The sequence below is a fragment of the Amphiprion ocellaris genome, chromosome 1 (assembly GCF_022539595.1).
Source record: "Amphiprion ocellaris isolate individual 3 ecotype Okinawa chromosome 1, ASM2253959v1, whole genome shotgun sequence".
NCBI classification, from domain to species: domain Eukaryota; kingdom Metazoa; phylum Chordata; class Actinopteri; family Pomacentridae; genus Amphiprion; species Amphiprion ocellaris.
In genome coordinates, this window is record NC_072766.1 from 42,580,823 (window position 1) to 42,652,911 (window position 72,089).

Below are 72,089 nucleotides of genomic sequence, written 5' to 3' on the forward strand. Positions count from 1 at the left end.
TGATCAACTGTAAAAATAACGTGTAGTTCATAATTAAAATAATAGTTGCAGCTTTAATTTGCTCAAATTGAAAGTGTCTCTTGTCTGTGTTGTGTCTTGACTTTGTGTTATGTGTCTGTTGTGTTACTATGTTGTTGCTATATTGTGTTACTGTATTGTTACTATATTGTGCCATTGTGTTGCTGCGTTGTATTTGTTGTGTTCCTGTATTGTGTTACCGTGTTGTATCTGTTGTGTTGCAGCTTCCAGACGGGGTGAATGTTTCCAAGGAGGCCAGGAGAGCGATTTCTCAGGCAGCCAGTGTGTTCGTTCTTTACGCCACTTCCTGGTGAGAACAGAAACCGTTTCAATTCTCAGCTCCAGTGTTTGGATTCAGCTCAGAACCGAACCAGAGAAACTGTCCGTCATGAATTAAAGATTAAAAGACGTGTTTTGGTGGGTTTCAGTGCCAATAACTTCGCCATGAAGGCCAAAAGGAAAACTCTGAACGCCGGAGACGTGATGGCAGCGATGGAGGAGATGGAGTTCGAACGATTCCTGGAGCCTCTGAGAGAAGCTTTGGAAGGTCAGGAGATGATTGTGGATTATTTCATCCTGATCAGGATAACTTCATGCTCTCCACTTCTGTGTAGAGATTCAGAAAAACAAGCTAACATCAACGTGAATTATCTGGAAAATTCTAATGGCTAAAAATGTGATTGACAATTGGAAATATTAGCTAAAAGTGTAGCTAACAGATGAAAATGTTAGCTTAAAGTGTGGTTAATAGTTATTATTGTGGTTAGTAGTTGGAGATGTTAGCCAGAAGTGTGGCTAACAGTTGAAAATGTTAGCTTACATTGTGGTTGTTATTATTGTGGTTTACAGTGGGAGATGTTAGCTAAAAAGATGGCTAATGGTTATCTTTTTTCTAACAGTTGTAAATTCAGTTTGGGGCAGATGCTAAATTTTAAATGACACAGAAAAACTGGATCCAGACGTCACCACCATGAAGTGTTTCCTCAAAGCTGCCAGATTTATCTGGAACTCTAGCTGATTGTTATTTAACCTCACAGTAAACATTTCTAGAATATTAAAGTGTTGTTTTGTTTGTGTTTACATCCTGCTTTGTTTCTGTACTTAAAGATAAATGTGTTTGGTTTCAGTTTATAAAAAGGGCCAGAAGGGGAAGAAGGAAGTTTCAGAGCAGAAACGCAAAGATAGAGAGAAGAAAGTCGACTCTGAGAGCCGAGAGGAGGAGGAGGAGGAGGAGGAAGAGGAGGAGCGCATGGAGGAGGAGGCCGAAGGTGAAGCCGAGGAGGAGGAGGTGGAGAACTGAGGAAGATTCAGGGCCGTGGTGCGTTCAGGCGCCACTCGGTCAACACAGCGCTGATTATCAGAACCAGTGAGGAGGAGGAGGTCGTCTTCCAGCTCAAAGCACAGCGACGCTGACATCCAGACGCATCACCAACATCCAGATGCATCACCAACATCCAGATGCATCACCAACATCCAGACGCATCACCACCATCTAAACGCATCACCAACATCCAGACGCATCACCAACATCCAGACGCATCACCACCATCTAAATGCATCACTGTCATCTAAATGCATCACTGCCATCTAAATGCATCAGCGCCATCTAAACGCATCACCGCCATCTAAACGCATCACCAACATCCAGACGCATCACCAACATCCAGACACATCACCACCATCTAAACGCATCACCACCATCTAAAAGCATCACCAACATCCAGACGCATCACCAACATCCAGACACATCACCACCATCTAAACGCATCACCACCATCTAAATGCATCACTGCCATCTAAATGCATCAGCGCCATCTAAACGCATCACCAACATCCAGACGCATCACCGCCATCTAAACGCATCACCAACATCCAGACGCATCACCGCCATCTAAACGCATCACCGCCATCTAAACGCATCACCAACATCTAAACGCATCATCACCATCTAAACGCATCATCATCATCTAAATGCATCACCGCCATCTAAACGCATCACCGTCATCTAAACGCATCATCATCATCTAAACGCATCACCGCCATCTAAACGCATCACCAACATCTAAACGCATCACCAACATCTAAACGCATCACCAACATCTAAACGCATCATCACCATCCAGACGTCCATCTTTCATTTACATAAAAACTCTGTTCGGTTCCGTGTTGACAGAAAACAATTTTCACCATCGAGTCAGAAAAAACAGTAAAAGTTTCAGTTTGACGTAAACTGAAGGTTTGTTTGGATTCTGAACCTAAATGTTATTCTGAAAGAAATTTAAGTTTTATCGACCAAACAACAAACTGTCAAACAGTGAAAATCATCTTTTCATCAGTAAACATCAGCAGAGTTAAAACAGTCAAAGTGAAATAAAATCCTTTTTCTACATTTCTGAACAATAAAAGTGAACATTTATTGATTTAAAACTGAATTTAAATCTGGAGCTTTTTCAGTAAACGATCAGAAAACCGACATTTTACAGTTTTGGTAGAAAATGTCCACATCTGGAGCTTCTTTCTCCAGACAGACGTAGATCTGAGCTGTTAGTTAATAATGAACACGACTTCATCCCCAGTGAAAATAGCTGCACTAGTCGATCAGTTTGTTCCTTTTTCTGATGAGTTTTTCAACCATTTGTACTTTTGTAGACTTGTATATGGCTGGCCGAGATTTTCAATAAATATTTTGTATAAAACCAAAACATTCTGCTGTTGTTCTGTCTGAAGAAACATCAAGAACATCCTCCATTATGTGATCCAGATAAACCCAAAATGATTGACAGATGAGTCAAATACTGATTTCAAGGGAGTTTTTGTGAGATCAAAATGGTTTAAATGTCTGGGAATGAAGTAAACCAACAGAAAACATTGTGTTTGGGAAGTTAATGTCATATTTTAACTCTCAAATTATTTCTAAGCCCTTAAATTCTTGTTCTGTTTTAAGAAAATGTATACTATACAATACTGTCTTAAATGTTCCTTCTGATTTCTAGTTGGAGATGTTGGCTAAAAATGTGGTGGTTCCAATTTTGGCTAATAAATGAAAATGTTCTCAAAGTGAGGTTCATTGTTACTCTGGCTAACAGATGTTAGCTGTGGCTAATAGGTACAATTTTGGGTAGAAGTGGCTAACAATTGAAAATGTTAGCCAAAGGTGTGGCTAACAGATGAAAACGTTAGCTTAAAGTGTGGTTAATAATTACCATTGTGGCTAAATGTGTAGCTAACAGTTGCAGATGTTAACTAAAAATGTGGCAGTGGTTACAATTTTGACTAACAGTTGAAACTGTTAGCTTAAAGTGAATAATAGTTGGAGATGTTGGCTAAAAGTGTGTCTAACGGTTACAATTTTGGCAAAAAGTGTGGTTGACAATTGAAAATATTAGCCAAAAGTGTGGTTATTGTAATTAATGTGGCTAACAGTTGGAGATGTTAGCTAAAAATGTAGCTAACAGTTGTAATTTTGGCTAACATTTTAAAACGTTAGCTCAAAGTGTGCCAAATGGTTATAATTTAGGCTAAAAATATGGTTGACAACTGAAAATATCAAAGATGTGGCTAACATTAAAAAGTTAGCGTAAAGTGTGGTTAATAATTATTATTGTGGCTAACAGTTTGAGATGCACACATTTAATCAGATAATGCTCACTTGTACATTTAAAAAGAAAATTTCAGAAAATTTGAAAGTTTACATTTGTAATAAATTACTAAAATTAATGAATTAAAATTTATAGAACAAAATAATTTTCATGCTAGTGGTTTCCTGGAACAATGTTTTTGTATTTTAATTTTTACATTTTATTTGATTTTTTCCAAGTGATTTTAAGACTGATCATCTTCAGCAAGTTCATATTCATGTGGTTTTCTGCTGTTTTTTGGTTTTCCTGTATTTTACATCTGTACGCATCTGTTTTCATTTTTTCCTCCAACTCTGATCCATTTATCTCCAGCAGCTCCTACAAACTTTAGTTGTATTGGTCTATATTTGCTCATCATTCACACCACAGGGTTCCTACAGCTTAAGGCAAGTTAAATTCAATACTTTTTAAGACTTTTTTATTGCCATTTGAAATTAAATTTAAGACCAACTTCACAATAAACACAAATGAAAAAAAAAAACACCACATCAATTACACAGGGTTAGGGATAATTTTACCCAAATGTTTATTTTAACATAAAACATGACTTTTTGGTCCAGTGAAAAGGTTTTTTTTTTCTTTGACCACACCTCCAGGCAAAATTCCTTCAGTTGCAATATGTTCTTGCTGCAGTAGCTCCAGGAACTTCCAATTAACGTTTGGTCCATCCATGGAGACGGACAGCAGCTTACGCCTATCTAGGTCCTTGGCACCTTCCTGAGAATAAACAATGTTGAAGCACATGAAGCATATAAAAATCATACTGGATTAATCCAGTATAGATTTAGCAAACTGTTATACAGCATACTGTCTTTGTAACAGATGGAAGTCTGACACAGAAAAGATATCAATAATAACACCTTAAAGCGATATTCCACTTTTCAAGAATAATCCACTCAATATGTACTCACCTCTATGCCCAGGTGAGGATGGATGAAGATCTTCAGTTCACAAAACAATCCTGGAGTTTCAGCAGAAAACAGCCTTGCAGCTAATTAGAGTGAATGATGACCATGGATTACTCAACTACAAGTGAAAGTTGCTCAGTCCAAATTTTTACTTGAGTTAAAGTACTAGTTCTTGCTTTTAAAAATACTTAAGCATTTAAAAGTACATGTTTTTAAAAATACTTAAGTATTCAAAAGTACGTTTTTAAAAATACTTAAGTATTCAAAATTACATGTTTTTAAAAATACTTAATTATTAAAAAGCACATGTTTTTAAAAATACTTAAGTATTCAAAAGTACAAATTACAAAATACATTTCAATATCAATACATGCTGTATTGTTTTCACGATGCATTTACAGAACCTTGTAACTCTCTGAAAGCACCTGATGATGCACTGACCTGCTTGTAGAGCCACTCTGCTACATAAAGCCTACAGAAACATCTAGAAAAACTTCAGCATAGAAATACAGTCAAGAACAAAACGGACAGCTGTTGTCAATTTCTGATGTAAATGTATTAAAATCACATCCTAAAATTAGATTGAAGCCAACTCTAAGGAGTTCTCCAAGTCTGTTAAATAACTGAGATTTCTTTCTGTCTTCAGGAGCAGTATATACATGAATGATGTGGTATTTTTCACCCCAATAAAAACAATCCAACTTTAAAAGCTACCTGGAATAATGAATAATTATAATAACATCTTGAGAACTCATTTTGTCTTTCTCCTGCTGTCACTATTACTGCTTTTTGTGTGAATAACAGAGGGAGAGCTTGCTTGCTCTTGTTCCAGAGTGCACCTGAATGATGTATTTCCACTTTTACATCAGTCCCATCTGAGAGGAGCTACTGTGATCAGTTTCCTTTGTGAGGAACACAGCATGTGACCAACTGCATTTTAGAAAAGAAAAAACAGCAACAGCTGACTTCAAAGCTTAGTCGAAAAGTAACAACAACCTTCCTAGAAATGTAGTGGAATCAAAAGTACAATATTTGTCTTTGAAATGTAGTGGAGTGAAAGTCAGAAGTTTCCAAAAAAAAAAAAAAACAAATACTCAAGTAAAGTACAGATACAAAATGTACTTAAGTACAGTATTCAAGTAAATGTACTTCACTGCTGTCCACCACTGAAGACCAACAACATAAACAACACTTGTACAATATAATGTGATCCAATACAACAGCCATGACTTCTACCTTTACAAATATAATAATGTTCACTTTTGATTGACACTTTCAGAGAAGATATGAACTTAATTACTGATGTTATAATTTGCAGTGGTGTTGAAGTGGACTGCATTATATTGAAAGTTTTGGTCGCCACATTTACATGCATGAGAGGCAGAATGATGTTTCTAATCTTCTGCTTCCATAATAATTTATGTTTGCCGCCTACTTACTTTGAAATGGCGCAGTAAATCCTCAGCTGTTCCATGTCCCATCAACTGCGACCCTGAATATCTTGACTGGACGTGATCTTCGCACCAATAGCGGATATGCAGATCCAGTTGTTTTGTTTTCATGGTCTGGTTGAGGCTCATCAAACATTAAAACAAACGTGTCCTTGTTAGCATCCGCAACCAGCTGCTCTGAAATGTACGGGACTAATCCAAACCTGCTGATGTAGGCCGTCTGGACGGAACCGCATGCAAACGAGTGGACATAGTCTGGGAACACAGCACGGAATAAGTGTCCAACTCCCTCATTGACTGGTATGACTGGTGTTTTATCACGGAGTTCAGAGACCCAGTACCTGTGCTTTCAGTGTAGACGTCCACCCGAACATAGTCCGGAGATCCCGGTTGTTGCTATCGGGGCTGGGGATGGAGACACGGTGGAGACCAGAGTAGAACAGAACTGGGAAACACCCAGCGTTTGTTGGCAGCTCCATTTTGAGGCTTTATGTTTTGCGCTGTTCATGTGTGACTCCACGGCCTTGACTCCCATCGAGCCCAGTTTGAAACATTTCTAGAACAAAACACACCGCGCCTCGTACACACTGCCTGCTACCGCTTTCAGCCGTCAACATAAACCTTGGTTGGACAGCCAACTTCCGTCGAATTTACACTTTCCCACGTGGTCCAAAGCTGCTACATGAACGACGTGCGTCTGCTTTTAGAGTCCCGGCTGCAACTACATCACTGTTTTGTTGGTTCCGCTATTGTGATTGTAAGTTGTTACCACGAGAGTCATTCTGTAAATTATTTAAATGAATAAATGTTACCATTTATTTTGAGATTTGAGACTAATTACAATCATAAAATCATACTTATCACGTGTCAATATTTTTAAGACGTCTGAAAGATTGATTTAAGACATTTTAATGCCAATTAAAGCCTTGTTTTTAGATTCATGAATTCAATGCCTTTTAAGACTTTTTAAGGATCCGCAGGAACCCTGCACCATTTATGGAACATTTCATTCCTAAAAATACAGAGGAAATAACTTCTTTGTTCATGATACCCAAGAGTCTCTTAATAAAAACGCTTGAATTTGTCTTTAGAATAATCATGAATCAGAGTTGATCCGAGGTTCAGATTTCTGTTCTTGTTCGAATCAGTCGACTCCTGAGATTTTAAACAAATCCTGGAAACTTCTGACAAAAGAAATCCTGTTCATGTGTAGCGTCTCGTTTTAGACTACAGATAAATTCATGACCAAACCTGCTGAGATTTTTCTGCAGATTAAGTCCAAGAACAAAATTCAGTCTCCATCTGAATCTTAATTTTCCTTTTAAAGCTCTATATAATTATTATTTATTATTAATCACTGCATCGACTTCATGATATAAACTCAGCTGACGGTTCGACAGTTCAGTTAATAAAACACAGAAGTTGGGTTTTTCTCCACATTTTATTCGTGTCCTGTTCAGTCAGACGGGCATTCCACTTTGCCGCTGTTGATGTCATCGATGACATCATGGGGATGGCGTCCGTCGATGGTGCAGCCGACAGACTGAGCGGTGCCGAGGATCTCCTTGATGGTTCCTGATGGAGAAATAAAGATCTGACTTAAAAACCACAAGATCTCAGGTAGAGATCACAGCATCGACCCAAATATAAGAACTGATTATAAAACCCACACGACTTCAGAAAGTCCTGCAGGTTAAACTGAGCTACAAGCAGAAAGATTCACTGGAAACACCCGTTAGCTTAGCAACAGTAATGCTACAAACTACTTTCTGTAGAACACTCGCATCTAGACATTACATCTAAGTAGTCATTTCAGATTTAACCAACATCTTCAACCGTAATAACACAATAATAACGATTAACCATAATTTAAGCTAACATTTCTATCTGTTAGCCACACTTTTGGCTAATATTTTCAATTGCCAAATCGCTAGCCCCATTTTTAGCCAATATTTCCAACTGCTAGCCACTCTTCTGGCTAAAATTTTCAATTGTCAACCACACTTTTAGCAAACATTGTAACCATTAATCATACAAAGCTAACATTCTCAACTGTTAGCCACATTTTTAGCCACAATGATAACCATTAACCACGATTTTAGCTAAATTTTTTATCCATTAGCCACATTTTTGGCTAATATTCCCAATTGTCAACCACACTTTTAGTCAAAATTGTAACTATTAGACACTTTAAGCTAATATTTTCATCTGTTAGCAACACTTTTGTCTATATTTTCACTAAAACACTGTCTTATATTTGTGTCTGTGCTACAGTTTAAAGGATTTAAATCTTGTTCCAGACTTTTCGGCACAGAAGTGTCCATTAGTGTGAACAGCTCTGTTTCCTGAAGCCGGGTCGCTCTGAGCCTCCACTGGATTACACTCAGTCACCAGCAGACGGGTGTAGTGGCGGGAGGCTGTAATAAACCAGTAGACGGGTGTAGTGGAGGGAGGCTGTAAGACACCAGCAGACGGGTGTAGTGGCGGGAGGCTGTAATAAACTGGGAGACGGGTGTAGTGGAGGGAGGCTGTAATAAACCAGTAGACGGGTGTAGTGGAGGGAGGCTGTAATAAACCAGTAGACGGGTGTAGTGGAGGGAGGCTGTAATAAACTGGGAGACGGGTGTAGTGGAGGGAGGCTGTAATAAACCAGTAGACGGGTGTAGTGGAGGGAGGCTGTAATAAACTGGGAGACGGGTGTAGTGGAGGGAGGCTGTAATAAACCGGTAGACGGGTGTAGTGGAGGGAGGCTGTAATAAACCAGTAGACGGGTGTAGTGGAGGGAGGCTGTAATAAACCAGTAGACGGGTGTAGTGGCGGGAGGCTGTAATAAACCAGTAGACGGGTGTAGTGGAGGGAGGCTGTAATAAACCAGTAGAAGGGTGTAGTGGAGGGAGGCTGTAATAAACCAGTAGAAGGGTGTAGTGGAGGGAGGCTGTAATAAACCAGTAGACGGGTGTAGTGGCGGGAGGCTGTAATAAACTGGGAGACGGGTGTAGTGGAGGGACGCTGTAATAAACCAGTAGACGGGTGTAGTGGCGGGAGGCTGTAATAAACCAGCAGACGGGTGTAGTGGAGGGAGGCTGTAATAAACCAGCAGACGGGTGTAGTGGAGGGAGGCTGTAATAAACCAGAAGACGGGTGTAGTGGCGGGAGGCTGTAATAAACCAGTAGACGGGTGTAGTGGAGGGAGGCTGTAATAAACCAGTAGACGGGTGTAGTGGAGGGAGGCTGTAATAAACCAGAAGACGGGTGTAGTGGCGGGAGGCTGTAATAAACCAGTAGACGGGTGTAGTGGAGGGAGGCTGTAAGACACCAGCAGACGGGTGTAGTGGAGGGAGGCTGTAATACACCCGCAGATGGGTGTAGCGGAGGGAGGCTGTAATAAGCCGGTAGACGGGTGTAGTGGAGGGAGGCTGTAATAAACTGGGAGACGGGTGTAGTGGAGGGAGGCTGTAATAAACCAGTAGACGGGTGTAGTGGAGGGAGGCTGTAATAAACCAGTAGACGGGTGTAGTGGCGGGAGGCTGTAATAAACTGGGAGACGGGTGTAGTGGAGGGAGGCTGTAATAAACCAGAAGACGGGTGTAGTGGCGGGAGGCTGTAATAAACCAGTAGACGGGTGTAGTGGAGGGAGGCTGTAAGACACCAGCAGACGGGTGTAGTGGAGGGAGGCTGTAATAAGCCGGTAGACGGGTGTAGTGGAGGGAGGCTGTAATAAACCAGTAGACGGGTGTAGTGGAGGGACGCTGTAATACACCCGCAGATGGGTGTAGTGGAGGGAGGCTGTAATAAGCCGGTAGACGGGTGTAGTGGAAGGAGGCTGTAATAAACCAGTAGACGGGTGTAGTGGAGGGAGGCTGTAATAAGCCGGTGGACGGGTGTAGTGGACGGAGGCTGGAACCTGAATCCACCGTGAATCTTACCAGCGAGCTCCCTGGCGATGGAACGAGGCCTCATGACGCGAGCGATGTTCACGATCTCATCGAAGCTCACGCTGCCGCTGTGTTTAACTGGAAGAAACAGAAACAAGGATGAAGTCTGGTTTAAGATCTAAACATCCAGTCTGGCTTAAGGTCTATAAACATCCAGTCTGGCTTAAGGTCTATAAACATCCAGTCTGGTTTAAGGTCTAAACATCCAGTCTGGATTAAGGTCTAAACATCCAGTCTGGTTGAAGATCTATAAACATTCAGAGTAACTTACTGTTCTTGACCTTCTTCCTGTCACGAGGAGGTTCCTTCAGAGCTTTGATGATCAGAGCTGATGCAGATGGAACGACCTCAATCTGAAAGACAGTTTAATGAAGTTCTAGGTTCAGATCAGCAGAAACAACGAGGCAGAATCCAACTATTTATTAGGAGTCGATCAACACGGTGCATCTTAGAGCCGATCCTGATTATCAGTAATCAGTGAGACGATGTTTGCAGCAAAAATTATAATTCAGGTCAAAGTTGAGAAAATAAATTTCTGTTAAACATGTTTAACTCCAGGAACTTTTCATTGTTTATCCTTCATTGCTGAATGGCTGCTACTGGCGCCATCTAACCAATCAGACAGTACTACTAGTAATAATGTTTTCTGCAGTTCTATTCCAGCCTGAACTAAACTGTTTATTCTGCTCCTGAATCCACCGTGGTGCGTTCAGGAGCCCGTGTTTTCCTACGTACCGCTGCCTGTCTGTTCTGGATGGTCAGCTTCACAGTGATCCTCAGACCTTTCCAGTCTCCGGTTGCCTTGGCGATGTCGTCACCGACCTTCTTAGGAGACTGATGAAGAAAAAGAACAAACAGTTTAAAAATCAGTCAACTGAGACGCGTTCAGGTCACGTTGACGCTTCGGTTTGTTCTACACATTTTTTTTAACAAAACTGTCACCATTCGCCTCATTTTACAGCTAACATTTCCAATTGTTTGCCACAACAATGACTATTAACCACACTTTAAGCTAATACTGTCATCTGTTAGCCACACTTTTGGCCAATATTTTCAATTGTCAACCACATTTTTGCCAAAACCGTAAACGTTTGACACTCTAAGCTAACATTTTCATCAGTTAGCCACACTTTTGGCTAACATTTTCAACTATTAGCCGAAACTATAACCGTTAGCAACACTTTCATCCGCGATAATAACCATTAGTCATACTTAAACTAATACTTTCATCTGTCACCGACACTTTTGGCTGATATTTTCAATTGTCAACCACATTTTTAGGCAAAATTGTAACTATTAGCCACAATAATAACTATTAATTACACTTTAAGCTAACATTTTCATGTGTTCGCTACACTTTTGGCCATTATTTTAGGATTTAAATCTTGTTCCAGACTTTTCGGCACAGAGGTGTCCATTAGTGTGAACAGCTCTGTTTCCTGAAGCCGGGTCGCTCTGAGCCTCCACTGGATTACACTCAGTCACCAGCAGACGGGTGTAGTGGCGGGAGGCTGTAATAAACTGGGAGACGGGTGTAGTGGCGGGAGGCTGTAGTAAACCAGTAGACGGGTGTAGTGGAGGGACGCTGTAATAAACTGGGAGACGGGTGTAGTGGAGGGAGGCTGTAATAAACCGGTAGACGGGTGTAGTGGAGGGAGGCTGTAATAAACCTGCAGACGGGTGTAGTGGAGGGAGGCTGTAATAAACCGGTAGACGGGTGTAGTGGAGGGAGGCTGTAATAAACCGGTAGACGGGTGTAGTGGAGGGACGCTGTAATAAACCGGTAGACGGGTGTAGTGGAGGGACGCTGTAATAAACCGGTAGACGGGTGTAGTGGAGGGACGCTGTAATAAACCGGTAGACGGGTGTAGTGGACGGAGGCTGTAATAAACCGGTAGACGGGTGTAGTGGAGGGACGCTGTAATAAACCGGTAGACGGGTGTAGTGGACGGAGGCTGTAATAAACAACAGAACCAGAACTCACCAGACCCAGAGGTCCGATTTTGGGAGCCAGAGCTGAGGTGGCGCCGACTTCTCCTCCTGTGCATCTCATGAACACTGAAACAAACAAACAGAGGCTTCAATCATAAACACCTGGACAGGTAAACACCAGATACTTTATTCAGCAACACTTCATTACCCAGAACACATAATTAATCAAAACAGCATAATTAAAAAGTGCCAAAAATTAAGAAGTAGATGAACGTTCAGTCGCTTTAATCTATTTATTTTCATGCTGCAGCCAAACTGTGATGTCTAAACCTATTTACATTCATTTCCCAACAGTAATTCCAAACATTAATTAATAATTAACCACAAGCCAACGAAGTAGCAGGAAAATGACGGAACCAATTAAATTAATCATTCAAATTAAAGACTGGAGCTGTAAACATTTAAGAAAGTCAGAACGGAACCTGCAAAAGTTTATCAAACATTCAACACTTCTGTAATTATTGAACGTGCCTTTAGACATGGGTGCTAATTAAAGCTGCAACTACTGATTTTTATTGTTTATTATCTCAGTTTAATCAGTTTGGATCTCTAAAATGACAAATGCTTAATTTTGTTCAGAGATATTTAGTTTACTGTCAAAGAAACCAGAAAATATTCACATTTAAGAAGCAGCAGAGAATTTAAGATTTTTCTCTTTACAACCAAAACACTCAAACCAAATAATCAATTGGTGTATTAGCTGGTATTTTTAATATCTGACTAGACCATCTGGGTGCTTTAAATCTACATCTTCACTCTGTTTAACCTCACAGTAAACTGTTCATGTCTTTATAATGTTTCCAGTCAGAGTTCTTTATATGCAAATATAATTTTTAATTCATTTATTTACCTTCTGGGGGTTTCTGACAATTTAATCCTGTAAGATTTATTAAATTAACAAGTTTTCTCCATAGTTCACTTTCTGCAGAAACCTTTCATTCTTTTTTTACTCTAAAAACTACTTCAGTGTTTTAATTGGTTTCACTGAAAAGCTCAGAGTTGTCGTCCGTCGTGAGACAACTTAACGACCGAATTAACACAGAATAGGTTCTTTTAAACAATAAATTACTTCAAAGTTTGTGCAACGAAGTGATATTCTGTTTTTAAAAAAAGGACACTAAATACACACCAGCTGGTTGTGCATCAAATCGTTCCATCAACTATTATAACTCCAACAGCAGAAGTATTTGACTTTAAGCTAACACCTGATTCTCCTGCTGCAGATCTGGTGTTTAAATAAAAATCCAACTGTGCAGAGTCAAAACTAAATCCCAAACTCCTGATGTTATATGTAAAGTCATGAGAGCTAAAATGTTTATCCCAGACAATAAGAAAAAGCTTGAAATATGAAATATCTGCACCAATTCATCACTTGTCAAATATTAATCTCCAACTATTCAGACTGCAGCTTCTTTAATGTGAACATTTTCTGGTTTCTATCCTCTCCTATGACAGTAAATTGAATATGTTTGGACTATAAAGGTATTTTGAGGAAACACCGCACAACTAATTGACGAATTAATAAAATAAGTGACAACTGAAGTAAGACCCTAGATTATATAAAATGTACCTGATGAACTTAAATAACTATTTTCTGTGAACGACTACAGACCAAAACATGTTCAGTAAACTTGCAGTCTGATGAATGAACCGTGTTATTTATTAGAGTAGAAACATTTAAAGTACAACTGGTTAAATTCTAGATGCTTTCAGAATTTCAACATAAATGAGTTTCTACATAAAACCACAAAGTATTAGAAATCTGAGCTGAAGGAATATTTAAAGGACGCTAAAGGCAGAAACTTTTACTACACATTGGATAATTTTGAGGCCTTTTATTATGATTTGTCGATTAAATATTTACGTAAAAGCACTGTGCTTCCTATTTTTGAAAATGTGGAAACCCTTATTATGAATAAGAACTGTCCAAGTAATGAGTTGGAAAAGTTTCATGGTGAGGCGTTCGTTAAAACTGAAGCTTCCTATAACGAAAATGACAAAATTCAACAAAATGTCCCATTATCAACAAGAAAAAATTTCACTTTTGCACTTTCTAGTGTTATTGTGATCAATATTTTATCGTTATTAAAGAGGGGTTTGTTTGTTAATCAGTTGCAGCCTGATTTTAACAGCATTTTGCTCCTAAACACATGAAGAAATTGATTTTTCACTAGGTGCTGATGGTATTTTAAGATATATTAAATATTAACAGATGTATAAAAAGGGGCTGCACAGTGACATAGTGGTTAGCACTTTCACCTTGCAGCTAGAAGATCCCTGGTTCGCGTCCCGGCTTTCCCGGGATCTTTCTGCATGGAGTTTGCATGTTCTCCCTGTGCATGCGTGGGTTTTCTCCGGGTACTCCGGCTTCCTCCCACAGTCCAAAAATATGCTGAGGTTAATTGATCATTCTAAATTGCCCGTAGGTGTGAATGTGAGAGTGATTGTTTGTCTCTATATGTAGCCCTGTGACAGACTGGTGACCTGTCTAGGGTGTCCCCTGCCTTCACCTGAGTCAGCTGGGATAGACTCCAGCCCCCCCATGACCCTAGTGAGGATTAAGTGGTGTATAGATAATGGATGAATGGATGGATGGATGTATAAAAAATCTGTAACAATCAGTGACGCCAACATATCTGTTCTGGAGATCGGTGCAAAGTCATGCTTACTTAAAAATCTATCCAATTTTCACACGATAATTCAGACCAACTAAAATAAACCTACTTTCCTGCCTGTATTGTCTCTAGGCTTTAAGAAGGTAAAATAAAGACTTTAAACCTGCCGAGGCCTTAAATTGAAGAGTTTAAACATAATTAATCACATTACCACAAAAGCAAAATAATTTCTAAAAATATTTAAGAACGTATTGAAGATAAAACACTTTAACATTTACACTGTAAACCTGCCTCTGAACATTAAAATTAATTTCTTCGGATGCTAGCTGACAGCAGCTAACGTTAGCCACATTAGCAGCTAACTAACGTCTCCCACGTGGAACAGATCGGTTTATCCCATTTATCCCCACACCTGATAATAACCAGCCACAGTTCAGATTTTACACATTAAATCCGACAAAACTCAAACACAAAAGCTTCACTTCTTTTTTCGTCGAGCTTCGTGCCCCGTTTTTACCGTGTCTCTGCGGCCCGCCGGCAGGCCGCTACCGCTGGCACAGAGCGGCTCCATCCCGGCCGTGAAAAGGCTTTTATTACCCGCTGACAGTGAAAACGTACCAACTTTAACCTCGTTGGGGTCGAATTTAGGAGGCATGATGCTGCTGCGAAGGTTGAACTCAGTTCAGCTGGTTGGTGAGGGTGTCGGATGAACCCGGGATTCGGGACGACCGATTACTGTTGCACCTTCACCGTTAACGGGGAAAGAAAGACCGAGCGCAGGCCACGGAGGCTTTTATAGCTCCGCCAAATCCCGCGAGAAGTCCACTCAGTTCTCGTAGTGACGTGGCGTCGAATAAACTCGGTGGATCTGTATAATATTCAGTTTTATTTTTTTTTTATTAAATTAAGAAACGGAATATATTAAAACAAACATTCTTTTTTAAAAAAAAATAAATTTCTGATGTATTTATTTTACCCAGGAAATAATTTTTAAAATAAGTAAATGCCAATAAAAATTAATAATATTAAATTTAAATTTACTGCATTAGTTTAATACAGCAACAGTTTATATTATATTCTATTTTAGCTCATAAATAAATATAAACATGTTGTAAATAAATAAATAAATAAATAATAATACATATAAATGTTTTACAGTAACAACAGAGAGCTGTGAGTCACAGAAATGAACTCCGTCCATCAGCCGAGTCTTCAATGGACTCGGAGGTGACCTGGTCCAGAGTGCTGACGTGGGCGCCGAGTGGACGTGGAAGCTGCTGCCAGCGTCACCGTGACGACCGTCAGGTGTTCTCTGAGCTTCCAGGTTGCTGGCAGCTGTGTGATGTGGAAGCAGCGCTCAGATTCCTGCAGGACTTTTTGACTCAGAGCTGCTGACAGGAATAGCAGCAGAACACAAGAGGGAGTAAGTGGGTGAGAAGCAAAGATGATCTGAGCTGCTGCTGAATATTCATCATGAAACTCACAGCAAACATCAGCATGTGGGTCAGGCCAGAGCTGGAGGACGTTTACATCCAGTAATCCACGTAAAAAACCCTAAAACATCAGTAGCTGTGTAAATGCTCTTGTTCTGAAAACAAATCTATAAAAACTAGGAGACAAGAATGTTTAAACTATTTTTATATACCAAATAAGTTCCCCTATATGTCATTTTTCTCTTGTCCACCCCCCTGATGACCAAACTGGATCTCTAATAAAACAGCATTTAAATCTCCTTTTTTTTGGTTTTATTTTTTTCATTGATGTCTCTGTAATTGTGGGAACATTTTTTAATAATAATATATTCTAAATAATAATTATTATTCATGGAACGTGTCCCACAACATGTTAGCATCACCTGTTGATGACGTTTTCTATTTTAATTTTGTCATTTTCTGACTTGCTTTTCTCATTTTGTATTGTTTTCTGTCTTGTCGTTTTGTGTCCTGTTTTTGTCGTTTTGTGTCTTGTTTTTGTCGTTTCCATCATCCGTCAGTTTTCCTATAGAATGTGTAGAGCAAGCTATGTCCTCTCTTCTATTTTCCATCTTTTCATCCCTTCGTCAGCCTTGATTGAATGTCTTCCTCCAGCTCGTATTATCAGGATCAGACTAATTCTTTGGACTGTTTTCCATCAGTCAGTTTGTCCTCTTGGTCAGCAGTAACAGCAGCTAAATATCTAGCTTCTACATTAGCATGGATCAGAGTAGGGTTAGCAAATAACACAGAAAACATGGAAGAAGAAGCTGAGCCAATCAATACCTATTATTGATCAATATGGAGCAGAAAGCTGGAGAAGAGAAGGTTGATTGTTCAGACAGGAGGTGTCACAGTGAAATAATCCATGTTTTCAGCTGGTTCTGTGTGAGAATGTTTGATATTTTAAGGTTTTTATGATCCTGAAAAGCCAAACGTGAAGTTTTGCTCCTGGTTTAGTGTTTTATCTCCATCATAGGAGTGATGGTGAGCAGATAAATCAGCTCTCTGTGGGAGGACCAGGCTGAGCTACGTGCTATTAAAGTTGGAGATGGGATTAAAAATAGATTTGAGAGTTTTCAGTCTTTGTCCAGCAGGAAGATGAAAGACGAGGCTGAGCTGAATATTTCTGACTGACGGTCCTCAGCAACAAGAAAACCGCTTCAGAAGAGTCCAGTTACACCCTGTGTGTGTGTGAGTGTGTGTGTGTGTGTCACTTGGCTGATTTATTGTGTTGAAAGCGTCACACACCGACTCACAAACATGACGTTCAGTTTAACGTGTCCAGAAAATGACTGAAGGTGAACGAGACGTCATGGAAACACAACTGTGTATGTTTGCGTGTCTCTTTGTTGTTGTTTTGTGTGTCTTTGTTTTCATTTTGTGTCTCTTTGTTGTTGTTTTGTGTGTCTTTGTTGTCATTTTGTGTCTGTTGTCATTTTGTGTCTTTGTTGTTGTTTTGTGTCTCTTTGTGGTTGTTTTGTGTCTCTTTGTGTCTTTTTGTGTTTCTTTGGGACTCTTTGTGGTTGTTTTGTGTCTCTGCTGTCATTTAGTGTCTCTTTGTTGTTGTTTTGTGTCTCTTTGTGTCTCTTTGCTGTTTTTTGTGTGTCTTTGTTGTCATTTTGTATCTCTTTGTGTCTCTTTACTGTTGTTTTGCATCTCTTTGTGGTCATTTTGCGTCTCTTTGTTGTGGTTTTGTGTCTCTTTGTGGTCATTTTGTGTCTCCTTGTAGTTTTGTGTGTCTTTGTGGTTCTTTCCACTCTCATCACAGAATTAGTTGCTTTCTGACCTTGGACAAACTTCCTTTAGCTGTTCTGGACTCAGTGAACTCGAGGAAACAGACGATTTAACGTCAGTGAAGCTGTTTGTTGTCCAGACGGAGGTTGAATAAAGGTTAAATCCAGGTTAATGGGGTTTACACGGTTAGCTATCAGCGGTTCATGAATGATGTCCACAGCAGCAGATGTTAAATGACTTTCATCAGCTGTATCGTGAGGAGGAGATTAAAGTTCTCCCGGTGTCTAGACGTTCGAAACTATTGACGAACGTGTTGAGGCCGAAACGATCGAGCAGCTCAGATCCAAAGAGAATTTCTTCCTGAGTTAGAGCCGACAGGCTGTTAGCTCGGCTCCGATTCCCCCGAACGAGGCCGACTCCCACAGATCAATAGAGGAAATGGTGGCGCAGAGAAATTACAGCGAGGAGACGAATCAGCTGCTGATTGGAAAACAGGACGAAAAGGTCGAGAAGGAGAAGAAATCAGATCATTTAGAGTTTAACAAACGAACTGCTGGAGGCTGTTCATCACTGAGGGGCTGAAACAACAACACTGGTCACCATGAAACATCCATCAGTCCTGTACCAGGATCTCCACAGAACAACTGGTTCTTTATCTCCAGTAACCTCATCAATGATCAAACCTTTATACTGTGGATATTTCCAGAGTTCCAGGTCCTTGAAGTCCATAGAGGAGAGCGTTCCCTGAAGAAAGTTCTAGAGTAGACCTACCTCTAGAACTTTCTCCAGCTGTCGGTAGGTGTACTTTAGAAGTTTCTCCAGTTGTCGGCAGGTCTACTCTAGAACTTTCTCCAGTTGTCGATAGGTCTACTCTAGAACTTTCTCCAGTTGTCGGTAGGTCTACTCTAGAACTTTCTCCAGCTGTCTGTAGGTCTACTCTAGAACTTTCTCCAGTTGTTGGTAGGTCTACTCTAGAACTTTCTCCAGTTGTGGGTAGGTCTACTCTAGAACTTTCTACAGCTGTCGGTAGGTCTACTCTAGAACTTTCTCCAGTTGTCGGTAGGTCTACTCTAGAACTTTCTCCAGTTGTGGGTAGGTCTACTCTAGAACTTTCTCCAGTTGTGGGTAGGTCTACTCTAGAACTTTCTCCAGTTGTGGGTAGGTCTACTCTAGAACTTTCTACAGCTGTCGGTAGGTCTACTCTAGAACTTTCTCCAGTTGTTGGTAGGTCTACTCTAGAACTTTCTCCAGTTGGCAGTAGGTCTACTCTAGAACTTTCTCCAGTTGTCGGTAGGTCTACTCTAGAACTTTCTACAGTTGGCGGTAGGTCTACTCTAGAACTTTCTCCAGTTGTCGGTAGGTCTACTCTAGAACTTTCTCCAGTTGTCGGTAGGTCTACTCTAGAACTTTCTCCAGTTGTCGGTAGGTCTACTCTAGAACTTTCTACAGCTGTCGGTAGGTCTACTCTAGAACTTTCTCCAGTTGTCGGTAGGTCTACTCTAGAACTTTCTCCAGTTGTGGGTAGGTCTACTCTAGAACTTTCTCCAATTGTGGGTAGGTCTACTCTAGAACTTTCTCCAGTTGTGGGTAGGTCTACTCTAGAACTTTCTACAGCTGTCGGTAGGTCTACTCTAGAACTTTCTCCAGTTGTTGGTAGGTCTACTCTAGAACTTTCTCCAGTTGGCAGTAGGTCTACTCTAGAACTTTCTCCAGTTGTCGGTAGGTCTACTCTAGAACTTTCTACAGTTGGCGGTAGGTCTACTCTAGAACTTTCTCCAGTTGTCGGTAGGTCTACTCTAGGACTTTCTCCAGGGGACGTTCTCCTTTCCTGCTTCCACTCTTTAGGTTTAGTCTCACTTAGAACATTCCAGGTCCTTCAAGTCCATAGAGGTGGGTCCAGATTTATCACTTTTTAATGGACTTTTTCCATTATATCTGAGCCTCAGAACTTCATCAGTCCAGCAGATAGAACCATGACATTTAGGAGGAGAAACACATCTGAGTTCTGGTAGAAACTGACACCAGATCAGTTTTACATCCATCCAGGTGTCACAGTCTAAACACTGAATCTGGTTTCTATTCAGTTTCTCTAGAACTACCTTTAAGCATCAATGTTATAGGAAGTATCATAGTTTCAGGTCACAAAGAGTCAAAATTTTCCCCCAAAACTTGTAAAATGATCAAACATCACACAGAACGATAAAAACAAGAAAACAAGCGACACAAAACAGAAAAACAAGCCTCAAAATGACTAAAACAAATAAAGATGACCACACTAAGAAAAATCTGACCCACACGCAAACAAAATAACACATAAAGACACACAAAATGACAGAAGAACAAAGAACCGACTCAAAACTAGAAAAACGAAACGCAGACAAAATGACCAAACATCAGTTTTACATCCATCCAGTGCTTTTGTGTCTCTTTGTTGTTGTTTTGTGTCTCTTTGTTGTCGTTAAACAGCAAATGTTCAACAAACCTGAGTTTATAGAAGAGATAAACAGAACAATGTACATAAATCTAAAAAGTAGCACATCAGAACACCTCATAGGACAGAAAACGTGAGCATCCTGAGTGTTTCCTGACTGATGGAGGAACATTTGACGGCTGGACGGTAATGAAAGCTTCGTTTGGAGGAAGAGTGGGACTGAAAACGGCTGAAGGCCACTCAGAGCAGCTCATCATGCTGCCGGCTGCTCGCTGCTGTTTAACGTCCCTGTTGACTCGACTCGCTCAGGTAGAAAAAACAACAAACAAACTCTGTGAAAGCCAACAAACTGAGACTTCATCCCTCAGCATCATCATCATCCTCTGCAGAGACTCACCATCGTCTCCTCGTTTATCCGACCTCAGCTGGACGATCACTGAGGGAAATAACTCAATAAAGAGCTCAAAACACTGATCTGAAGTCAGGAAAAGAAACAAGAGAAATGAAGCAGCTTTTTGTTGTTGAAACTCAATAATTCCAGGTGTCCATGAACTCAGCAGTGAAGCCGATAAATCAGATAATAGTTGGAAATAAACTGGAAACCTCTGAGATAATAATGAAACTATTTATTCTTCCTTCCTTCATTAAATCCACTTTCCACCTTTTGCTCTCAAACATTTATCAGCAGTTTCTGTGTTTCTTATTCAAACTTTACTACAGAGAAAGGGTTGCAGTGACATCTGACGTTTCCTGCGGCACTTGAACACGTCACAAAGATCTTAAAGCATGAAAATACACATTTAACAGCCTGTAAATACCAGAAAAATAAAGAGATTTCATCAAATGTGATCATTTTCTGTCTTCTTGTTGTCGTTTTGTGTCTCTTTGTGGTCATTTTGTGTGTCTTTGTTGTGTTTTGAATCTTTTTGTGGTTGTTTTGTGTCTCTTTGTTTTCGTTCTGTATATTTTTGTGGTTGTTTTGTGTCTTTTTGTGGTCATTTTGTGTGTCTTTGTTGTGTTTTACACATTTTTGTGGTTATTTTGTGTCTTTCTGTGAACCTGCGATGTGTATTGTCACACAGCTGTGTTTCTTCTCTGGTCAGCTGTTGTTTTTTGAAACTTGGTATTTTGTGTGCAGCTGAAAGGCTGAAGGGATGTAAACAGACTTTAAATGAGCTGCATTATTCTCTCCAACATTCTGGCCTCGTTCTGGTGTTTCTCTGAGCGTGACTCAGCTCCATTTATCTCTGACAGCTCGGTCCCACCAGATCACCTCTATCCCATCATGCATCTCTTCCCTGAAGATAAGGTCCACTGCAGTGAAGCTCCGCTGGACAACGTCACAGATTCTGATCCTCCTAGACCCAATCAATGCCTCCTGAAGATCTGCGTTCTCTGAGTTTTACACAAAATGTTAGAGACGACCAACAAAGAACAACAGCAGAGAAGGAACAGAGATAGAACAGAGATAGAACATGGAACAGAGATAGAACAGAGATAGAACAGAGATAGAACATGGAACAGAGATAGAACAGAGATGGAACAGAGATAGAACATAGAACAGAGATAGAACAGAGATGGAACATAGAACAGAGATAGAACAGACATAGAACAGAGATAGAACAGAGATAGAACAGATATAGAACATAGAACAGAGATAGAACAGAGAGAGAACAGATGTAGAACATAGAACAGAGATAGAACATAGAACATAGATAGAACAGAGATAGAACAGAGATGGAACAGAGATGGAACATAGAACAGAGATAGAACAGAGATAGAACATAGAACATAGATAGAACAGAGATAGAACAGAGATGGAACAGAGATGGAACATAGAACAGACATAGAACATAGAACAGAGATGGAACAGAGATAGAACATAGAACAGAGATAGAACAGAGATAGAACATAGAACAGAGGTAGAACAGAGATTGAACAGAGATAGAACAGAGATGGAACAGAGATAGAACAGAGATAGAACAGAGATACAACATAGAACAGAGATAGAACATAGAACAGAGATAGAACAGACATGGAACGGAGATAGAACAGAGATAGAACATAGAACAAAGATGGAACAGAAATGGAACAGAGGTAGAACAGAGATTGAACAGAGATAGAACAGAGAAGGAACAGAGATAGAACAGAGATGGAACAGAGATAGAACAGAGATAGAACAGAGATGGAACAGAGATAGAACAGAGATAGAACAGAGATTGAACAGAGATAGAACAGAGAAGGAACAGAGAGAACAGAGATAGAACAGAGAAGAAACAGAGATAGAACAGAGATAGAACAGAGATGGAACAGAGATAGAACAGAGATAGAACAGAGATGGAACAGAGATAGAACAGAGACACAACTGAACCCATCTGCATTAGAAAACAACACTGAGCTAACATCAGTCTAAAGCTGAGGTAACACTCAGCTACACTCAGCTAAAATTGATCTAGCACTGATTTAACACTGAGCTAATATTGAAATAATGCTGAGGTAGCATTCAACTAACACTTAGCTAACATTCAGCTAACTCTTAACTAATACCGAGCTAACAACAATCTACATGAAGCTGACAATGAACTAACACAGTTCTAAAAATGATCTAACCCTTAGCTAACGCTGAGCTTACATTGATTTAGCACTGAGCTAACGCTGGTCCAACACTCAGCTAACAGTGATCTAAAGCAAATCTAACACCATGCTAACAGTGATCCAAAGCTAACAGTGATCTAACACTAAACTAACAGTGATCTAACACTAAGCTAACGGTGATCTAAAGCTAAGCTAACACCATGCTAACAGTGATCTAAAGCTGAGCTAACACTCAGCTAACAGTGATCTAAAGCTAGGTTAACAGTGATCTAAAGCTAAGCTAACAGTGATCTAAAGCTGAGCTAACACTCAGCTAACAGTGATCTAAAGCTAGGTTAACAGTGATCTAAAGCTAAGCTAACACTCAGCTAACAATGATCTAAAACTAAGCTAACATTCAGCTAACAGTGATCTAAAGCTAAGCTAACACTACAGTAACAGGATGTGTTGTTGGTGGACTTTAGAATCCTCTGCAGCCTCAGACTGTTGGTTTCATCCATTCTCTGATCATCAGCAGCTGAAAGCCGAGAGCTCGAGTAAAAGGACACCTGGCCTAAATAATCTGATTCCTGACCAGGGTTTCCTCCGTGAAGAGAAACAGGAGACCGAACAAACAAAGCTGGAATGCTAAATGAAGCGAAGCTCACACCAACACGCCATCGTAATGAAACTCAGAGAGGACGGCCTGAAGACTCGTGGAGCCGATAAGGAGGCGGTTAATTAATGAGGCTGTTGTTATCGTTACCCTGCTGCATCCCCTGGTGCTTCACACAAACGCAGAGAGCAGAGCAATTCCCAAGGAGTTCGGTTTAATTTCTTCCACTGAACCATGTTAACCTCCAGCACCGAAGGAAATTAGGCTGAAAGAAGCTTAAGGTTCCAAACAAGATGAAACCAACGGCGGCATCACAGAATAGAAATGAGCTGCTGAAGGAGAGCAGAGATCCAGACCTGAAGGACCTGAAACCTCCGACAGCAGCTAAACATCTGGACAGAAACCATTTAAAGAGCGTTTGCTGTTGATCAGCTGCAGGTTTGTGTCTGACAGCAGAGAAACGTCGTCAGGAGGTTAAAACAGCTCCTCCTGGATTATCATGTAATCCCTGATATTCATCAGACGACAGGTCAGAGGTCGTCTTACTGCAGCTGCATCGCTGGGATCCTCGTGGAGACAACAGCTGGACGACACCATCCATCACCTTCAGCTGCTGTCAGCCTCAGAACAGCTGCACACCTGAGGACAAACAGCTGAGGACCAACAGCTGAGGACCAACAGCTGAGGACAAACAGCTGAGGACCAACAGCTGAGGACCAACAGCTGAGGACCAACAGCTGAGGACCAACACCTGAGGACAAACAGCTGAGGACAAACAGCTGAGGACCAACAGCTGAGGACCAACACCTGAGGACCAACACCTGAGGACAAACAGCTGAGGACCAACAGCTGAGGACAAACAGCTGAGGACCAACAGCTGAGGACCAACAGCTGAGGACCAACAGCTGAGGACCAACAGCTGAGGACAAACAGCTGAGGACAAACAGCTGAGGACCAACACCTGAGGACCAACACCTGAGGACAAACAGCTGAGGACCAACAGCTGAGGACAAACACCTGAGGACCAACAGCTGAGGACCAACAGCTGAGGACCAACAGCTGAGGACAAACAGCTGAGGACCAACAGCTGAGGACCAACACCTGAGGACCAACACCTGAGGACCAACACCTGAGGACAAACAGCTGAGGACCAACAGCTGAGGACAAACACCTGAGGACCAGCAGCTGAGGACCAACAGCTGAGGACCAACAGCTGAGGACAAACAGCTGAGGACAAACAGCTGAGGACCAACACCTGAGGACCAACACCTGAGGACCAACAGCTGAGGACCAACAGCTGAGGACCAACAGCTGAGGACAAACAGCTGAGGACCAACACCTGAGGACCAACACCTGAGGACCAACACCTGAGGACCAACAGCTGAGGACCAACAGCTGAGGACCAACACCTGAAGACAAACACCTGAGGACCAACACCTGAGGACCAACACCTGAGGACCAACACCTGAGGATAAACAGCTGAGGACAAACACCTGAGGACCAACACCTGAGGACCAACACCTGAAGACAAACACCTGAGGACAAACACCTGAGGACCAACACCTGAGGACAAACAGCTGAGGACCAACACCTGAAGACAAACACCTGAGGACCAACAGCTGAGGACCAACACCTGAGGATAAACAGCTGAGGACAAACACCTGAGGACCAACACCTGAGGACCAACACCTGAAGACAAACACCTGAGGACAAACACCTGAGGACCAACACCTGAGGACCAACAGCTCCTTATTAACCCTCTCAACACCAAAACCCTCCAGCAGGTTGTTCTAGAGAAGAATCTCCAGATGTTCAGCTTTCCAACGGTCCTTAAACGTATCATGTGTGGTGAAGAATAACTGTTTTATTGGTCACATCTCAACTTAACATTTACCAAAAATGAAACAGTTATAAACAACAATAAAAACTCCTTATTTACACGTCTGGTCCTCCAGTAATGACTCAACATTCATAAAATAAAGTGAAATAAACTAAAGTAAACATCAACTAAAGTGAAACAAAATTCAAATAAAATAAAATAAGATGAAATAAAATAAGCATAAGATAAAAGAAAAATAGAAGAAAATAAAGTGCAATAAAAAATTAAAACAACAAAAAGTTAAATAAAATAAAAATGAATTAAATGAAATTAAAAATAAAATTAAATTAAATAAGGTGAAATAAAATACAAATAAAATAAAATAGAGAGAAATAAATTAAAATAAAATGAAAATCACAATAAAATAAGATCAAGTGAAAAAATGACTAAAATAGCTATAAAATATAACTGAAAAAAAAATCAACAGAATATGCAAGAATGACAGTATTTTTATGTTTTTTTTTAAAGTGTATGCAGAAATGTGCTAATGAACAGAAATATAATACTAAAAAGTAAACAAAATCAGCAGGGATTGACATTAACGTGGAACAAATGAGTCCGTTATTAGAACATCTGTGGCACTGAAGCATAAATATTAAATCCTGAGATAATTCTATTATATTGGATTTATTTTGTGGAGTAAAAATCTGATTCCAGAGCAGCATAAATACAGAAGAACTGCTGATGTCTGAAAACAGTCTGAAATGTTGAACATTTTGCTTTTTACCGTGAGAACAACCAGCCTTTCTGGGGTCTTTGGGGTTAATTTGAAGCATCGTTCCAGCAGCAGTTTAAACAGACGAAACAACGAACTCTGAATCTCCTTTGTTGGGATTAACTTCAGCGATGTCAGAGAAGCACATTTACAAGTGCTGCAGTTAATCCCTCTAAGCTCCTGACTTCTTTTTAAATGAATCTACAGCTGCCAGGCCCAAATAATCGACCTGCGCTGCATGGATCAGAGCTCACAGATAAACACATAAATAAATAAATAAATAAATAAATAAACAGATAAATAAATAAATCAGCAGCAGGAACTCACATTTTACTCCAAACTAAAGCTCAGGACGGTATATTAGAGACTCTGGTGTTAATTAATGTTAAATCTCAGCAGGATGAAACTGTTTCTGTTACAGAATTCAGGGTGGCTCAGGAAATGAACAGTCTTTGAATGCAACACTGATTTATTTACAAAGGTTTTTAGGACTACAAGCGGAAACTAGGACTTCTACAGGAAACGGAAATAGAGAGCAAAAGGCTCTGGATCTTACAGCGGCACCTAGGGGCCAGGAGGTGCTGTAACAAGACTAAAGAGTAACTCTAACTCACAGTAGGCAACACCTAGGCGAGAAAGGCCAATCTCAGGAATACTAAAACAAGACACGAGGCGATCTTTACGAGGATAGCGAGAGGTAACTACAAAAGAAGTCTTCTCAAAATACGGTGCTCTTAACGAGAGCTATAACTATGACTGGACTACAAACTCGAAGTAAACTAGGAATGCTCAGAAGTGGTTCCCAGCGGTGGCAGCCAGGGTTTGGAGCAGCGGTGCTTTGGGCCTGATGGTGGATGACATGAAGCAGCAACAGGTGAGTGGGGAAGGACGCCAGGAGGAGGGAGTCGGCTCAGGTGATTGTTTCCTTTTCTCTGAGGTGATAACCAGGGTCTGGTGTTGACGGCAGAACAGCAGGAACAGGTGGGTCCAGAACTGGAACAAAGGAGGACAACGGTGGTTAACAAGCCTGTAGAGCAACAAGCAGAAAGGCTGTGAACCTTTACGAGCTGCAGCACAATCCGCCACTGAGAGATGGGAGGCGTCTGGTTATATAGCAGAATGGGTGAAGCCTGATTGGCTGCATTCCACCTGTTCCTGAGCTGACTGATTGTGGCAGATGGGAAACACCTGTCACTCCTTCTACTGCTGGACTGCCCTACAAGGAAAGAAGATGGAGATGGAGGGGAGAGCACTAACTAGGCCTGGCAGCAGCCAGCCTGGCAGTTTCTGGTGTAAATGAGCTGAAAATATCAACTCCCAATGATTTTTAATTACTTTTTATTATTATATTTCTGTTCCTTTGCACATTTCTGTAGACTCTTTTAAACAAAATAAAAATACTGTCACTTTTGTATAGTCTGTTGGTTTTTCTATGTAATATTTTATATTTGTTGAATCTGATTTTATTCAATTTTCTTTTAATTTATTTTTATTTCACTTTATTTTGTTTTTATTTTATATTGATCTTATTTCACTTTGATTTAATTTTTATTTTATTTTATTTTATGTATTTTTATTGAATTGTATTTTATTTTTATTTCATTTTATATTATTTTATTTTATTTTTAATTTGCTTTATTTTTAATTATATTAAACTTTTTTCCACTTTTTTATTTCATTATTATTTTATTTTTAAAATCTTATTTCACTCTATTTTAATTTCATTTAATTAATTTAATTTAATTTAATTTTCTTTATTTTTTTAATCTTATTTCACTTCATTTTAATTCAATTCAATTAAATTCATTAGATTTTATTTTATAACATAATACAATACAATAACTTTAGTTATCTCCAAAGGGAAATTCAATATTTATTTTTTATGTATGTATGTATGTATGTATGTATTTATTATTATTATTATTATTATTATTATTATTATTATTATTATTATTATTATTATTATTATTAATATTATTATTATTATTATTTATTTCATTTATTATTTTTATTATACTTTATTTTGTTATTATTTTATATTTCACCTTATGTTATTTTATCTTATTTTTAATTTAATTTAATTTAATTTAAATTAATTTAATTTAGTTTGCATTTTCTGGTGTTAAATGAGCTGAAAATGAAGCATTCTCGCTTCATTTTCAGCTCATTTAACACCAGAAACAGCTTCAAACACTCCGCCTGCAAAGGGTTAAGTCCTGCTTCGAGGTACTTGTACTTTCCTGGAGTACTTGTACTTCATTTACCAGATGGAGTGGTTGTTTTTGCAGCAGTCACATTATCACAGCTTTTATTTTCACCTTCAGAGCGACCGGCAGCGTCGTTATTAGATCTGAAACCAGCATCTGGTACTTGTAGAGCAACAAAACAAATCATCAGTGACATAAGAGAGGGTGTGTGTGTGTGTGTGCGTGTGCATATGCGTGCGTGTGCGCGTGCGCGTGCGTGTGCGTGTGTGTGTGTGCGTGTGTGTGCGTGCGTGCTTTATTAATCCTCTGCTCTGCGTTTGGACGTCAGCCTGCACAAACTTTGTCAATCAGGATCAAACAAAAGCTTTTCAGTAAAACACAGTTTGTACTCCAGAGTCCAGATGGCTGTAAAAACACGGCGGTTAAATCTGCTGCACAAACCTGAAAATGTCCTTCTGGGTCTGCAGATAATAGTTTAAAGATTGAATGTTTTGAAAGTTCTCTTCATGAATTTTCAGTCCAGAAACATAAAGGACAGATTAACCCTCCTGTGGTCTGAACATCCTGAACACTCCCCTCATCCTAAGGGTCAAAAATGACCCACCTGTCCTGGTTCTAGACTGGTGTTGTCTTGGTTCTAGACTGGTTGTCTGGAACCAAGACAAAATCAGTCAAAACCAGGACACAACTAATCTAGAACCAGGACACAACCAGCCTAAAACCAGGACAGAGCCAGTCTAGAACCAGGACAGAACCAGTCTAGAACCGGGACACAATCAGTCTAGAACTAGGACAGAACTAGTCTAGAACCAGGACACAACCAATCTAGAACCAAGCTAGAACCTGGACACTACCAGTATAGAACCAGGACAGAACAAGTCTAGAACCGGAAAAAAAACAGTCAACCAGTTGGTGTCCATAGAGGTCTAGATGTTCATAGAGGTCTAGGTGTTCATAGAGGTCTAGATGTTCATAGAGGTCTAGGTGTTCATAGAGGTCTAGATGTTCATAGAGGTCTAGGTGTTCATAGAGGTCTAGGTGTTCATAGAGGTCTAGGTGTTCATAGGGGTCTCGGTGTTCATAGAGGTCTAGGTGTTCATAGAGGTCTAGGTGTTCATCGGGGTCTAGGTGTTCATAGAGGTCTAGATGTTCATAGAGGTCTAAATGTTCATAGAAGTCTAGGTGTTCATAGAGGTCTAGATGTTCATAGAGGTCTAGATGTTCATAGGGGTCTAGATGTTCATAGAGGTCTAGGTGTTCATAGAGGTCTAGGTGTTCATAGGGGTCTAGATGTTCATAGAGGTCTAGGTTATCATAGAGGTCTAGATGTTGGTGTTAGATGTGCAGAGTCACAGGATGCTTCGTGTTTAATATACCAACATCTGAGGCTGATTCTGCAGAATGTTCTAATCCAGGTCCTGGAAATAAACAGTGAACAGAGAAACTGGTGATCATCACAATAAATCTCATGTTTATAGAAACACATCACGATAAGGGAAACAGGAAATCGATGTTGCACTTAAAGCAACTAAAAAAACTTTTCAGAATTGTCATTGTTCCTCAGTGGATTTACATAATTCTTAGAAACCATTCCAGTATCTTTTCTCCTCATCGGTGCAGCCAGACGGAGACAGAAAAACAATGATATGATCAGATGAGACGCTTCCAGCTCGATGTAATGACGGTAAAGTGGCTCTGATTCACCACTGACCAGCATGAGGAGGATGAATTTTATCCTCTGAAGTGGGTTATTTTTGTCCAACAACACAATTATCGCTCTCCACTGGCCTCATTTGTTCTTCTCCAAACTGAAATTCAAGTTTTATTCAGGACATTTCGATGGAGTTTCACTCTGGTGGTGCTGCAGGAGCACTGGGAGCAGAGCATCACTGAAGGTTATATTGCTTATAATAGGGAAGGATTTAAGCTAAATTATCACTTTAGTCGGGTAATTTATAGATTTAAGTCCTAAAAAAGTCAAAAACCAGAACAAAATCAGGACCAAAGCCAAACCTAAACTACTCCAAAAAAAAAAACACAGTCTGAAACCAGTCCAGAGGCACTTCTAGAAAGCCCTAGAGCATGATACTGCCACCTCCATGCCTGATGATAGGTTTGGTGTTCATGAGGTTAAAAAAAGACCCGCCCAAGACAGTCTGAAACCAGTCTTAAAAAGGTCTAAAACCAGGACCAAAATCAAGCCTGAATCAATCAGAACCAGCGAGAATACAGTCTAGAACCAGTTCTAAAAAGTCAAGAACCAGTACAATATCGGCACCAAAACCAAACCTAACCTGCTCCTAAAAAAAGTCCAAGACCCACCCAAGACCGTCTGAAACCAGTCCTCAGGCAGGACTGGAACCAAATGTAAACCAGTCCCAAGAAAGTCCAGAACCAGACCAACATCCAGTCCAGAAGCACTTCTAGAAAGCCCCAGAGCATGATACTGCCACCCCCATGCTTAATGGTAGGTTTTTGTTGTTGGGGTCCAAGACCGTCTGAAACCAGTCCTAAAAAATCAAAAACCAGTACAATATTGGGACCAAAACCAAACCTAAACTACTCCTAAAAAAAGTCCAAGACCCGCCCAAGACAGTCTGGAACAAGTCCTAAACCAGTCCAAAACTGAAACCAGTTTTAGAAATGGTCTGAAACCAGTCCTAAAAAAACCAAAAATCAGTACAAAATTGGGACCAAAACCAAACCTAAACTACTCCTAAAACCTAATCCAAGATCTGCCCCCAGACAGTCTGAAACCAGTTCTGAAGCACTTCTAGAAAGCCCCAGAGCATGATACTGCCACCTCCATGCCTGATGGTAGGTTTGGTGTTCTTGGGGTTAAAGGCCTCACCTTCAGTTTTTGTTCCATCTGACCACAGAACTTTCCTCCAGAACCTTTTCTTTGTTCATGTGATGAGTGGAGCTTTAAGGTTCTGCTTCTAGAGGAAGAACTTCCTTCTTCATGGATCCTCTAGAACCCTGTGGACACTGACAGCTGTGTTCCAGCAGCTTCTCCTTCATCCAGACCTGCTTTCTGATGGTTCCTGGTTGACTCTTGACCATCCTGACCAATCGTCTCTCAGCAGCAGGTGGTGGTTTGTGTTTTCTTCCTGATGGTGGCAGTAACACAACTGGACCATGAACTCTATCCTGACAGACAGATGATTCTGGATCTGAAGCTGCTTTCAAATGGCTCCAAATCACTTTCTGACTGGAATAATTTCAGACATATTGCCACCGTGGACGATTCTGGAGTCAATCTGGAATCGAGTCATTCTAGATGTTTTCAGTCACTTTGGAATAGTTTTGCATAAATTTTGACACATTTTGAGGCAACTTTAACTGTTTTTGTGTCAATTTGGGCAAGTTCTTAAAAATTTTATACATATTTCAGTCAAGTTGGACAATAGCTGAGTGAATTTATGAGTCAATGTAGACATCTCCATCAGTCAGTTTGGACCATTTTTCAGTCAATTTTGACAGTTTTGGTCAATTTGGACCATTTTTACATCATCTCGGGCAACTTTTGAATATTTTTAGATGTACTTCCAGCCACCTTGGTGTGTTTTTGATCCAATTTGTGCACTTTGTTTTACGTAATTTGGCCAATTTCCACAGTTTTTGAATCATTATTGAAATTTTTCAGTCACCTTGGAGTAGTGTTGAGTAAATTTGGACTAATTTTGAGACTGCTTTAACAGTTTTTGCGCCAATTTGGGCAGGTTTTTATTAATTTTAGACATGTTTTTAGTCACTTTGGATAAGGGAATTTATGTCCATGTAGACATCTCTTCAATCAGTTTAGGACATTTTTGAGTCAATTTTGACAAATTTGGGCAATTTATTGCATCAGCTTAGGCAACTTTTGCGTTCAAGTCAATGATTTTCTTCTTCAGATCTTTGCTGAGCTCCTCAGACTTTCCCCCGTAGTGTTTGAGTCTAATGAGTGGATTTAATGGTTCTATTTAAACTGGATCAAAGGAGTCAGCAGCTGTAGTCGACTGGAATCACTCAGGAGAAGAAAATGCTATTAACACAACTTTCGACATCATCAAAACTGATCATTTAAGTGGCTGTATGTATATTTTTTACCCATATTTCCAGAACCTTTAATAAATCTATAGACAAACCAAAATTCATGTTTGTTTTATGCAACAAAGATTCAGGTTTCAGTGATTCCATCTTAAATTCAGAGTTCTAGGAGTCGCTGGTCTTTATCGGTGGATGGAAACTTCAGTTCATGTCTGTATTACTAAAAATCAAATGTCAATATAAGGTGGTTTGAAATGATTCTGTAAATGATCACAGAGGACTCCAACATTTCACTAAAAGTCGTCCGTTTTTAATAAGTGCGAGTTTTTACAGTGCAGCTGAGATCTGGGAGGAGCGGAGAGGAGGAGGAGGATGAAGAGGAGGATGAAGAGGAGGATGAAGAGGAGGATGAAGAGGAGGATGAAGAGGAGGATGTTCTGCTGTCAGATGAATCCAGCCTCAGCTCTCCGCGGCTCCGTCACACCGTCTCTCCTCCTCGGTTCTTCCTCCGACCGGAGCTCCGGAGCCGCCGGTGGCTCCGAGCGCTGCCAGCCCGGGATGCTGCACCGACTCCCGGCCAGGACGCAAAGTTCACCCCGGCGGAGAGGAGCGGAGATCCGCGGAGAGTTCACGGACTGAAGAGGACAAACTGCGACCTGAGAGGTGAGAATTTACACCACACTTTACTGCAAATGTGGACTTTTTATTCTAAGTGCATCAACTTTTATTAAACCTTTAGTTCTCTGAAGACTTTATGCTGCAAAACATTTAATTTTCTCAATTTCTACAGCTTCAGTTTAACAGCAGGATGGAATAAAAGCTGATCTCAGGTCAGAAAACTGCCCAAAAATACACTTTATGTTTAATATACTGTGTAATACTTTAGTAGAGGATTTAATTCTTAAACAGAAACAGTAAAAATACTTGATTCCAGAGAGTAGAAGTACTGCAGAACTGTCTCTGAGTATTAGTGGATTATTTCATGAAGCAGCAGTTTGGATTTTATTCATCTGGAACTGCATCATATTTATCAGATAAAGCATCTAGAAGCTTTAAAAGAATCCAGTAAATGTTGAGTTTAAAGATCCACCTGCTGGAGGAAACAGGAAGAAGCAGCTTTTAGTCCACCTCTTGGATTTGAAATAGAAAAACAGAATAAATCAGATTAAAATGAAAAACTCTAAACCATAACATCTGTGATCAGACTTTAGTGGTGAAATATCTGTAAATACTAAACAGAAACTGTCCACATGTCATTCATAGGTGAATTTCTGTTTATTTACATTTAGGAATTGTTATTAATGAATGATCAGCTGATGTTGGTTTTATTCTGAATGTAGTGAATCAGAAAAGAAATGCTAAAAATACATTTTCCCTTTAGTTTAGTTCAGTATTTTTATGTAAAAAGACACAAACGCTCATAAAAATAATTTTGCCATCACAGGAAAACTTTCATTTATTAATTTTAAACAAGAACAGTTCAGTTTTTACAGCTATAATTATAATAATGACACAAATGCTCCGTTATTTTATTATCTACAGGTGAAATTTTACTCATATTACAGGTCAAAGATGCACATTTTCAGTTATTTTATAGCTTTATTTAACATTTACATTTTTTACGTTGTAGATTTATCATTAACATACAGAAATGTCCTGTTTTCACCATAAAATAATAGGAAATGTTTATTTTTTTTAAAATTATATTAGCGTCTGATAAACAGAACAATCATAACAATATAATTTGCAAAATCAGTTTCTCAAAAGATCAGTTGTGAGTAATATTTGAATATAAAGTGCAATATTGTTCCACTACTGATTTATTATTTATTTTTTTTAAATTTAATTTACTTATTTTTTCTATATTTTGTGTTGTTGCTGTTTTTATTAGTCGCTGCATTTATTCTTATATTATTTTAATTTAGTTTTCTGGGTTTTACTATTAAATGTCATGAAAATTTTCCCGTTTTTAAACTATTTTTGCTCTATTAAATTATAGAAAATGTAAATAAAAGCATTCTAGAGAAAAAGACAGCATTTAAAAACAGGATATGTTCAGTTTTCAGCCCAGATGTTCTGTTAGAAATGGAAAATATTTAGATTGTTGTTATAGAGTTGCTGTTAAAACACAGAATGAGGATTTATTTCTGTTTTTTTTCTGGGTTTTCTGGCTTCAAACCAGAAAAACTGAATATTTTTTAATCTAAAAAGTTCTAATAAGGTTTGTCTTTAGTTCCCAGAGGGTTCTCCTCAAAGGTCAAACATCTGAAGATGTTCTGTTTGCTGATAAGTCCTCGTTCTGTTCTGCCTTAACGTTCTTAACGCTGATCTGAGAACATCCTTCTTTTATCTGTGGAACGTTGTGGGAACGTTATTGAACCGTTTCCTCAGTTACTGCAGGAGAAACGTCTCTCACGTTATTAATGTTGTCCTATTATGTTCTTAAAAACATTTTGTGAAAGTTGTTTGTTTGTTGCCGTGTAATGCCGTCTGTTTCCATGACGACCGTCTCCAGGCATCCAATTTCTGTCTCGGCTCACCTTTAGCCTTGCAGGATGATTTATTTAAAACGACGAATACGCCTGAAATCTTCTTTTTAATGTTAGATTTTAACTTTCAAATGTCATCAAAGTCAGGCAGAGTTTCTGTTTAAACATTCCCACAATGTTGGGACAACATTGTGGGAACGTTTAAACAGAAACTCTGCCTGACTTTGATGCAGAACGTATAAAAACCTCAAAATGTGTTTTTAATTATGTGAAAAATGTCGTTTAAACTGACATTTGCTCCCTTTAATCACCCTTTGATGGTGATTTTAATCCTGTAGAACCTGATTTAAGGTCACCTGAGCTGACAGAGTTTATAAAGACAAACACCTGAGATTATTAAAGATCCGACGGTTTAAACTGCAGACATCACACTGATGAGGCTGTTAAACCTTTTTTTTTTTTTTTTTTTAATCTCTTGAGTGTGAAATCTGGCAGCAGCAGGATTCTTCAGAGTCCAACCGAGGAGTCAACAGTTCTGGAAGCTGCAAAAACGTCTAAAACATGTTCTCAGTTTGTCTTTACGGGGTGTTGATGAGGAAAAAAACTGTTTTAGTCATTTATAACTAAACTGCAACACAAAGTGAAAGTCTGAACGATAAAATCCACAGAAGAGAAAGTCATTTTTACAGCATCAAAAATCAATTCAAACAAAGAAAAAGTTCCCAAATAACCTGTTCTGACTAATCACCTACCAACATGCTGATATGAGCCTTAAAGTTTACCCACAATGACCATTTTAAAGTTTTCTCCAGCCCCATATTATAATACTTCCACCTCCGTGCTTCACTGTCAGGACTTTGCATCCACTGTGGTAGTCCTGGTCAGAACCAACACAAATTAACCACAAATTAACACTAAACCACCTCAAAGAGACACAAAACCAGCCTTGAAAATTTTCCCAGAATGCATTTTTTCAAGTTTTTACCGTCTTTAGATAGAAAGTCATCCAAAAATCACATAAAAACTTGTCCAAAATTATCCAGTATTGTTCAAAATAACATGTAAATAGTCAAAAATTACTTTAAAATTGTGAAAAATAACTTAAAAACTGTCCAAAAGTCCTTACAAACTTCTTGAAATGATAGAAAATGATCCAAAATTACCCAAATGTGTAGAAAAATAGTCAAACTTTGTTCGTGGACTCAACATTTGTTCAAAATCACATGAAAATCCGTCCAAAATGAAAGAAAATTTGTCCAAAATTAGTGTTTATTTTGCTCTAGCTTGCTCTGACATTTTCTAAACATTTTTTTCAAGTTATTGTGATTTTTTTTTAACCAATTTAGGACACATTTTGAATTGTTCTTTGTTGTTTTAGTCAAATTTTAAGTCATTTTGAACCAAAATTTGTTCATTTTGGAGACATGTTGTATGGAAGTATTTTTATATTATTTTAGGACCTTTCATTAATGGTTTCCAGTAATTTATCAATATTATTGGTCAGTGTTTTCATATTTTCAATACATAATGTATACTATACAAAAATATATTCCACATTATGTATTATTTTCCAACATTATATTAATATTTCAGGACATTTTATTCATATTTATGAGCATGATATTCATATTTGCAGATGCTTTAATTATGTTTTTGACCAGTAGATTTATATTTTCACACATTTTATTCTTATTTTCAATAATTTTAATATAATTTTAGCCCTTTTTATCTTTCAATAAGAACATTTCCAACATGTTTTGATGCAGAAACATAGATTGTCCAGAATCGTGAACTCGTCTTGTTTTCAGTTTGTGAACATTAATTTGGCTGCTGCTGAAACAAAAGGTGGTTTCACGTATCTAAGTGAAATTATTTTAGTCTTTGGTTACTTTTAAATACTGAACAAGAGTAAGATTTGATCCATGAGTTCAGTCAAGCGTCCTCCAGTTCCGTCACTAAAACAAACATCAGAGGATCCAGAATAGAACCCTGTGGAACTCCACATCGGTGTTTTTATGTTCTCTGATCTGACTCTACACTGATTCTGTTCCTCCTCTCAGTTCTTCTTCATCTCTGGGGATCCTCATCACTTCCTGTCAGCTGGACCTAGTGAAACCTCCTCTGATTGGTTGCTCCCCCCGCCGCCAGGATGCCCATCATCAGCAACGCCAACAACGACTTCAGCACCTACTCTGTCAGCAGCGATGACAGCAGCCTCGACCGCTTCTTCACCGAGATCCCAGAAACCGAGACCCTCAAAGGCGTCTACTTCCAGCGGGCCCAGCGGCTCCGCAATCCGAAGGCCTCCTACGTGGTCGACCACACCCTGCAGGTGCTGGTCAACGTGGGGGGGAACCGCTACACCTTCCCCTGGAGCACCCTGGAGCAGTTCCCCCAGAGCCGGTTGGGACGCCTGCGGTTCTGCACCACGCCGGAGGAGATCGCTCGGCTCTGTGACGACTACGACGAGACGGCCCGGGAGTACTTCTTCGACCGGAACCCGACGGCCTTCCGGGTCATCCTCAACTTCCTTGCCGCCGGGAAGCTCCGCCTCCTTCGGGAACTCTGCGCTGTGTCGCTGCATGACGAGCTGGACTACTGGGGCGTGGACCCAGGTCACATGGAGCGGTGCTGCCGGCGCCGCATGATGACCCGGGTGGAGGAGGTGGCCGACAGGGAGCGGAAGGAGGAGGAGTGGCGGCAGAAGAGGCTGGTGCTGAAGAAGACGGCGCTGCAGGCGGACCAGGGCCGGCGCCGGCTGGTCGCCACCCTCAGGGAGGTGATGGAAAACCCTCATTCTGGGCTGGCGGGGAAGGTGTTCGCCTGCCTGTCCATCGTCATGGTGATGGTCACCGTCATCAGCCTCTGCATCAGCACCATGCCGGATCTGAGGGACGAAGAAACCAGGGTCAGTATGAAGCCAGCAGGTAGAGCTGGTAAACACATGAAACTCTCTGTTAGCGGTTGTAGTGCAGCAGCAACAGAAGGTTTATCTGAAAGGAAAAGGCCTCATTAAAGCTTCATTTCTGCTGCATCAGATTTAGTAAAGACGCAGTTTAGAGTCTGAAGGCTCAGTTCTATTGGTTCAATAACTTATTTGTATTTTGAAGAATCACATCAGAAAAACTTTAACAGAAAACAAATCCCAATTTCACAAAAAGATTTAATTGAACTAAAATTTTTATAATCACAACTATGATTGTCCATCCAGAACAGCCCTAAAATATCATGGAATGTAAATATAATGGAAATATATTTTAAGAAATTAATTTATTTGAAGGTTTATTATTTTGAGCTTAAGTATTTCAGTACAATTAAAAACGATATTTAAATCCTGAACGCAAAAACATCAAATTTAAAATTTCAAAACAAAATTATTAGCGTTAGCATTAGCATGAGCAATATCCTGTGCATTAGAAATACGAGCATGAGCAAAAGCATGAGCATTAGCATTAGAATTAGCAATAGCATGGGAATTAGCATGAGTGTTAGCATGAGCGTTAGAATAGCATTAGCAAGAGCATTAGCATGAACATGAGCGTTAGCATTAGCATGAGTGTTAGAGTTAGCATTCTAATTAGCATTAGAATGAGCATGAGCATTAGCATGAAGGTGAGCCTGAGCATTAGCAAAAGCATGAATATTAGCAGTTTCATGAGCATAAGCATTAGCATGAACAGGATCATGAGCATAAGCATTAGTATTAGCATGAGCATGAGCACAAGCGTGAGCAGTAGCATTAGAATTAGCAATAGCATGGGCATTAGAATGAGTGTTAGCATGAGCATTAGAAATAGCATTAGCATGAGCATTAGCATGAACATGAGTATTAGCATGAATGTGTGAGCATGAGCATTGGCAAGAACATTAGTATTAGCATGAATGTGAGCATTTGCATTAGAATTAGCATTAGAAATAGCATGAGCATGAACATGAGCTTTAGCAATAGCATGAGCAATAGCATGAACGTTAGCATGAGCATTAGAATTAGCATTAGAAATAGCATGACCATGAGCATTAGCAATAGTATGAGCTTTAGGGTGAACTTTAGCATTAGCACAACATATTGCATTGACTGTATCAGCAGCTGTAGAATAAACTCCACTGTTGGTCAAATACTCACTAAATGCTTCTGAAACTGTCCAGGTAAGTTCAGGTAGGAGACGGGATTTTATGTTCTGAACTCAAGATGAAGAAAAATGAAATTATCAAACCAGTTCATTAAGTTACATCAACTAGGATTTAGTTTTAAATCAACTAACGCAGAAACGTCAGTTCAGATTTCACACAATATTAATTTGATGCAATATTATTGAGTCAAGACGACCCATTAAATGAATGTTTGCATCTAAAACGTTTATTTAAATCAGGAGCTCAGAATTTGTGTCTTAAAGTTAAGCATTTAATTCAGTCGTAAGGAAAGGTCCTTTGACATATCCATACCAAAATACCAGCTAATGAATGGAGGTTTATAATGCTAAGCTAACGGTGAATCTGTTTCTAGAAGGTGATTAGAATGAAGCAGTTTCATTTTGTTGCAGCCGACAGATTCCAGATCAGATTCTGACTCACCATGTTCAGGCCGTTTCTACTGCAGGTTTCCAGATTCCACTCTGACCTGCTGGCTGACTGTATTTCTAAATTCTCCAAAGTGTCTCTGATCCACTGAGGGAGCTTATTATGGGATATTATCAGGTAGAAATGTAGCTTCAGATGAAATATTCAGGGTTGATTAAATGTCACTAATTGATATTTTCCGTGTTAGTAATGACTCCAATAAGCAGCTCCACAGACGCCTCCTGGTTTTGTTCGCTGTGTTTTTGTTCTTGCAGGACGTTTAAAGCGATAAACGCTCTGCTTGATACCTGCTGCACCCAGAAACACACAGGAGAGCTGATATGCAAATCAGACTGTGTAGGCTGGAAGTGAAAAAAGACACTCAGGCCAACGAGATGCCAAACTATCTGAATATTATCTACAGGAAGCTGCTTCTCCCTCGGCTGGACAAACTAGAATAAACTCATATTAATGCATATTTAAACCTCTAAAAGCCTCTTTAATAACAGTTTTGGTTCTGAATCAGGATCTTATGATGCTGAAAGCAACATGGAAACAAAAACATGACTGAAAAATTGAATAAAAACATTTCCATGGACGCACATTGTGTCTCCGTATGGGATAAAAATCATTTTAAAAATTGCTTGAAGCTGAATTTTTAAAATCACAGTTATGATTCTTCATCCAGAACAGCTCAGACATGATGGAACTGCTGCCTAAAATATCACATAACGTAAATATAACCTAAATATAACGTAAATGTAATCTAAATATACCATAAACATAATGTAAATATAACATCAATATGGAGTTAATATAACATGGGCATAATGTAAATATGAGCTAATGCGAAAATAGCATGAGCATTAGCATGAGAATTGGCATTAGCACTAGCATTAGCATGCGCATGAGCATTAGTAATAGTGTGAGTGTGAGCATGAGCACAAGCGTCAGCATTAGCATTAGCAATAGCTTGAGCCTGAGCATTAGCATTAGTATGAGCTTGAGCATTAGCATTAGCTTCAGCATGAGCATTAGCTTCAGCATGAACACTAGCATTAGCATGGGCATGAGCATTAGTATGACCATTAGCATTAGTAAACAGCATTAGCATTAATATGAGCATTAGCATGAGCACAAGAACTAACATTAGCATGAGCAATAGCATGAGAAAGAGCATGAGCATTACTATTAGTAAACAGCATTAGCGTGAGCATTAGTAAGCAGCATTGGCATTAGTATGAGCATTAGCATGAGAACTATTAGCATTAGCAATAGCGTGAGCAAGAGCATTAGCATGAACATTAGTATGAGCATTACCATTAGTGAACAGCATTAGCATTAGTGTGAGCATTAGCATGAGCACTAACATTAGCCCCATGCAGCAGAAAAACATAGTCCATTGACTCTTGCCGCTAGAATACCTTAGAGTTAACCTTAATCATAATCTGTGGTTTTACCAGATTTTAAAACAACAAAATCTAAAATCACATAAATCAGAGTCATGCAGCAGACATCAGTAAATAATCTGCAAGTAATATTTAAATTAGTCGTAAATTTAAAACCCTAAAACTAGTTTTTATTCAGTTTAAGTGGTATAAATCAAAATCTGATGCTTTAAATGTGAAACAAAGAAAAGTGGCCCGAAGGTGACATTTATGAAATATATATGAATTTTACCAAGAACCAATAAACAAATCTGAAATGATTATTAAAAGCAAAATCATTAATTAGGTTCTTAATGAGTGAAGGAGCGGTTTTCTTCTGCTCTGAACAGAGAGTTCCTGCAGGACGGTTGAAGTTATTATCAGGATGAAGAAAACATTTGGAGACGTCAATCGATTCGTCCCCAAAGCGTCTGCAGACGTTTAATCACCATGATAGGAAATCAAAGTTCAGACGGGAACTCAAACACAAAATACAAAGTTGTTTTCCAGGATCCGGCTGATGTTTAGATGTTACGGCAGGTTCAAAGAGGCTCAGGAGCAGGAAATGACACGGCAGTCAGATTGACGTTTTAGCAATGCTTTATTTACAACATGATGATTAATACAGGAACCGGAAACAGAACTCAAACTCAGGAACTAAGCTAAACCAAGAAAACCAGAAACCATATAGTGGTACGGAGGAAAACTACACGAGGATGAGAACTTAAACTACGGTTAACCCACGTATGGTATAACCAATAGGAGAACAACTGAAAATACAAGGAGAAAAAAAAAAAAAAAAAAAAAAAACTTAACCCAGCCTAAACTCTAACCCTGAACAAAGATCCCCAGACTAAAAATTATTTTATGCAAAGCATAAAGCAAATAATATTAATTACAGAACACAGACGGTAATAATTCAACGTATAAAATACTAAACTAATAGTCTGGTGATACCAAGGCTTGGAAACTTAGCTGACGAGTAGGAATCAGTCCTTGGCCTGGCTTCTCTCTGCTCTCTCCCTTTTCAGGAACTCAACACATGGAAGGTAAGTAGTCGTCCAACAGTTCATAGAAGGTAAGTATTTCTCCCAGAGTGTTGTGTCCAGATGAAGCCTGTGGTTCCCAGGATGAAGCTGGTGAGAGGTGGAATCCTCCCAGAACAGAATCCAAGGCAGAGCAGAGAACCAGCAGACTAGAAGATCCCAGAACCAGCAGGCAGGAATCAGCTGCACTAAACACAGAAAACAGGATTAATAAAAGTCCAAAAGGCTGGTGGCAAAGACAGTTCTACTCCCTGTACTGACTGGAGATTAAACCATGGTCCAGCTTTGAATGAAGGCTGCAGTCTGCTTTTATGGAGACGCCCAGAGACCAACCACTCAGTTCCACCTGCAGCTCATCAGCTGATTAACATGCAACACACCTGCTGCCTGCTTCACCATGAACACACCTGGGAGAGAGAGAGAGAGAGAGAGAGAGAGAGAGAGGGAGGGAGGGAGGGAGGGAGGGAGAGGGAGGGAGGGAGGGAGGGAGGGAGGGAGGGAGGGAGGAGAGAGAGAGAGAGAGAGAGAGAGAGGGAGGGAGGGAGGGAGGGAGGGAGGGAGGGAGAGAGAGAGAGAGGGAGGGAGGGAGGGAGGGAGGGAGAGGGAGGGAGGGAGGGAGGGAGGGAGGGAGGGAGAGAGAGGGAGGGAGGGAGGGAGGGAGGGAGGGAGAGGGAGGGAGGGAGGGAGGGAGGGAGAGAGAGAGAGAGAGAGAGAGAGAGAGAGAGAGAGAGAGAGAGAGAGAGAGAGAGAGAGAGAGAGAGAGAGAAAGAGAGAGAGAGAGAGAGAGAGCAGGGCCGAGCGAGGAGGAAGCACTACCACAGCCTTAAACTGTCATAGTGACATTAGACTTTATTTAAAGATCCTGTGAGGAGATCTTCATGTTTTTATGTTTCTGGATGTCAGCAAAAACTGAGTGGATTTAGAACTAGAAAGCAAAAATCAGATGAACTAAGAACAAAGGAAGCAAAACTAGAGCTAAGAAAAGTGGAACTGAGTGAAACGTAAACCTGATCATAAGATAATATATATATAATAATAATAATGTAATAGCGCAGAAATATTCAAAACAGTGACAACGAGGAACAACCTATAGAGCAAACATGCTGGACATCAGGATGACTGAGGTTGAAACTCCTGCATGAGGGTGTTTGGAGTTCAGTTTTGCGTTTTCCTGGTGAAGATGGAGGAGGTGTTCAGGGCTCATGTTGGCTCCACGCTGCAGATTAAAGTATTGATTGTTGCTGCTGAAAGCTGCCCTTCAGCCTTTTCCTCATTAAGTGCCGTCAGAAAAGCTCCAACGCTGTAATTTCACTCGTTTCTGTCGCCCTGCTGTTCCTCGTTAGAAGAACTCTGAGTCACACTGAAATGGAAATAGATTTTTTTCTCTCTTTAATAATCGGCTCCTCTTTTAACATTCAGCGCCACAGAATCCATTTAAAGCTTCTGCAGCTTTTTGCTTCATACAAACTCTGACCTGAAACCTGAAAACCATCGATGCAGTGAATTCAGACGTTCATTTCACCGCTGACAGGAACAAACATTGATTTACTGCAGCTCTGAGGTTTACTGAATTAGTTCTACTCCATTTATTTACTTTCAAATTTCCATGAAATAAGGTTAAAAATCTCCATTTTTATCAAACTAATACATCAAATCAATCAGGCATGGAAAAAAAAATCTGTATTTCCATGAATAAAGTGGCCGTAATTGAATTTATTTAGCTTTATAAATCACCAAAAACCCGTTTTTTTTTTGTTTAAATGAAGTATTCAGAGAGACTCAGTATAAACATTTAATTTTTTAAATCAATATATAAAACCACAGACACATTTTACATCCTGTCACTTGTGGAAAACACAATGAAGTCCAGTTCTGGTGTTATTTATTGGAACATTTCCAGTTCATGCATCTTTATAATTCATATTTCAGAGGAAAATGTTTTATTTGACAATTAATTTGTAGAAATAAGAATTAATAATCAGCAGTAATTCTATTAAATGTTTTGCAGTTTTCACTGTGATAGAGGCTGTAGACAGCGTTAATTAAACATAAACTTTGCATAATAAAATACACATGAACTTTGGACTTTATTTTATTCATTTTATTGTTTTTATGTTGTTAAACTCTATTCTGTATGTTTTCTTAATTTATTTTTTGTCTTTTTTGTCTTTTTTTGAGGATTTTATTGTATTTTTTATTCATATTTATAATTTTATTCATTTCATGTTTTGTTTATTTAAAAATATTTTTAAATATATTCTTTTTGAATCTATATTTTGTTTGTCATTTCATCAGTCTCTTATAAAGAACTTTGAAGTGCTGCTGGTGTTTCTCACTGGGGCTGAATTTTTGTGTTTTAATGAAATATCTCATCAGGTTTTTAGGATAAATTGTTGTAACTTTGATGATATTTTAATATTAATTTAGTGATTACAGCAGGTCAAAAAAATCATTTATTTTACAACCAAATTTCTAGACAACCAGTGACCTAACCCCGACAGTAATCTGGATCTGTGCTCATTAGTGAATGCTAGCATGCTAACATGCTAATCCAAGATGGTGGACACAGTAAATGCAGTGATGTCGACTCTTTTTGTTCTTTATCATTTTTCAGATCGACTTAATTTCCTTTTTTGACTCATTAAGCTCAACATCTTTTATTAGACCCTGTTTCCTTATTAACGCAGGATTTTTTGCTAAGTTTCAATCCGATGCAGCGCTAAAGATAATTTCCTGCTTCCTCCAGTTTCCACAGACCAAGTAGAACTACTTAACTAACTAACCGTAGGAGCTTCAGTAGAAATCAACTGGTCTTCTCTTGAAGGTTGTTGAAGTATCCCACAGGTTAATGTTAAAGCAAGGAAGCTAAGAGGGAAAATGATCTATGGGGAAAGTAGCTAGCAGCTGCTAGCTGTGTTAGCAACACAGCTAGCAGCTGCTAATCATTGTTATCTAAAAAACATTAACATACAGTCAGACAGTCAAGATGGCAGTACCTGAGCTATGTGAAGTAATGTAATTAGCATGTTAATGCTAATGAAATAGCTGGCAAGCTGAGATCTGCTGCCGCTGCAGGAAAAAATCCTAGAGTAAACACTGCAAGGTAAAGTAGTTTATAGGGAGTGCCTGGATAGCGCCCCCTATAAACTATATATAAACCCCCACATATAGGGGCTGGTCCCCGATGCAGCGACCCGGGTTTGATTCCCGCTTGCAGCCCTTTGCTGCATGTCTTCCCCCGACTCCTCTCCTTCCTTCCTGTCTGTCTCCACTGCACCTATAAATAAAGCCATAAAAAGGAAGAAATCCAGTTGGTTTCGACTGAATCTCCGACGATCCCCATGACCTGGATGACTGAGACAGACTGAGCTAACTAGCCCAAATAACTGGTTAAACTGGTTTGTTTGTGTCTGCAGGGCGAGTGCTCCCAGAAGTGCCACAACATGTTTGTGGTTGAGTCCATCTGCGTTGCCTGGTTCACGTTGGAGTTCATGCTTCGCTTCATCAATGCTCAGAGCAAGCTGGCGTTTGCTCGCGGCCCGCTGAACATCATCGACGCCATCGCCATCCTGCCGTACTACGTGTCTCTGGTGGTGGACGTCCGGGACCCGTCGCAGGAGGATGTGATCATGGGCGCCGGCCGAGGCTACCTGGACAAGCTGAGCCTGATCCTGCGGTTGCTGCGGGCGCTGAGGATCCTGTACGTGATGCGACTGGCCCGCCACTCGCTGGGCCTGCAGACGCTGGGGCTGACCATGCAGCGCAGCATGCGGGAGTTCGGCCTGCTGCTGCTCTTTGTCTGCGTCGCCGTCACGCTCTTCTCGCCGCTGGTCCACCTGGCCGAGAGCGAGCTGGCCCCGTTCGCCTCCTCGCACCCCCACCACAGTTTCAGCAGCATCCCGGCCTCCTACTGGTGGGCCATCATCTCCATGACGACGGTAGGCTATGGCGACATGGTGCCGCGCAGCATCCCCGGCCAGATAGTGGCGCTGACCAGCATCTTGAGCGGCATCCTCATCATGGCATTCCCGGCCACCTCCATCTTCCACACCTTCTCCAGGTCCTACCAGGAGCTGAAGCAGGAGTACGAGCGGCTGTGGAAGGAGGAGCGGGATGAGGAGGTCGCGGCCGAGTCCGAGGAGAGCTGGACCAAGGCGGAGCTGTCAGCTGACGGGATCACGGCCAATCAGGACAATGATGGTGTGACGTCAGGAAACACTCATCAGTTACCATCCACAGCGTTCTAACAGAGTCCTGATGTGTGGAGATTCTTTAAAAGTAGATTTAGACTCCAAACACCTGGACTCTCAGTAGACTTCAGATCTGTTCCATGTTCTGGGTTTACCATCTTCCAACAAACTATCTGCTGAGATCAGGTCACATTTGAATATTTTTCTGTGGGTAGAAATCAACTTCAGTAGTGATCAGTTTCTACTGAAGCTCCTAGAAAACCAGTGAGCTCTGCCTCACAGTAATCTAGATGCTCATTAGTGAATGCTAGCATGCTAACATGCTAATCCAAGATGGTGGACACAGTAAATGCATTGATGCCGATTCTTTTTGTTCTTCATCATTTTTGAGCTCAACGTCTTTTAATAATCCGTTTCCTTCTTAACGCAGAATGTTTGGCAAAGTTTCAAGTCCGACACAGCCCTAAAGATATTTCCCTGTTTCGTCCAGTTTCCACAGGCCCCGTAGGACTAACTAACTAACTAACTAACCATAACTAACCATAGATGCTTCAGTAGTAATCAGCTGGACTTCTCTGGTAGATTCTTTTTAAGTATCTACCAGAGAATTCCAGTTGATTTCCACTGAAGCTCCTAGAAAACCAAGGACCTCCCCCTCACCGTAACCTGGATCTGTGCTCATTAGTGAATGCTAACATGCTAACATGCAGTTCATGCAGAACTGAATCTTTACTAGGCATTAGATTCTCACTTATGGCTGGTAGGAGACACTGTGTTTGTGGTGCACTGCTGCGATTGGCCGATGGACTACAATTAAAGATGGCTGCCAGGTCATCCCACTGAACCAAAGTGAAGCTGAAATATTGTGGAAACAGCTGCAGCCATCTTGTTCTGCTGATTTACAACCACAGTCTGTGCAGCAGTGACCAGGAGGGTGGAGACATATTATTGAGGCCCCGCCCATACATGCGGACACAGCCCCTAAACCTAACGTAGACCAGCCGCCACCATCTTGGCTCTGATGCTTATCATTTTCTAGATAACAGTTATTATTACCTGTGCGTTATCAAGCTAGCTAGTTGCCTATCAACTACTTTACCCCGTAAATTGTTTGGGATCTTAGCTCGCTAGCTACAACATCTATATTAAATTGCTATTTATGTTAGCTCACGTAGCCCAGCTGTATGCTGATTATGTTCCAAATACCAATAATTAGCAGCTGTTAGCTGTATATCTAGCAGGCTAACTGTCAACTACTTTGCTCTATAGATTAGTTGTGATCTTAGTCTGCTAGCTTTAACATTAGCATTAACTAACTAATTACGTTAGCTCATATAGTTCAGGTGCTGCAATTTTTACAATGCTAGCTGTAAGCTGATCATTCTCCAGATAACATTATCTAGCACTAGCTAGCTAACTACATATACTCTTCTTCATAGATTGGTTCAGATCTTAGCTTGCTAACTATACCATTAGCATTAACATGCTAATGACATTACTTCACATAGCTCAGCCACTGCCATCTGGACTGTCTCACTGTATACTAATGATTTTTAGATAACAATGATTAGTAGCTGCTAGCTGTGTTACTAACTAGCTACATGGCAGCTACTTTTCCCCATAGATCATTTCTGCTCGTAGCTTTCTAGCTTTAATATAAGCACTGCACTGCTACGGTAATTATATTTGCTCACATAATTCAGGTGCTGAGATCTTGACTGTCATGGACACTGGCTGTTTGTTAAACAGATTCTAGATAATATTCATCAGTAGCTGCTTCCTGTCTACCTAGCAAACTACATATCAGCCACTTTACCTCCATAGGTCAGTTGGGATTTTAGCTTGCTAGCTATACCATTAGCATTATATACTTCACATAGCTCAGTCACTGCCATCTGGACTGTCTCACTGTATGCTAATAACATTTTAGATCACAATGATTAGTAGCTGCTGGCTATGTTGCTAACTAGCTACATGGCAGCTACTTTTCCCTATAAATTGTTTCTGTTCTTAGCTTTCTAGCTTTAACATTAGCATTAACCTGCTAATTAAATTAGCTCACATAGTTAATCTGCCACCACTTTGACTGTCTGGGCCACTGGCTGTTTGCTGATTACTTTCTAGATAATATTTATTAGTAACTGCTGCCTGTCTAGCTAGCTAGCTAACTACATATCAGTTACTTCTCACCATAGATTGGTTGGGATCTTAGCGTGCTTGGTATAGCATTCCCATTAACATGCTAATTACATTACTTCACATAGCTCAGCTGCTGCCATCTTGACTGTCTCACTGTATGCTAACGATTGTTTAGATAACAATGATTAGTAACTGCTAGTTGTCTTTTCAGCTAGTTTTCCCCATAGATTGTTTCTGTTCTTAGCTTTCTTGCTTTAATATTAGCATTAACTTGCTATTTATATTAGCTTATGTAGTCCAATTGCCGCCATTTTGACTGTCCAAGCCACTGGCTGTTTGCTGATTACTTTCTAGATAATATTTAATAGTAACTGCTTTCTGTCTAGCTAGCTAGCAACATAGCAACTACTTTTCACCACAGATTGTTGGGATCTTAGTTTGCTAATCATAGCATTAGCATGAACTTGCTAATTACCAAATCAGTAAAATGTGAATGCAATAAGAGCTTAATGTTGAAGAAAGCAGATTTAAAAAAACATTAAGACAGATTTTAGTTGACTGTTTAGCTTCATCTGCTAACATGGAGGTTGACGACCAACAACCGGATGTTTTGGCTTCACCTCTGTAAAGTTCTCAGTCTGTGAGTTGGACAGTTAAAGACGTCTGTTTCTTTGCAGCGTTTGGACCAACAGGAAGCTAGTTAGCCTCGTTAGCTCGCTAACACCTACATCCTGGCAGCTACTGCTTCTTTCTGAAGTCAGTTTAAACTCAGAGTGACTAATACAGCAACGCCGCTGTTTCCTCCTGTTTGTTTCTCTTCACGTCTCCTGAATGTCACACTTTCTCCCTCGGTTTCTGGAAGTCGTCCTTAAACGCCCCATCAGAGCAACGAACACTTCAATGTGACGGATGACAGTGGGACAAACCAGCGTCTGTGGAGCTGCAGATCGATGCAGCCTTCAGGGCCAGAAAGTCATTTCAAATGTGATGGAGACCTTCAGCTGACCAGTTTATCCTCCTGTAGCTGTTTCTGTTTCAGCCTGTTTTTAAATAAAAGACTCCCGGATGGTTTCTGTTGTTTCTGTTTGTTCAGACGGTTTGTTCTGCTGCTGCATAGTTTAGATTCTAGGACAGAAAAATACTGAGGAGGAGAGGTTTGTTTACTGCTGCCGTCCCTGGAATAAACACCAAAAATACAGATTTAGTCTGTCACAGAAAATCTGAGGCACAATGTTCAGAACGTTTATTAACCCTCAGAACTCCAGCTGCAGGTCTAAAAAAGCCTAAAACCAGGTCTAAACCAGGTCTAAATCAGATCTAAAATCAGATCTAAATCAGGTCTACAATCATGTCTAAAACCAGGTCTAAAACCAGGTCCAAATCTGGTCTAAAACCAGGTCCAAATCAGGTCTAAAACCAGGTCTAAATCAGGTCCAAAACTACGTCTAAAACCAGGTCTCAAAATAAAAACAAACATCCATCCATCCATCCATCCATCCATCCATCCATCCATCATCTATACATCGCTTAATCCTCATCAGGGTCATGGGGGTGGAGTCTGTCCCAGCTGACTGAGGGTGAAGACAGGGGACACCTGGACAGGTAACAGTCTATCACAGGGCTACACATAGAGACAAACATTCACACCTATGGACAGTTTAGAATAATCAATTAACCTCAGCATGTTTGTGGACTGTGGGAGGAAGCTGGAGAACCTGGAGGAAACCCACACATGTACAGGAGAACATGGAGACTCCATGCAGAAAGACCCCAGGAAGGCCGGGATGCAAACCAGGGATCTTCTAGCTGCAAAGCAAAAGTGCTAGCCACTACGCCACTGTGCAGACCTATAAACAAACATTGATTATTTATTTTACAAAATTTGTCCAAAATGTGTTCAGACCGACTTATTTAATCCAAGGTTACTTAAAAATTGTCCACAGTTCGTCCAAATTTACCTAAAATGACTCAAAACTTGTCCAAAATGCATGAAAATGTAAAATATGTTCTATTTTTTCTTCACTGTAGTTCATTTTTCAATCTAAAGTTCAGCAACATGAGAAGGAGAGAGAACTCAGAGATGTCTTGAAACCAGAATAAAACAGATTAATTTCATTGATTTTATAATTTCATGTAAGCTTCCTGTGACTGTAGATAAAGATCTTAAAGACATGTAGCGCCTCCTGGTGGCCGGTTGCAGTTTCCATCCATCCATTATCTATACACCGCTTAATCCTCACTAGGGTCATGGGGGGCTGGAGTCTATCCCAGCTGACTCAGGTGAAGGCAGGGGACACCCTAGACAGGTCACCAGTCTGTCACAGGGCTACATACAGAGACAAACAATCACTCTCACATTCACACCTACGGGCAATTTAGAATGATCAATTAACCTCAGCATATTTTTGGACTGTGGGAGGAAGCCGGAGTACCCGGAGAAAACCCACGCATGCACAGGGAGAACATGCAAACTCCATGCAGAAAGATCCCGGGAAAGCCGGGACGTGAACCAGGGACCTTCTTGCTGCAAGGCGAAAGTGCTAACCACTACGCCACTGTGCAGCCCGCCGGTTGCAGTTTGAAACTAATAAATATCAACTCATTAAATAAACAGAACAGCAGTTTCAGTTTTAGCAGTTGCTTTGCTACTATGAGGTCAACAACAATCCAGGCCAAAACCAGGTCTGAATCAGTTCTAAAACCAGGTCGGAACCAGGCCAAAATCTGGTCTAAAACAAACAATAACTGTTAAATAACAGTAAACTGTAAAAAATCATAAATAAACTTGAATATTTTCCAGCAGTCTGTAAGTATTTCTACTTTCTATAGTTCCATCTTCAATGAAACGTCTTCAGGATTGTCGTAGCTGCACTAAAGTTCTCTGATCTATATTTATATCCTGATCATTTATATTCTGGTACTAATTAAAGAAACAACAAGAACCAACACTGAACCTCTGACTCCTGTTTCTGAGATATTTGATGATTATTTCACTTCTTTTCTCTTTAATGTTCAACACTTTCAGGATCTTCTCTCTGCAGATTCATTCAGACTGAAGAAAACATTGAAGCTGGTTGTTTCCTTCACAATAAAAGCTGCTCATATAAACCTCTAACAGAACTGAGCTGATGGAGCTGCAGCGCCACCTGCTGCTCACACTGGGTTAAATCACATTCAACTTTTAGAAGATGGAAAATTCACAATATGTGCATTTGAATGAACTGATTTTAGTGTTTTCTTTGACATAAATAAAGACGTTTCCACCATGAATTGGTGAATAAAAACAGAAAATCCAGTGAAAGTGAAGTGACCAGAACTTCAACCTGTAAGAAATAAAGTTTTATGTTTTTATCTGGTAGTGATAAGTTTATTTAAAGGTTGAGAGTTTAGATGATCAAGCAGCGACACCAAACTAATGAATAAATAAACCACACAGAACCCTAAATAGAAAAATAAAGTTTTTATTCAGAATTACAGAAAATATAACATATAAAATATTTGAAATATTGTCCTGAAATGATCAGAGATAAAAAAGTCAAATCTGTTGTTATTTGAGGAGAAACTCAGTAAAATGTGATTTAAATGTGAAGAAGAAACTAAAATCTGCTCTATAAATGATCAGTAAACAGAAAAGACAGAATTCCTTTTTAAAGACGTTCATGGTGTCGGTGAGGCGGTTGGAGCTGCTCTGAATTCAGCCAGTCGTCTCTGAGACCATTCCCAGTCAGGATCCACACAGAACATTTTCCCATTTTTAGTCGTGACTCTGCAACGAAACAAAAAAAACATGTCAGAAATAACCTCAGTACTTTTACTCAAGTACATTTTCAGATATTTATGCCTATGTATATATATATATAGATATATACTTTGTGTCGTATGAGTATTTTTACTGAAGTAAAATCACAATTTCTGTGTATTTTTATTTAGGGATATTGCTGTTATATGAGTAAAACATACAGATTTCAGGCTTTTTCCTAATAAAATCTTGTTGTTCAATGATTTCATTCCTTAAAAGTCACAAAATAAAAACTAAAATAAATAAATTAATGGAAATGTAATTACAGCAGATTATTTATCTTAAATGTACGGTGCAGAAATAGTACAATAGTAGTAATAGTTGGAACGACTTAATTTTTTATAAATAATCAACTAGGGATGTCCAATAATATCGACCCACCCATATTATCGGCCCGATATTGGCATAAAAATGCATTATTGGTCAATATCCTTATCGTTTTTGTTTTTTGCCTATCATGAAAACCGATTTTAAAAAATGCCTAGATTTCGCCGGCATTTACCGGCGCACAAATGACACGTCATCAAACTGCGTCCTGAAGCTGTTAACAACCGTGTGATTTCTGATGTGCAGCGCAGGTTTGGCTCAAAAAAAAACCAAAACAGATAGAACTACATTACCAGTCGAGTTCATCTACCAATGGAATGAGGGGAACGCAGCTTTTGCTCTCAACCAAACTAATATCACTAGCCAATGGGAAGTAGAGAGGGGGCGGGGCTTAGCAAGACGTGATCCAACTGCAGGTGAGTCCACTGTTGTCATGGTTACAGTGACGCTGTGGTGCGATCTCGCAGTGATACAGAAATCTCTAAGAAATCCGTGGATCCAGACTAAAAACTGCATAACTGTCAGAATCTGATCACTTGGTCCTTGTGTCATTTCTGACCTTCCCTGAAAATTTCATCCAAATCTGTTATTCCGTTTTTTTCAGTAATGTTGTGCACAGACAAATAGATGGAAAGACAAACGTACGCAGATCGTTCCATAACTCCGTCGCGTTCCCTGGCAGAGTAAATAAGAATAAAAGGTGCTTCCTGAGGTTGGAACAGTTAAACAGAGAAGCCAAGACCTTCGCTTCCTGGTGCAAAGAAACTGAAGGAGCCAAGTGTTTGTTTCTGTACCGTGTGTTAAAAAAAAAACAAACAACAACTCATGTATGCAACTAACGGCAACAAGTGCTGGCAGTGAGGAGTCAGACCCGCAGAGCTGCTGTCTGCTCCATACACTGTAATAAAGATGGTCCACTCTGAAGCTCACAGCTGCTTTACCAGGACCATCATGCACTCAGACTGACCGGTTTGTGGTTTAAAAACACGCGTGTGTTCGTTCATTGCAGAACACGTCCTTCACCAGATCTCAGCCACTAGTTAATCTGTGTGGAAAGTTGACTGAAGATAAAAATGCTTTGTCTAAACTGTCCGTGTCAGATCATCATGCTGGTTCCATAAAAACACCTGCACAGCAGCAGCATTTAAGAAATGACCATTTAATGTTTTTGTTGTGATTATTTGAACTGAACTATAGTTTGCTGTTATAAACTTTTTTTGTGCTGTAACTGTTTGCATAGTTGTATTTCAGAATAAATAGTGCAAATGATGCACATATTGTTAAAAGGTGAATTAATGTCCTTTTCCATGTCTTTTACTGATTAGTTGCTAAACAGTATATGTGCTCCATGTTGTAGTGAGATGGAGAACCTACCACCACCTCCTGATGTTTCTACTATTACTATAATCTGTAGTCTGAGTTTGTGAAGGCACAAATTTTCATTTCTTATTAAATAGCTAGATTGTACCCCCACCCAAAAGCAAAAAAGTTCAGGTTTAGGATTATTTTTCACTTTAAGCCCTGCAAGTATTTCTGCAGTAACAGCTCGCTGTGTCTGACTAACAATAAGTCTGTGGTTTAGAATTATTTCCAAGCCCACATGTATCGTATCGGTTGATATCGGAATCGGAAACTTAGAGTTGGACAATATCGGCATATCGGTTATCAGCAAAAAAGCCAATATCAGACATCCCTACAATCGACTCAATAACTGGTGTTTATGCTGAAAGTCTTTAAATAATTAAAACATGTTTGTCTGAATGGAACCTCCATCTGTCTGGACTCACATCAATACTTCTACTGTGTGTACTTCTACTGTGTGTACTTCTACTGTGTGTACTTGCACTGTGTGTACTTGCACTGTGTGTACTTCTACTGTGTGTACTTGTACTGTGTGTACTTCCACTGTGTGTACTTCTACTGTGTGTACTTCCACTGTGTGTACTTCCACTGTGTGTACTTCCACTGTGTGTACTTCTACTGTGTGTACTTGCACTGTGTGTACTTCTACTGTGTGTACTTCTACTGTGTGTACTTGCACTGTGTGTACTTCTACTGTGTGTACTTCCACTGTGTGTACTTCTACTGTGTGTACTTCTACTGTGTGTACTTCCACTGTGTGTACTTCTACTGTGTGTACTTCTACTGTGTGTACTTCCACTGTGTGTACTTCTACTGTGTGTACTTGCACTGTGTGTACTTCTACTGTGTGTACTTCTACTGTGTGTACTTCTACTGTGTGTACTTCCACTGTGTGTACTTCTACTGTGTGTACTTCTACTGTGTGTACTTCCACTGTGTGTACTTCTACTGTGTGTACTTCTACTGTGTGTACTTCCACTGTGTGTACTTCTACTGTGTGTACTTGCACTGTGTGTACTTCTACTGTGTGTACTTCTACTGTGTGTACTTCCACTGTGTGTACTTCTACTGTGTGTACTTCCACTGTGTGTACTTCTACTGTGTGTACTTGCACTGTGTGTACTTCTACTGTGTGTACTTGTACTGTGTGTATTTCCATTGTGTGTACTTCTACTGTGTGTACTTGCACTGTGTGTACTTCTACTGTGTGTACTTCTACTGTGTGTACTTGCACTGTGTGTACTTCTACTGTGTGTACTTCTACTGTGTGTACTTGCACTGTGTGTACTTGCACTGTGTGTACTTCTACTGTGTGTACTTCTACTGTGTGTACTTCTACTGTGTGTACTTCCACTGTGTGTACTTCCACTGTGTGTACTTCTACTGTGTGTACTTCCACTGTGTGTACTTCCACTGTGTGTACTTCTACTGTGTGTACTTGCACTGTGTGTACTTCTACTGTGTGTACTTCTACTGTGTGTACTTGCACTGTGTGTACTTCTACTGTGTGTACTTCCACTGTGTGTACTTCTACTGTGTGTACTTCTACTGTGTGTACTTCCACTGTGTGTACTTCTACTGTGTGTACTTCTACTGTGTGTACTTCCACTGTGTGTACTTCTACTGTGTGTACTTCTACTGTGTGTACTTCCACTGTGTGTACTTCTACTGTGTGTACTTCTACTGTGTGTACTTCCACTGTGTGTACTTCTACTGTGTGTACTTCTACTGTGTGTACTTCCACTGTGTGTACTTCTACTGTGTGTACTTGCACTGTGTGTACTTCTACTGTGTGTACTTCTACTGTGTGTACTTGCACTGTGTGTACTTCTACTGTGTGTACTTGCACTGTGTGTACTTCTACTGTGTGTACTTGCACTGTGTGTACTTCTACTGTGTGTACTTCTACTGTGTGTACTTGCACTGTGTGTACTTGTACTGTGTGTACTTCTACTGTGTGTACTTCCACTGTGTGTACTTCTACTGTGTGTACTTCTACTGTGTGTACTTCCACTGTGTGTACTTCTACTGTGTGTACTTGCACTGTGTGTACTTCTACTGTGTGTACTTGTACTGTGTGTATTTCCATTGTGTGTACTTCTACTGTGTGTACTTGCACTGTGTGTACTTCTACTGTGTGTACTTCTACTGTGTGTACTTGCACTGTGTGTACTTCTACTGTGTGTACTTCTACTGTGTGTACTTGCACTGTGTGTACTTGCACTGTGTGTACTTCTACTGTGTGTACTTCTACTGTGTGTACTTGCACTGTGTGTACTTCTACTGTGTGTACTTGTACTGTGTGTACTTCTACTGTGTGTACTTCCACTGTGTGTACTTCTACTGTGTGTACTTCTACTGTGTGTACTTGCACTGTGTGTACTTGCACTGTGTGTACTTGTACTGTGTGTACTTGCACTGTGTGTACTTGTACTGTGTGTACTTCTACTGTGTGTACTTCCACTGTGTGTACTTGTACTGTGTGTACTTCCACTGTGTGTACTTGTACTGTGTGTACTTCCACTGTGTGTACTTGTACTGTGTGTATTTCCATTGTGTGTACTTCTACTGTGTGTACTTCTACTGTGTGTACTTGAACTGTGTGTACTTGCACTGTGTGTACTTGTACTGTGTGTATTTCCATTGTGTGTACTTCTACTGTGTGTACTTGCACTGTGTGTACTTCTACTGTGTGTACTTCTACTGTGTGTACTTGCACTGTGTGTACTTGCACTGTGTGTACTTGCACTGTGTGTACTTCTACTGTGTGTACTTGTACTGTGTGTACTTGCACTGTGTGTACTTCTACTGTGTGTACTTCTACTGTGTGTACTTGTACTGTGTGTACTTCTACTGTGTGTACTTCTACTGTGTGTACTTGCACTGTGTGTACTTCTACTGTGTGTACTTGTACTGTGTGTACTTCTACTGTGTGTACTTCTACTGTGTGTACTTCTACTGTGTGTACTTGCACTGTGTGTACTTGCACTGTGTGTACTTGTACTGTGTGTACTTGCACTGTGTGTACTTGTACTGTGTGATACTGCAGTATTTAGACAGTAAACTGGACTCACATCACTGCTTTGAGTTGGCATCTGCTGTCTGTCATCACCACATCTTTTATTTTGTTTCTTGGAACCGGAACGCTGCTGTGGCTGGGACAACATTTCTTCAGCACCTCCTGTGGACCGTTCACACCTGCCGGGACACACAGTCATCGATCAGTAATCGATAATCAATAATCAGAGGAGAGACTCACAGTTTAATGGAGAGAAACTGACTGGAGGAGCTGAAGGTCAGAAGACAGAAGAGAGTCAGGAGAGGCAGCAGAGTCTTCATGGTCCAGATGTTCAGAGGTTCTGCTGGATGTTCTCCTGCTGGATGTTCTCCTGCTGGATGTTCTCCTGCTGGATGTTCTCCTGCTGGATGTTCTGATGTTCTGCTGGGTTCTGCTCTCTCCTCCTCTGTCTTTATACCGTCTGATGCCTCCACACAACGGTTCCTAGAAAGCAGGGGGTGGTTTCCACTCCTCTTCCTCTTTTCTCTGTCGCCGTAGATATTTTCTGCTCTACACAGAAAAACGTCGGTGACCCGAACCAGGATTCTTCAAATATCTTTAACCAGAATTTAAAAACTCACAAAAAACCTTAAATACACACAGAAGCATCATTAAGTCAATGAAAACAGACATAAACATGCAAAATGTCCATGAATATGTATGAAACAGCTTTAAATGTGCAGAAAATGACAAAAAAGAGAGAAAAATAAACACAAATACAAGATACACAAAAGTACAAAAAGAGACGCAAAATGAATCCATACAGATGCAAATTCACTGTAAGTAAAAATAAAATCACCTTAAAGACACAAAAAGCATCACTAAAACAATGAAAAAAGACATAAAGTGAACAGAAATTAAAGTAAAATGACCACAAATACACACAGAAAGTCTCCGTGCTTCACTGTCAGGACGATGAATCCACTGTGGTGTTTCTGTTCAGGTCCACAGCTGCAGGACAAGTTAAAACTACAAACACATTTCTGGTAGAAAAATAATAACATATTAAATTTAGTTAACAAGCTGAAATACTAAAATTAAGACCAAACATTTGTGGATTAAAGTAATTAGAAGCCTTTAGCCTGAAGAAAAGTCTTTAAAAAGGTCTTTTCCCTCATAAAGAAAAGCATTTTTATGAGGTAAAAAGTCAAATATTTTGGATAATATTTGTATTTAATGATGTTTTTCTACAGTTAGCATGTAAAGTAATATTTTTTGAAGGGATTTCATCAGTTAAAACATTAAAATAATCGCTTATTGTAGTTAAAAACATTTTACAGTCGAGGTTCATCATTAAATAACAGAAACGTTGACTTTTTTATTGCTGTTGCTAAAATTCTGAACAAAATGCCTTTTTATTTACATCTGGTGAAACTCAAACTTCCATTTTTAGTTGCAATTTCAACATTAAATAACAGAAATGTGACATTTTTAACTGTATATAACAATAAATCTCTGTTTTTATTCCAGATCTAACAGTAAAATACTGAGCACTTCCTGTTTTAATGACAGACTTCCTGCTGGCTACAGGATGAAGCTGCAGCTTGTTTCTGTTTTCTGGACTTCATTGACCTGAAAACCTGATTTATTAAAGTCAGTCTTTCAATTTAATCCTGGATTCTTGCTTCATGTTTTAACATCTCAGACCTGAAACCTTCCAAGCAGATGTCCACCTGAGCAGGTAAACAGCTGATGAAGCTGCAGGACTCTGAATGAATGAATGAATGAATAAATGAAGGAGCAGCTCTGACGTGTTTCCTGTTCTACTTTCAGATCCTCTTCGATTCCCTGGAAAGGTTCTACTCATTATTTCTGGGGGATCAGATCAGCAGCAGCAGAGAAGTTGTGGTTTTCAGATGTTTAATTTATGCTGATGTTGATTTCTGCTTAAAATGATTTGATAAAATACAAAAAAAATACAAGATTACATCAGTGTTTAGTTCAAACTATCGTATCTTTTGTTCCGTTCAGTTGTTTCATTGAAGAAGTTCCACATTTACTCATCTGACGACTCGGGTGCAACTTTTAACGAGCTTCAGAAAACTGATGTTACAGGAAGATCTCAACGTGATGAACCTCCTCAGACCTGCAGCAGAACCTCATGATATCTGAGCAAATACACAAGTTGGCACCCCTTGGTTAATGAAAGAAAAACCCACAATGGTCACAGAAATAATTTGAATCTGACAAAAGTAATAATAAATTAAAATTCTATGGAAAGCAACCAATGAAAATCAGACATTGCTTTTGAACCGTGGTTCAACAGAATTATTTTAAAAAAATAAACTCATGAAACAGGCCTGGACAAAAATGATGGTCCCCCTAGAAAAGACTGAAAATAATGTGACCATAGAGACATGTTCAATCAAGGTGTGTCCTCTAATTAGCATCACAGGTGTCTACAAACTTGTAATCAGTCAGTCGGCCTATTTATAGGGTTACAGTAGTCACTGTGCTGTTTGGTGACATGGTGTGTACCACACTAAACATGGACCAGAGGAAGCCAAGGAGAGAGTTGTCTCAGGAGATTAGAAAGACAATTATAGACCAGCATGTTAAAGGTAAAGGCTAGAAGACCATCTCCAAGCAGCTTGATGTTCCTGTGACTACAGTTGCACATATTATTCAGAAATTTAAGATCCATGGGACTGTAGCCAACCTCCCTGGATGTGGCCTCAGGAGGAAAACTGATGACAAATGGAAGAGAAGGATAATAGGAATGGTAACAAAAGAGCCCAGAACAACCTGTAAAGACATTAAAGGTGAACTCCAAGGTCAAACTACATCAGTGTCAGATCACACCATCCGTCATTGTTTGAGCCAAAGTGGACTTCATGGGAGACGACCAAGGAGGACACCATTGTTGAAAACAAATAATAAAAAAGCCAGATGGGAATTTGCCAAACTGCATGTTGACAAGCCACAAAGCTTCTGGGAGAATGTCCTATGGACAGATGAGACAAAACTGGAACTTTTTGGCACATCAGCTCTATGTTCACAGATGCAAAAATGAAGCATATGAAGAAAAGAACACTGTCCCTACTGTGGAACATGGAGGAGGTTCTGTTATGTTCTGGGGCTGCTTTGCTGCATCTGGTACAGGGTGTCTGGAATCTGTGCAGGTACAATGAAATCTCATGACTATCAAGGTATTCTAGAGAGAAATGTGCTGCCCAGTGTCAGAAAGCTTGGTCTCAGTCGCAGGTCATGGGTCTTGCAACAGGATAATGATCCAAAACACACAACTAAAAACAGCCAAGAATGGCTAAGAGGAAAACATTGGACTATTCTGAAGTGGCCTCTATGAGCCCTGATCTAAATCCTATTGAACATCTGTGGAAGGAGCTGAAACATGCTGTCTGGAGAAGAAACCTTCAAACCTGAGACAACTGGAGCAGTCTGCTGATGAGGAGTGGACCAGAATACCTGCTGAGAGGTGCAGAGTCTCACTGACAGTTACACAAATGGTTTGATTGCAGTGATTGCCTCAAAAGGTTGTGCAACAAAATATTAAGTTCAGGGTACCATCATTTTTGTCCAGGCCTGTTTCATGAGTTTATTTTTTAAAATAATTCTGTTAAACCACAGTTCAAAAGCAATGTCTGATTTTCATTGGTTAATTTTCATAGAATTTTTATCTATTATTACTTTTGTCAGATTCAAATTATTTCTGTGACCATTGTGGGTTTTTCTTTCATTAACAGAGGGGCACCAACTATTTTTTCCACGTGCGTAAATCAATAGTTTTTCCATACTACCACTAATCAGAGCTCTTAAAATGACTCTGTGGACAGTGAATTACTTCCACAAAGAACTGTAGGATTTCTTAATATATGTTTGTAATGGTTAAATAGTTTCACCACCAATTATAACTGTAAGATTATTAATAATGTTTCTCCACCAATGTATAAAATGTAGGGTAAATGTTTGCTCAAATGGGGTTAAGGTTCTATGCAGAATTATTACATAGTCTACCTGATATTCAGCCAGCGAAGTATTTGGATTAGACCAATATAATAATGCAGCAATAGGAAACACTTGTTGCGCTGTCAAGAAGAGCTTCATGAAATGTAAGGGGAATTATTTAGCTTGACAGGCTCTGTATAAAATTGAGATAGCTGGAATCTATACAAGTTAGGGACCAAAATGTGAACAACAAAACAATTGAGGCACTGAACCTATATTTATGTACATTTATTAAACTAAACTAAACAATAACAACACACATTCAGATGAACAGCAACAACACAAAACAAATAAGGAGGTGAAATGTGAATGATGGGAAAAGGAAGGAAGAGAACACAATATTTTAACGTAACACTGGGATTAATTACGCTTGAAATATGGTATTCTGAGGGAAAAGGGAAAATAGACCACACCTGAAAGCAGCCGGCGATTTTGTAAGAGGCTAATCTGTTAGCCTGTAAGTTTTATCTTTGAAAAGATAATTTGGGGAAGTTCCAGTGACTAAAAGGTACCTGCGTGCCATGACGATGGCGATGACGATGATGATGATGATGGTGACGATGGCAATGATGACGATGATGATGACGATGGTGATGGCGATGATGATGATGACGGTGACAATGGCGATGATGACGACGATGACGGTGACGATGGCAATGATGACGACGATGATGATGATGATGAAGATGATGATGATGGCGATGATGATGATGATGATGATGACGACGATGGCGATGACGATGATGATGATGATGATGATGATGATGATGACGATGGCAACGATGGTGATGATGACGATGATGACGATGATGACGATGGTGATGATGACGACGATGATGATGATGACGATGATGACGATGGCGATGATGACGACGATGACGGTAACGATGGCAATGATGACGATGATGATGACGATGGCGATGATGATGATGACGGTGACAATGGCGATGATGACGACGATGACGGTGACGATGGCAATGATGACGATGATGATGATGACAATGGCAATGATGACGATGATGATGATGACGATGGCGATGACGATGATGATGATGATGACGACGATGGCGATGACGATGATGGCGATGACGACGATGATGACGATGGCGACGATGACGATGATGATGACGATGGCGACGATGATGATGATGACGATGGCGACGATGGCGATGATGACGATGATGATGATGACGATGGCGACGATGGCGATGATGACGATGATGATGACGATGGCGATGATGACGATGATGATGATGACGATGGCGACGATGATGATGACGTGACAATGGCGATGATGACGGTGACGATGGTGATGATGATGATTATGATGATGATGATGATGACAGTGATGGCGATGATGATGATGATGGCGATGATGATGATGACGGCGACAATGGCGACGATGACGATGATGATGATGATGACGATGATGATGACAATGAATCTGCCTCAGTGGATGGTCCGTCCAGTCGACCTTTGTTGATGTGGGTCAGAACAGCGGTGGACAGAGTTGAGCCTTGGAGTCTGGATTGTTCTCAGGTAGGAGAACTCTTGGGTTGGACGATTCTGGTGTTAAAGGAGGACTCTTGACTGTGATGGTGAAAGAGAACTCTTAGTGGTGCTTTCAGATGTGGTCTTTTAAAGTGGACCTTTGCATATCATTAACTCAGCAGGGGTCTGGTACTTCCTCCGTCAGGGAGGGCTGATGTCCAGATGTCCCTCACAGAGTTACATTTCAGGTAAATTTTGTGGTGTCTGTAACTCCAAAAATACGGACACAATTTTTGAAAATATTTACAAGAATTTTCTTGCCAAATTTGGGGGATTTTTTTTTTAAAATAAAACTTTTAAGGGAAACTTTTAAGGAATTATTGGAGTTTTCTTCCTGAAGGTTTTTGCAAATTTTCAGAAATTTGGGGAATTTTTTGCTGATTTTTGGATTTTTTTTTAGACAAGGAAACAATATTTTTTGGTGCCCATAAATGAGGACAACAGGAGGGTTAATACATCTCAAATTAGGAGGTTACATGAAAGCAAAAAATCGATTTTTGAGTGAAAAACTACTATTTTTTTTAGCATGTCTGGCTTATTTTAAGACACCTAAGCTTGACAATCCTGGTAAAATAGAGCTTCAAATAAGTTTTCCCAGCTAATTTTAAGATCTCAATATTCTAAATTTCATATCTTATTTCTAGAAATCTGACCAAGACATTTTTCACTTGTTCTATTGGCAGATATTTTCACTTATTTCAAGGTCAAAGTTCCTTGAAATAAGCTTTTTTTTCTTGTTTTGAGAGGGGCATTTTTTCCAGTGTAAAAGGTTGGCTCAGGATAGGACCTCAGCGTTAGACCCTCTGTCTTTCCAGGACATGCCCAGGATACGACGGATGCTTCTCAGATGGAAGGTGTTGGGTCTTGTCTCCTGTCTGGATGTGGTCCATGTTTATTGGGCGCTGCCATCTTGGTCTTCATGGTCAGCTTGGGGTTGGTCCACACTCGTGAAGTGAGGCGAGCTAGTGTTGCAGTAGCTTCCCGATCCTCCTGTCCATCTCAGTGTCCAAGGAAAGGTCGTCGGTGATGGTGAAGCCGAGGTAGGAGAACCGGTGAACTATGTCAAGCTCAAAGTGGTCGATGGTGCTGGTTGGTGGTTCGTAGGTAAATACAGGGTGAGTAGTGGTTCATCTGATCAGGTGGTTGATTCAAGGGGTCTGGCAGACTGATGCAGACAGCAAAGATAACAGAACTGTGGATAACCGTGGAAGTGACACTAGGAAGTATCTGTAGTAAAGTGTGCTGTTTTCTTCATCATCTTTAAGGAGAATTTATCTTTGCTTACACTGAATTTGCATTTTGTGTCTCTTTCTATATTTTTGAGTCGTTTGTGCATCTTACTGTCAATTTAGGATCTTTTAGTGTAGGTTTTTTTTTTTTTACATCTTTTAGTGTAATTTTTGTCTTTTAGTGTCATTTTAGGATCTTTTAGTGTGTTTTACATCTTTTAGTGTCTTTTTTGTCTTTTACTGTCATTTGTGCGTCTGTTAGTGTCAATTTTCCATCTTTTAGTGTGTTTTTTAAATCTTATAGTCATTTTTGTCTTTCAGTGTCATTTTTAAATCTTTTAGTATCATTTTCCCATCTTCAAGTGTCATTTTTTACTTATACTGAATTTGCATCAGTTTGTTGCATTTTGTATCTCTTTCTGTACTTTTGTGTGTCTTCACAGTTGTTTATCATGTTTTGTGTTCATTTTCGTCTTTTTGTGCACATTTGCAGGTGTTTCATGCATATTCATGGACATTTTACATGTTTTTCTTGTCCTTTTGGGTGTCTTTGCTGTCATTTTATGTTTATTTGTGTTTACTTTGCACCTCTTTTTCACTAATTTGTGTCTCTTTATGGTCTTTTAATACATTTTTGTAGTAATATTGTTTCTCTTTCATTGGTTTGTGTCTGTTTCTGCTCTACTGTCTTTGCATTTGTTTGTCGTGTGTTTCTTGTTTATTTTGCATCATTTTTTGTCATATGTGCAGATTTTTCACATCTATGTGTCGGTTTTGTGTGTCAGCTGTTGCCAAGAAGTAGAACAGAAGAATAAAGGACGATAAAGATGTGATATGAATAAAATAAGTTGTTTAAATATGAACAGAACAGTAATAATCATACTGAGGTAATAAATAATGTGACACATGATGATGAAATATTACAGGATGTGACTTTACTGTTTTATTAGATTAAACTGATTCAGGGTCAGTTTCACTTCCTCGTCGTTTCCTGAGAAAAACCCGAAGCTGTTTTCACTCTTAGAGAGATTCAAGAAAAGACTTTAATAGTAAAGCGGTTTGTTCTTCGTTGTTCTGGTTCCAGCAGCTTTAGGGAATAAAACTCTGAGAACAGTCAAAGATCATTTTCACTTTCTGTTCCCTGTTTATTCAGAATAAACCAAACAGCAGAACATTTGGTTCCTCAAAGTGACATTTTACCGTTTTATCATCAGGAAAACTGGTTTGTGTCTTTCTTGTCATTTTGTGAGTCTTTGCAGATGTTTCACATTTATTCATGTTCATTTTGTGTGTTTTTCCTTGTTAGTTGTCTTTTTTGATCTTTTTGTGTCTTTGCAGTCAGTTTATGTTTATTTGTGTTCATTTTGTGTCTCTTGTCATGTTGTGAGTCGTTGCAGGTGTTTTTTGTTTATCTGTGCTTGTTTTTCATCACTTTTCAGATATTTTGTCTCTAGTTTTGGTTCTTTTGTGAATCATAGACGTGTTTTTATTTCAGTTTGCATTGAATTACCATCAGTTTCTTTTCATTTTGTGCATCTTTGCATCATTTTCCATCTATTTCTGTTTATTTTGTGTCTCTTTCTGGTCTTTTTCTGTGTCTTTTCATTTTTTAAGGCCAATAATTAGAAATGTGTCGTCTGCTGGAGCAAATACAATAAAAACCTAAATAATCTGAGTTAATTCTGTCAAACTGCTGATCTGTGACCTTCAGGAGGCTCAGATTCTGTTCTGGAAAGTCTTTTAAGATCACCTGAATCTAAACTCATCTTTACATCACTGAGAGCCGCTGAGATGCAGAAATCTGAATCTGAGGAAGGAGAAAACGGCTTCTCTGTTTCTTCGTCTGAATTTCAAATCCAGGAAGTTTTTGTCTTATTTGTTCACAGAAAAGAAGAAAATGAGGAAGAGAAACAAGAAATGATTTAACTGCCTGAACTCATTGACGTCTGCTGTGTCTTTATGAGTTTTTGCAGTTATTTTATGTTTATTTGTTCATTTTGTGTCTCTTTCTACACACGACCGGTCAAAAGTTTTAGAATACCCCAATTTTTACCGTTTTTGAATTGAAATTCAAACAGTTAATGTCTGATAAATAGCTTGTAATGGTCCAAAGGTAGGTGGTGAACTGTCAGAGGATAAAAAAGTTCCCCAAAACTGAAAAATAATGTACATTTCAGAATTATACAGAAAGGGTTAACAATTTAAAGCTTTTCTGCAGCAATGGAGGTTGATCAAGCCTTGAAAGTTGGTGCTACCAGATCCTACAGGTTCTGGATTAGTTTCAACCTCCTCTGTCTGCATAAAGTAGTGTTGGAACCCACCGTGGAACCAAACCCTCCAGAGGTACCTTCAAAAACCCACTCTGTGGTGATATCAGCATTTTGTGGTGAGGTTTACACTTTTTGTAGCAATGTTGCAGCTTTTCATGCAGATTTATGTACGTTTTTGTCGTGCTTTTGCTTCTTTTTGCCATGATTTTGTGTCTTTTCGTGTGTGTTTGCATGTTTTTGTGTTGATTTTGTCTGCATTAAAGTAGTGCTGGAACCCACTGTGGAACCCTCCAGAGCATTATTAGAACAGTATTGTACTGCAGAAAGTAGTGTGTTGCTATAAAAATGGAGAGGAAAAGACAATTAATGATAGAAGAGAGACAGACCATGATAACACTTAAAAATGTAGGTCTTTCCTGCAGAGAAACTGTGAAGAAAGTCCAGGTGTCAGTGAGTCCAGTTTTCTTCTCCATCAAAAGGCTCAGAAACTGGAGAAACTCTGACAGGAAGAGATCTGGAAGATCCAAAGCCACAACAGAATCAGAAGACAAGTTTCTGAGAGTCAACAGCTTCAATCAGCTTCATAGCGGTTGTAGGAAGAAGTCTCAGTTTAACTGTGAAGAAGACCTGGAGTTGCAGCAGAAAGCCGTCTTTTACTGTCATTTTAGGATCTTTTACTGTCATTTTGGGATCTTTTACTGTCATTTTGGGATCTTTTAGTGTCATTTTAAGATCTTTTAGTGTCATTTTAAGATCTTTTAGTGTCATTTTAGGACCTTTTAGTGTCATTTTAGGATCTTTTACTGTCATTTTGGGATCTTTTAGTGTCATTTTAAGATCTTTTAGTGTCATTTTAGGATCTTTTAGTGTCATTTTAGGACCTTTTAGTGTCATTTTACGATCTTTTAGTGTCATTTTAAGATCTTTTAGTGTCATTTTAGGATCTTTCAGTGTCATTTTAAGATCTTTTAGAGTCATTTTAGGATCTTTTAGTGTCATTTTAGGACCTTTTAGTGTCATTTTAGGATCTTTTAGTGTCATTTTAGGATATTTTAGTGTCATTTTAAGATCTTTTAGTGTCATTTTAGGATCTTTTAGTGTCATTTTACGATCTTTTAGTGTCATTTTAAGATCTTTTAGTGTCATTTTAGGATCTTTTAGTGTCATTTTAGGATCTTTGGTGTCATTTTAGGATCTTTTAGTGTCATTTTAGGATCTTTTAGTGTCATTTTAGGATCTTTTAGTGTCATTTTGGATCTTTTAGTGTCATTTTAGGATCTTTTAGTGTCATTTTAGGATATTTTAGTGTAATTTAGGATCTTTTAGTGTCATTTTAGGATATTTTAGTGTAATTTAGGATCTTTTAGTGTCATTTTAGGATCTTTGGTGTCATTTTAGGATCTTTTAGCGTCATTTTTTTTGTCTTTCAGTGTCATTCATGCATCTCTTAGTGTAATTTTTGCATCTCTGCAGTTATTTCATGTTTATTTGTGTTCATGTTGTGTCTCTTTTTATTGATTTGAAGTAGTAGTCGTCCTTGTGTGTGTCTTTGAGGTAGTTTGATCTCTGCCTTTAGTGAATTAGCGTTGATTTGTGTTCATTTTCTGTCTCTTTATTGTCATTTTGTGCACATTTCCAGCTGTTTTCCATGTATTCGTGGTCATTTTGCATCTTTTTCTGCTTTTTTTGTGTCTTTGCTGTCGTTTCTTGTCTGTTTGTTAATTTTGCGTCTATTTTTCACATATTTGCGTGTCTTTTGGGTCTTTTCTTCTCATCTTCCATCTATTTGTGTTCATCTTGTGTGTTCTTATTGTGAGTCTGCTGTCGGCTGCAAAGGAGGAAATGAAAACAGGAAAATAAAAGTGTTCAGTGACGTTTCCAGTGACTCCTGGTTTGTAATAATTTCTGAGGAATTCCTTCGTTCTGACCTCAGAAGTTTGAAATAAAATTTCTGCTGAAGCTGAACTCAGACTGAATCCAAATAACACAAAAGCCTTTCAGTGACCTCAGTCTCACCTGCTCTAACCTCCTCCTGAACAGCCAATCAGAGAGCAGCAGGTCCCAGGGGCACCTACTGAGCATGCTCAGTGGACATGTTGCTGGTCACATGTTCTGAGGGTGAAATAATCAATGAACCGATCGACTGATCACTGATAAATGATGGAGCTGCTGAGGATCAGTTTAGTGTGAGTTCAGCTCCGTCTTGTTGTTGTTTACAGCTCTGATTTATTGTGTTACTGCTGGTTTCATTCATTGCAGGATCAGTTTGTGTGTTTGTGAGTATGTGAGGTGATTTTATTTGAGTTTGTGTTCATTTTGTGGTAGTTTTGTGTCTCTTTGTGAGACAGTGAGACAGTGAGACAGGTGAGACAGTCTGGAGCAGCCAGGTGAGACAGTGAGACAGGTGAGACAGTCTGGAGCAGCCAGGTGAGACAGTGAGACAGGTGAGACAGTCTGGAGCAGCCAGGTGAGACAGTGAGACAGGTGAGACAGTCTGGAGCAGCCAGGTGAGACAGTGAGACAGGTGAGACAGTCTGGAGCAGCCAGGTGAGACAGTGAGACAGGTGAGACAGTCTGGAGCAGCCAGGTGAGACAGTGAGACAGGTGAGACAGTCTGGAGCAGACAGGTGAGACAGTGACAGCATCCTGGCTGTACTGAGGCTGACGGTGAACCAGGGATTCCAGAGGAAACAGAGCTGGGAGGGGAGCAGGCAGGAGTCTGAACCAGAACATGATGAGCATGAGAACAGAGAGCAGGAACTAACTGGGCCAATACTAACGACGGCAGCGTCTGACTTTATGGAAGAAAGGTGTAGATTGAGAGACACTCCCACCTGATAGTGATTGACAGCACCTGTGTGCATACCACACACCACCTGGTAGAGAGAAAGAGAAAGAAAAGAATCTGGCCCTACTGGGCAGCTGATGCTGAGGGTGTGACACTTACAGGTGTTTGTATCTCCGTTTGTACTGAATTAATATTAATTTCCGTTTATTTTGAGCCTCTTTCTGGTCTTTTCCTGTGTCTTTACAGTTGTTTTATGTCTGTTTGTGTTCATTTTGCGTCTCTTTCTTTGGTGTGTCTCTTTGTAGTCTTTGTGTGGTTGTTTTGTCTCTACTTTGGCTGTTTCTATGAGTCTTAGAGGTGATTTTATTTCTGTTTGCATTCAATTATCACCTCTTTGTGCTCATTCTGTGTCTCTTTTTCACTGGTTTGTGTCTCTCGTTTGTCTTTTTGTGTGCTTCCAGTTGTTTTACATTTATTTGTGTTCATTTTGTGTCTCCCTCAGGCCTTTTTGTGTGTCTGCAGTAGTTTTACGTCTATTTATTTCAGCTTTGTCTCTAGTTTTGGTCCTTTTGTGAGTCATAAGTGTGTTTTTATTTTTGTTTGCACTGAATTAGCATCAATTTTGCTTCTCTTTCAGGTTTTTTTTGGTCTTTTTCATGTATTTATGTTTATTTTGCAGCTCTTTCGGGTCACCTTGTGCTTCTTTGCAGCCATTTTGCATTTTTTGTCTTTGTGTAATATCTCTTCTTAAATTAGTTTGCGTGTCCCTGCAGTTCTTTTGACTCTCCTTTAGTCATTTTTGCATCATTTTGCATCACTTCATGGACTTTTTGTGTCTTTGCAGGTATTTAATGTCTGCTTGTGTTCATTTTTCCTTTCTTTCTGGTGTGTTTGATCCTCTTTATAGCTCTTTAGAATGTCTTTGCTGCCGTTTTGTGTCTCTTTGTGGTTGTTGTGAGTCATTTTGTGTTTCTGTGGCTGTTTAATAATATCTGTCAATCATTACTTTAGTTCAGTAAATGAAGAAAAAGCAGCAGAAAGTACTTCAGACTACAGTAAATGGAGTCATTTTACTGAAAACTGCTTTAAATCTGCAGTAAAATCCTCTCAGAGACGCTCAGTTTGACCTTGAAGTTAGAGTTTAATGGAGTTTAAATCGTTTTCACGTTAATCCAGAGTGAGAGGAAACAGAAACCCAGATTTCCTTGCCTGGTTCCTCTTTCTGCTGCTCTGACTTCATTAAAACAGCAAAACTAACTTTAACCTGCTGAATGAACTTCTGCTGCTTCTCAGCGGTTTTACTCAGAAAACAAACTGCAGCATCATAAAACTACTGCAGATAAACTCTACGGAGCCGATCAATAATCAATCACTGCGTCTGTTTAGAGGAATATTAAATAATGAGACAAAATGAAATGATATGACTTGATTTACGGCAACACAAAGAGGCCAAAAGTCTCAGTTTGAGGAGACTGTAAAGTTTGTTACAGGGAAGTTCATTAAAGAGACGCAAAATGACACCAAAGAGAAAAAAAACAACAATAAAAACATGTAAAACAACCACAAAAATACACAAAACGACGACAAAAAGGCAAAAAAACGACCACAAATAGACATAAAGTGAAAACAGAGATGCAGAATGTCTGCAAAGAGACAAAAAAATATAGAAAATGAGACGATGAAGAGACCAAAACCCAAAAACATACACAAAACAACAACAAATGTACACAAAATGACCACAAACAGACCAATAACACTGACAATGATGCTTAAAATGATCACAAACTGACGACAATAAATCAAAACACCCACAAACACTGAAAAGAACAATAATAGACAAAACAACAGTAAAAACACAAAAAACAACCACAAAGAGACACAAAACGAACACAAAAATGTAGAAAATTATGACAAAAAGACAAAAAGCAAGCACAAATAGACAGAAAGTGAACACAGAGACGCAAAACAACCACAGAGACACAAAACAAACACAAAAGGACACAAAACAAACACAAAAGGACACAAAATGACCCCGAAGAGACAAAACAACAATGAAACAAACAGACACAAATCAAACACAAAAAGACACACAAAACGACAATAGAAATACATAAAACAAACACAAAGCTACACAAAATGGGTGAAATGGACCAACAACAATGACAAAGACACTCAAACTGACCATAAAATACACAAAACAACAGTAAAAACACAAAAAACAACCACTGAGAGACACAAAACGAACACAAAAATGCACAAAATCATGACAGAATGACAAAAAAACGACCACAAATAGACACAACGTGAAGACAGAGACGCAAAATGGCTGCAAAGAGACAAAAAAAATCATAGAACTTGAGACAATGAAGAGATGTAAAAAAAAACAACCATAAAATATACAAAACAACCACAAAGAGACACAAAATGACCACAAAGAGACACAAAACAACAAAAGACACAAAACAAACACAGCTACACAAAATGGCTGAAAAGGACCAACAACAATGACAAAGACACTCAAACTGACCATAAAATACACAAAACAACAGTAAAAACACAAAAAACAACCAACAATGTTTCTGGAAAAGAGCAACAAACAATATAAAGAGATTAAAAAAAACAACTAAACAGAAAAATATCCACAAACAGACATTAAACCTCAGGCTGATAACAGAACCCAACGTTCTCCTGACGTTCTCCTGACGTTCTCCTGATGTTCTTTGCCTCCATCTGCTGGACTGAAGTAAGAAAACCTGAACATTAAACAGCTTCCAGACCTCTGCTCTGTGATTCTCAGCAGTGTGAAGGTTAGAAATTATTATTATTATCATTATTATTATTAACAACAAAAATAATAATAAATCCTGTGTTAAGATACTAGAATTACTATTTAATAACGTTTGAACAGAATAAAGACTAAATATATGAAATTATGCAACAATTAGAGCTGGAATAATTGATTAATTCACTGATTAGTGGTGATGGAGCACAGATTACTGCAGAACATTAAATGTTCTGATATTTTTGTTCAATAAGTGAATTAAATGTTCTTTTTGGTTGTCTCACCTTCACAACTTTGTTAAAAAGGTCAGAAAAACAACATTTTCTAGAATATTTTCCTCCAGTTATAGTTCAGAGAGAAATTAATCGCACGTCAGATTTTGAAACTTGACTTCGTCTTGTTCTGCAGCTAATGCTGTCTGACTAAAGCTAATGTAGTGCTAATGTTAGCTCGTTCGGGCTAACGTTTTCTTGTTAAGGCTGTGTTTTTATTTAGGCTAATTCTGTGTTCTTTAGGCTAACGTAGTGGCTAATGTTATCTTGCTAAACGTTACCAAACGTACCACCCAATGTTTTCTTGCTAAGACTAATGCTATTTTATAAGGTAAATGCAGCAGCAAACGTTGGCTTGTTGAGGCTAATGTAATGGCAAATGTTGCTAAGGCTAATGTTATTTTGCTAAGGCTAATGTTACCTTGCTCAGGCTGATGCAGTGGCAACTGTATTTTATTCAGGGTTACATGGCAGCTAATGCTAGCGTGTTTATGCTAACTGTTTTATTCAGGTTAACACAGCAGCTAACGTTAGCGTGTTTATGCTAATCCAGAGGCTGATATTATTGTTTTTGGGATAAAATATGACAAACGTTATGTTCAAAGATCTTCTGTTTG

The 72,089-nt window shown here is 39.5% G+C and overlaps 3 protein-coding genes and 2 non-coding genes across 5 annotated transcripts in view; 1 reads left to right on the forward strand and 4 right to left on the reverse strand.

Annotated features, from left to right (window-relative positions):
- kmt5b (lysine methyltransferase 5B) overlaps positions 1-6,759 on the reverse strand; it is a 30,104-nt gene extending 23,345 nt beyond the window's left edge. The window contains exons 1-2 of the mRNA XM_055007301.1: positions 6,004-6,759; positions 219-325 (exon numbers count right to left, since the gene is read on the reverse strand). Of these exons, the coding sequence (XP_054863276.1) occupies positions 219-325; positions 6,004-6,038 (142 nt within the window). The 5' untranslated portion in view covers positions 6,039-6,759. The remainder of the gene's footprint in view (positions 1-218; positions 326-6,003) is intronic.
- A 678-nt stretch (positions 6,760-7,437) lies between these two features.
- Positions 7,438-15,335, reverse strand: rpl12 (ribosomal protein L12). Its single transcript, XM_055008917.1, has 6 exons — positions 15,176-15,335; positions 11,935-12,008; positions 10,686-10,784; positions 10,222-10,303; positions 9,942-10,028; positions 7,438-7,590 (listed from the first exon to the last, which is right to left on the reverse strand). The coding sequence occupies exons 1-6, from the start codon at positions 15,210-15,212 to the stop codon at positions 7,472-7,474; spliced, it is 498 nt and encodes a 165-aa protein (XP_054864892.1). The 5' UTR covers positions 15,213-15,335; the 3' UTR covers positions 7,438-7,471.
- On the reverse strand, positions 8,305-8,429 carry LOC111578667 (small nucleolar RNA SNORA65). The gene has a single exon (XR_002747005.1). It is a non-coding gene; the product is annotated as a small nucleolar RNA SNORA65 (small nucleolar RNA).
- Positions 11,334-11,458, reverse strand: LOC111586896 (small nucleolar RNA SNORA65). The gene has a single exon (XR_002748021.1). It is a non-coding gene; the product is annotated as a small nucleolar RNA SNORA65 (small nucleolar RNA).
- A 17,256-nt stretch (positions 15,336-32,591) lies between the features above and the next one.
- On the forward strand, positions 32,592-49,139 carry LOC111581437 (potassium voltage-gated channel subfamily G member 4-like). Its single transcript, XM_055007433.1, has 3 exons — positions 32,592-32,883; positions 36,770-37,617; positions 45,156-49,139. The coding sequence occupies exons 2-3, from the start codon at positions 36,859-36,861 to the stop codon at positions 45,984-45,986; spliced, it is 1,590 nt and encodes a 529-aa protein (XP_054863408.1). The 5' UTR covers positions 32,592-32,883; positions 36,770-36,858; the 3' UTR covers positions 45,987-49,139.
- The last annotated feature ends 22,950 nt before the right edge of the window (positions 49,140-72,089 follow it).

Coding starts and splice junctions, on each gene's coding strand:
- LOC111581437 (XM_055007433.1), top strand. CDS start 36,859: ATGCCCATCATCAGCAACGCCAACAACGACTTCAGCACCTACTCTGTC. Junction 37,618..45,155: donor TGAGGGACGAAGAAACCAGG/GTCAGTATGAAG, acceptor TTGTGTCTGCAG/GGCGAGTGCTCCCAGAAGTG.
- rpl12 (XM_055008917.1), bottom strand. CDS start 15,212: ATGCCTCCTAAATTCGACCCCAACGAGGTTAAAGTTG. Junction 10,304..10,685: donor TCCAGAACAGACAGGCAGCG/GTACGTAGGAAA, acceptor ACTGTCTTTCAG/ATTGAGGTCGTTCCATCTGC. Junction 10,029..10,221: donor CAGGAAGAAGGTCAAGAACA/GTAAGTTACTCT, acceptor TGTTTCTTCCAG/TTAAACACAGCGGCAGCGTG.